The 72,089-nt window shown below is 35.7% G+C and overlaps 3 protein-coding genes and 1 long non-coding RNA gene across 8 annotated transcripts; 3 read left to right on the top strand and 1 right to left on the bottom strand.

Annotated features, from left to right (window-relative positions):
- The first annotated feature begins 28,728 nt into the window (after nt 1-28,728).
- LOC110928452 lies at nt 28,729-32,827 on the top strand. 5 transcript variants are annotated; one of them, XR_004888127.1, is made up of 5 exons: nt 28,729-29,498; nt 29,743-29,763; nt 29,837-29,939; nt 30,935-31,616; nt 31,983-32,827. It is a non-coding gene; the product is annotated as an uncharacterized LOC110928452 (long non-coding RNA). The 5 variants fall into 5 exon arrangements; XR_002586345.2 differs by having other exon boundaries at nt 28,729-29,518; XR_002586347.2 differs by having other exon boundaries at nt 28,739-29,763; nt 30,935-31,024; nt 31,329-31,616.
- A 6,661-nt stretch (nt 32,828-39,488) lies between these two features.
- LOC110928451 (lycopene epsilon cyclase, chloroplastic) lies at nt 39,489-47,059 on the top strand. The gene is made up of 11 exons (XM_022171477.2): nt 39,489-39,950; nt 40,559-40,730; nt 40,890-41,025; nt 41,176-41,286; nt 41,377-41,479; nt 44,444-44,587; nt 44,670-44,777; nt 44,875-44,971; nt 46,006-46,134; nt 46,375-46,507; nt 46,744-47,059. The coding sequence occupies exons 1-11, from the start codon at nt 39,642-39,644 to the stop codon at nt 46,907-46,909; spliced, it is 1,608 nt and encodes a 535-aa protein (XP_022027169.1). The 5' UTR covers nt 39,489-39,641; the 3' UTR covers nt 46,910-47,059.
- A 1,971-nt stretch (nt 47,060-49,030) lies between these two features.
- Nucleotides 49,031-50,574, top strand: LOC110928450 (protein ANTAGONIST OF LIKE HETEROCHROMATIN PROTEIN 1-like). The gene has a single exon (XM_022171475.2). It carries the CDS (start codon nt 49,105-49,107, stop codon nt 50,482-50,484), a length of 1,380 nt encoding a protein of 459 aa, XP_022027167.1. The 5' UTR covers nt 49,031-49,104; the 3' UTR covers nt 50,485-50,574.
- Nucleotides 50,575-63,317: 12,743 nt separating this feature from the next.
- Nucleotides 63,318-65,626, bottom strand: LOC110928449 (pentatricopeptide repeat-containing protein At2g33760). Its single transcript, XM_022171474.2, has 2 exons — nt 65,432-65,626; nt 63,318-65,311 (listed from the first exon to the last, which is right to left on the bottom strand). The coding sequence occupies exon 2, from the start codon at nt 65,218-65,220 to the stop codon at nt 63,805-63,807; it is 1,416 nt and encodes a 471-aa protein (XP_022027166.1). The 5' UTR covers nt 65,221-65,311; nt 65,432-65,626; the 3' UTR covers nt 63,318-63,804.
- Between the last annotated feature and the right edge of the window lie 6,463 nt (nt 65,627-72,089).

Below are 72,089 nucleotides of genomic sequence, written 5' to 3'. Positions count from 1 at the left end.
CCGTTATGCATATACGCGTTCGGTACGGTTTATGTAACTAGTTTGCATAGATTAGCCGAAACGGGTCAAACCCTATCATTTTACTTCAAAATCCAGTATGTAATTAGTTTACCCATAATATACAAGTCTTCATACTTGTTGGGTCTAAATTACATTCCATTCCGGTCATCGCTTAATCTAGCGTATCGTACCGTTTTCATATTTAAAAACTAGCCGGTCTAAGTCTATGACTTAACTAAGACCCATTAGCATTTTAATTGGTTATTTATACCATCATTCCAGACTAGAGCCTTCCGGTAATTGTACCTATGCTTACTTAATTGAATACGACCGAGTTATTATAAATCTTGCTACTTAAGACAAGAGCTAGCTCAGGTAAATACTTTTAACTTATTTTCCGTTATACGGGCTTGGGATACGGTAAATTATTACCGCTTGGTCGGGTGTAGAAACCTTTTAATCGGATATGGTTACATTGTATAATCCCATTTTAATCAGTATTGCTTGATAACATATAACATTGGGGGTTAACGACCATGTCCTGGATATCCTTGGCTCATTTAAAAAGTGTAAATGGCCACGACTAAAGCACGGGGTGTAGGCATACACCTGTCAGCTGCGTATGTAAAAGATATACTCATTTGCTGGGATGACCCGCCGTGAGTTTATATGTGGTGTGTCAATTAATCTTGTTCGATTTATTTAATACCGGCCCTAAATGTTGGACAAACATGTAAATCTGATAGAAGATTGTTATTAATATAATTGTCCCAAGTTATAAAACATTTGTGCCTTGTGCATTTAAATCAATTTTCCTAAAATGTTTTCGTGCCTTGTGCACCTAAACCAATTTTCATAAACATTTTCAAATGTGTCAGTTAATTGTATTTACCAGTGAAAACAGACGTATTTTCAAAGGTCTAAGTGATAGGTACAAATATATAATTAGGCTGGAAACTGCTCAGGATTGTTAGATGAGTAACTTGCAACTCCTTTGCATAAGCCATTAGTCTGATAAACTTATTTGTTATAATGATCCGCCTGTGGATTTAATATTGCAAGCTCGTATTATCCTTTCGGTTTTTTCAGACATTTGGGTTTGTAATAATATTTTATATTCCAAGACTTCCGCTGTGTTATTCTGTGTATGTTTGACTATGACTATATCAATCTTACGTCACGATACTCCCCACCAGGCCCACCAGGCTGAGCTGTAAATATCGGGGTGTGACTGGTTGGTATCAGAGCCAACGTTTGAGTGAATAAAACACTAGCCCTTAGTGTTTAATCTCAAGTGACACAGTAGCATATTCCTTAGACCTTCTGAGTCTAGACTTAACATAGGAATGCTCTCATCCCTATTAAGTAAACATTGTTTTCAATTTTATGTGTTTTGAATATGTCGCCAAGCAAAGAAGCCGTTGATGGAAATTCTCCACATCCGAAGCCTAGAAATGCCAAGCTTCATACCACGGCTAGGATAAGCGTGCAACCAGTTGGAGGAAAGACCTTTATGGACCTATTCCCAAAATCAAACCTATTTAAACTCTTAACCAGACTTCGGAGTCCATATCAGAAGGTCCCTGAGGCTCCCCTATTGCAGATGATACATGTGGATGTTATAAATCCCTATTTCCTACCTCCAAGTTTTGGAATTCCAGACTTGGACTATACCAGTCAAAACCTAATCAGTGATCCATGTCATTTCTTTAACCTTTGAATCCTTGGATTCTACTTCTGCAATAAATCATGATTTGAAATGTTACTTTATTCACTGATGTCTTCAGCATCCCTACCATGTATGGTAAACAAAGAAGAGAAACAAATCGAAATGAAGCAAGGAAGGCGTCAGAGAATCCTTCTTCCGTAATATTCTGTCTTTTAAGTCCCTATAAGGACCAATCTTTTCTATATAGTTCCTTTGTGGACAATATATTTCAATAAAGTCCCTCGGTGGGCATGCTATCTCATTATAGTCCTTTCACGGACATAATATTCCATCATAGTCCTTTTGAGGACATATTACTTCACTATAGTCCTAGTATGGACATGTGTTTATTAAAATCCTTATATGAACATATCTTTCGATTTGAGTCCCTGTGAGGACATCTGTCCATCAAAGCCCTTTAGTGCGCATGCTGTATTAATATAGGCCTTTATGGATATGTTATTTTATTAAAATCCTTTTGGGGATATACTATTTCGAAATAGTCCCTTGTGAACATGAGATTTCACTATAGTCCCTTAGCGGACATGACATTTCATTATAGACCTGCTGTATTGCAAAATACATCTCTTATTCGTGTATAGTTTGTATAGTTTTCCGTTATATTTAGTTATGTTTTTGTTAGAATGTGCATACTTTGATGAAATCTTATGTTTCCAGGTCGTTTATGCTAAAAAAGTTGAAAAACTGAAGTGTTAAAGGATGGGAAACAAGTTTAAAAGAGTTAGAGAAAATTCTGAAGTTTTGAGATTCTTGAAGCTGATCAAAAAACGGACAAGTATGTGAAAATTCCACCGTCGCTCTACGCCACCATGAACCAGCTCTGCCGTCGTGTGCCGCTACCATTTAAATAAGGAATTCTGCAATTTTATGTCGTCGCGCCACGCCACGACGAAGAAGCATACCCGTCGCGCGACGCGACGGGGTGGTTTCCGGAGAATTATGATTTTTGTTGCTGGGTTCTTATCACAAACATATATATACTTCATAAACTTCCACAAAACCCTAGTTACGAAATTAAGAAATCCCAGGCGAATTTCAGAGCAGATTTTACGTTTTTCAGAGTGTTTTGGCATACGGGAATCATCCGGTTGAAGCTCGGAGCATAGGAAAGAAGATTGTTCAGGTCTTATCTCCCGGTTTTCATTATTTTCTTGTTTTCGATACTTTAATGATGAATTCTTGTTTTGAACTTATTATTTTGATTTTAGACATCATGTTTTCAGGCTAAAACCTTTGTTACTACCTAGGTTAGATGGTAGTTTAATAAAGTTTGGATTTTTAACGGTTTTCTATTGTTTGGTTATGGATTGATCTTTGAAAGTAAATGATTCTAGAACCTTAATTTGGTGCGTAAGCGTATTTAGATTTGATTGTTGATTATTTGCTGTTTCACATAAATTTTGGTGGATGTCTTTCACATAATGAATTTGTGTTGATTGTTCGTATCTTTGCGGGTTCGGGTGATCTTTGGGTAAATCGGCCGATAGCCTTAGAAATAGTAATTAAAATACAATTAGAATTAAGTATTCTTCTTAACTTGTCACTGAGAGGCTCGAGTTAGTTAGTAGGTCTCGGTACGATACATAGCTAAGATAGGTTTTGGGAGAAGTCGATCTTAGTTCCCTAATCGCACCTGTGTCTATTAAACCAAGTTAGAATCTAGGATTGCCTTAGAATTTCACGCTGAGAGGTAGATCATCGTATTAGGGCAATTTTAGAGGCGTTAGAGGACTGAGAGGAAGTCTAACAACTGGTGTTCACAACAGCCTTGTAGGGTCTCCTATGTTTCTTCCTGAGAAGGGTCGGGAGGTCTTAGCATGAGATACCTTAGGGTTTAGTACTTTACAATCCTAGTTCCATACCACAGTAGTACCGTTAGAAATCCATTCCTAGTTAAACTGGATTCAAGCCTAGGTAATCGTTAATCTCTATTGAATTAAGCCTTAGTTCTTATTCGTGCCATAGTCTAGTTTTATTTTAATTCCACTTTTAGGATTTTAGTAAAACCCCCCCTCAAAACACAAAAGTAGTTAAGTCATGTCAGTATCAGTCTAAATAAAGTCGTTAACGTAGTTAATTAGAGTCCTTGTGGGTTCGACATCCGGACTTGCTTTTCTTTACTAGAGTCGACCGGTTCACTTGCCGGTGAGTAGTTTAGTCGAGTTAGAGAGTCTAGATTATTATTACTTGAGTCTAAATTTAGGTTAATTTTAGTTATTTTATTTGAACTACTTCAAGCACATCAAAACCCTTCATGGGTAAATTGTTTCAATATAGTCCCCATACGGACTTATAATATTTTAGTAGTCCCCATAAGGACTTATAATCTTTTAATAGTCCCCAAACGGACTTATAATTTTCTTTTAGCCCTCTGTAAACAAATAAGATACTAAAAGTACTGATTAAGGCACTGTTATAAATTTCCTAATGATTTATGGGAAGCTTTGAAAATTTTATATAGGAATTCATTTCATCCTTTATCAAAGAATAGTATCAATTTTATTCAAGCTTTATCGATCTGCTAAATAATTTCAAAAAATCTTCTTAATGGTTTACCCCTGCCAAGTGGCAAGTCCACATTAATTGTCCAAAATTTTTTGTAGTTAAGGATGATTATTCCTTCTACTATGATAGTTAAGGGAGATACCCCTTCTATCCAGAGGTGGTGAACTATGTTCAAGCCTCCAAACCTATATGATCAATGCGATCATGGTAATATTGTGTAATCATTAAGAAAAATTAATCCTTGTTAACATCTAAGAACATGTTAACACTCCTGGCAGTATGACATGAGAAACCACACCAGCCGTTAAGGTATTTGGCCTGCGTCCAAGCCTTAAAGCCTATATGATCGAATTACATCATGGCAAGTATCATCAATGTGATGATCATAATATAAACATCCATTAGTGATGAAGTGCCTACGGGCTAAACTTGTTGTCCAATAAGACAACAACAGTTGTGGTCTATGACCCCCTATCTAAAGATATTGGACTATGTCTAAGCATAATAGTCTATATGATCAATGCGATCATGACTAATATCATCTTATACGATGATCATATTATTTAACATCCTTTAATGATGTTTCGCCTACGGGCTATATACTACATTGTCCATTAGTGACATTGACAAATGTGACCGTTATGGTTCACCGTCAAAGGTGATGGGCAATGCCCAAGCCTTATAGTCTATAAAATCGATAAGATCATGACTACTATCCTAAATTACGATAATTATATATACATATATGTATAAACATCCATTAGTGATGTCCATTGTTTGGCCTATGTGGCAAAATAAATCGTCCTTCAAAATAATGATAGATGTAGTCTATGACTCTCTGCCCAAAGGTGAAGAACTATGTTCAAACCTTAAAAATCCCTGATCAAATAAGATCGTGGCTTATATATATATTAATGTCCTCTGTGACAGGCCTCTTGTGCCATATTCTATATGTCCTTCGCAACAAGGCCTTCGTGCCTTATGGCTATTAATGTCCTTCATGACGAAATTATGTTTCATAATTTAAAAGTCCTTGTGGCAAGCTTTCGAGCTATCCAAAATCGTCAATATGACAAAGACAGTTGTGACATTTTGATTTCCCTGTCAAAAAGGTAATGGACTCGGTCCAAACCTTTAAATGCCATTAATGGTCCTTTTGTGACCTAGGCTAAATATAATCGATATACATTCGAATAACATTCATTAGGAATGTTCATACCCTATTAGCCTATATGGTTTAATGATACCATGGCTAATGTATGTTAGGTCGTCATGATGATGACTCGCTATTGTAATACAATTAAACAATTGATTAATTTTGGTGCTTAGTGCCAAGCTTCAAGTATGGCAAACTTTAATAAGACAAATAACAGTTGCGCTACTAATGATGCGAAAAATGCTAATGATACAACAAATGTGAACCTCAATATTAATGGAGTTAATCTCCAAGTTGTGATTGACGCAGCTGTAAGAAAGGTTATGAGAAAGGTCATGAAAAGGTTCAAAGAGCTGAGTGCTACTTGCTCTAAATCATATTTCCCTGGTCATGAGAAGAGCTATGTTCATACTTCGAATGCGAAGAATAAACCAAATAAGATGACATATAGTGAGGAGCCACGTTCCTCTAAAGGATGTACTTAAAAGTACTTTGTCTCTTGCAAGTCAAGAGACTACAATGGCGAAAAAGAGAGCCATTGATTGTGTAAAAATGTTGGATGAAATGGAAACCATTATGAATATCAGCGTTTGTGCTGAGAAAGACATTGTGAGGTATGTATCACAGTCATTCAAGGGCAATGCCCTTAGTTGGTGGAAGACTTTAATAAAGTTACAGGAAAGATACTCTTACACAATATGGGATGGTCCAAGTTTATGGGCCTTATCAGAAAAACCTATTATCCGCAACACGAAATGGAAAAGGTGGAATCAGAATTTTCTGACTATTACCATAAAAGTTCTAGACTGTCGACAGTATGTTACAAACTTTAATTTATTGTCTGGGATAGTGCCCTATTCGGTTAACCCAGAATCTAAGCATAATGCACTATATATTGGTGGTTTACCATCGGAAATTAGAGGGTATATTAAGGCTTCAAAGCCTGCTTCTTATAAATCCACTATGGATCTATCTCAGCCACTCACATTAGATGGGTTAAGAGTTAATCGGTCAAAGCTGAGTGTTGGGATTGAACCCTACCAGAGGAACAGATAATGTAAAGCCAAAACCTGATCACAACAGTGGATTCACAATAAGCAGATGTTTACACTAAGCTCTCCCCTTGACAGTGGTTACCTATCTGCTGATACACTCTAAACACTGCTCAGAAGAACAACTGATGAACCAAACACTGATGAAACAACTAAAGACTGCTAAAAGGCAAACGCTGAGCTCTATCTACTGCTGTCTCTTAAGTACTGCTGAAGATCCAAGCACTGCTCATTCAAAGACTGATCACCTTTTGAAGAAAGCACTGATGTTCAAGTAATCAGTGCTTAGGCTACAACAGTGGAACGTGAACAGTGTTAGACTTGTTTTGTATTGTATTATCAATCAGTTGTTAGACATCAGTAGTTTTGTATAGTTCAGTGTTTATAAGTTGTTAGGCTGTTAGATGTCACTATCATGGTGACGTCAGCTGAGGTACATCAGTAGTTTAGTTTGCCTATAAATATGACAGTACTCTATACTGTTATATTTGATTCGTTTTGAGTGAGTTCTTCTCCTCAATTCAATCCTTTCATCTTGTGCAACCAACCCTGGAGTATCAGGCTGAGGGGGAGTTTAGTCTGTAAGCTTGCATTGTAACCTTTTGCTTTTAATGTAATCTTTCGACTCTATGAAAAAGCAATTGTTTATCAAACTATATTCTCCTTTGATTGTGTTTACAAAGTTTGTTATCCATTTCCGCTGCACTTAAAACTGCTCATATCTAGTTGATTTGTTCAAACATCACAAACAAGCACAATCATGAGAGCCTCAGATCCTAACAATTGGTACCAGAGCCTGGACAGTCAAATTCGATCTAGCAATCAATTTGACATAATAGTTCGGCTCAAAATTCATTGATACTAAGGATGGTTGTATTCAGTTGAAAAACAGAGTAACGAGTGAATCATGATCAAAATGGTTATTCAGAAACTCTGTAAATCAACCAAGATGTCATATGACACACAAATTTTAAGCAACAAGTGATATCATGCACAAGTCACTCATAGTTTTCAGATCTGTAAAATATCTGATAAATTATGGGATCGTTCGATATTTTCAAAATAGATTTCAATTGTTGTTTTGATATTTGTGATGTTTTCACTAAAATGCTAAAGTATGAACCTCAGATTAACAAAAACCTATGTTCTTAAAACATTAGTGTTTTTTTGATAACATAATAGAGGGAAATTAAAACTTTAGTCATTCAGATCTTATGTGTTGAAAACAGGTTGAGTTCCTCAAAAGGACAAAATCAACTATGTTAAAATACATTAAGAAAATCAGGAGTCAAAAATGTCCAGATCATAGGTAATGAGAAGGTTGGCATAAGCATGTGCAGAAACGACCAAATCTCTCAAAACATTACTGCAAAATGATTCTGGAACAAGTATTCCTTCAATAAATACTCCTCAGTAAGTATTTCAATACTTATGATTGGGAAGGGTAAAAAGGGAAGAAGAAAATTCACAAAAAACTCAGAAGTGTGTTTATCTCAAAACTTTTCAAGTCAAAAGTAAAGAGTATAAACATAAAACATTATGAGTCATAGTTTAGAGTAACAATGATCATTAAGCAACTATGCGCATCCATTTGCTCAGGAAAAGGTTTTGATTCCGGTGAATGAACTCCAAAGAGGACTAGACAAATTTTTCATCCATGTGTCCTCATGTTTGCAATCAATTGACAAAGAAAATGGTAACATACAGTGGTGAGAACGTATTCAGAATGTTCTACCAACTACTGCCAAACCACTGACCATTTTGTTAAACTTAAGAATGATATGATTACGTATCTTATTGAAAAATTTACCAGATCCTCTTTGATGCTGTTTTCAGAAAATCCTTTAATCATTTTTTTTCCAAAGGATTTTCTCAAATAACCAGGATATATTGTTCAAATTTTTTTTTTGAATAATGTATTTTGAACTTTTGCTTGTTTTTGTTGGCAATAGTTTCTGTTACCTGTCGGGATATAATACCTTATTTTTGTTGGTATTATTGTCCTCATAAATGGGTCAAGAGGAAAAGGTACATATGTCAAGGTCATGTCATTTTCAGGGTTGTTTTAAACATCAAAGGTTGATTGCTAAACAGAGCTTAAACTACTGAGGTATTTATGTTTTAATTTGAATATTAAACGATAATGAGATGCCTTAGTAAAAAGTTATCATCATATGGGGTACTTAACCACTGTTGTTCAAAGCTGTATCAGTTACTCTAATCACTGTTTTGTTCAAACATCTGATCACTAAATACTATCTACTGCTGAAAGTCAACCACTGTTTCCTCACTTTGCTAAGACAAGCACTGATGCTCAAAATCAGTGTCTTATCCACTGATATACTACCCACTGATAGTAAAAATTTTCCACTGTTTTCACATTATTACCGTTGTAACCACTGATGCTTGATTCATCAGTGGCTCTTAAAACAAATGTTCTCCACCCTTCATCCATTTCATCAGTGTTTGACACGTGGTCAGTTTTTAGCCTTCAGATCAAAATAACCGCTGCCACATCAGCGATCACTTTTTCCCTAAATAAAACCCTGCCCTAAACCCCCAAACAGGGTTTTACACTGTCGAATTGAATTCCACAGTTCTCTTCTCAAAGCAGTTTCCAACCCTTCTTCTCAAAACATTCTCCGATTTTTCTTCATCAAAATGACGAAGTCAAAATCAAAATCAAAATCTAAACCAAAATCACCATCATCTTCAAAAGAGGTCGCTCAAACGACCGAAGAAACCATTGAAATCCCATACAAATCACCTCATAACTACGCGGGTCTCCTCACAAAACCTACCGATAACCACACCTTCGACTCCATCATTGATACACTATCTGCATCAAAGTACAAAACTTTGTTGACAGTAGATGCTCCCATTTACTTGCAAACCCAGAGAGAGTTTTGGAAAAATGCAAATCTTGAAAAACAAGACGGAAAAGTAGTAGCCATTAACTCCTCGATACAGGGTAAAGCATTTCAAATCACCCCACAATCAATCTCAGAGGTCTTCAAACTCGATGATCTGAAAGGTAAAACTTCTTTTGATAAAAACGAGTTAAAATCTGATTTTCTGAAAAGAGGGTATGCAGAACAATCAAAGGTAGATACCTTACAAAAAGGTTATTTTCCATCTGCACCCAGATTTTTATTTCACACATTTTTAAGTTGTGTTTCTAATAAAACAACAGCGTTTAATGAAATACCATTGAAGATTCAAAGCCTGGGATATGCTATTCTAAACAATAAAGATTACAACTATTCCCAGGAGATCTTCAATGACATGGTAAAGAATGTTGACAGCAAATCCAGGGCCGGTTTTTGGGCCGGCGAAACCGTGCCGTCGCTCGAGGCCCAAATTTTTAAAGGGCCCGAAAGGTTTTTATAAGCTTCTATATATATATATTGAATTATATATTTAGTATATGCATTCATTTATTATTCTAAAAAGTGTTTGTGGTGGAGTGGAAAAAATCATCCCAAGATATGTAGAAGACTCAAGTTCAAGTCTTGCCTCCACCACAAAGGTTTTATTTTTTTAATTCATTTCCCCTTTAACCATAATTTCGGGCCCCATTCTTTTTATCGCCCGAGGCCTAAATTTTTTTTAAAGTTCTCGGGGACGGCTCTGAGCAAATCATATCTTCTTTTTCCAAGATTTCTGAGCTATTACTTTAAACATAAATTTGAAAAAGAGGATGAAAATTTGCCCAAACAAGGTGTCCATTTTCAAATAAAAGGTTTAACAATTGAAATATTTTCAAGAATGATGGCACCAATAAAATTAAAAGCAAAGGTGCCTGAGCAGACTTTAGAAACTGCCACTGATCCTCAGGCAACTTCTGCTGAGCCCACTGCTCCAGGTGATCAGAGCAGCACAACCACTGCTCTGAAACCCACACCTGACATTACCAAGAAGACCAAAAGAAAAACATCCAGAAAACCCACCAAACCCAAACCAAAGGCAACTTTGGAAGATGAGATCCCAGAGCAACTGCCAGTGACAAAACAAATGTCACCACAAACCACTGCTGCTACTTCCTCACAGCAGTTGGAAGAAAGATCTCAACCTATGCCTAAAACTCCTCCTGCATCCTCACAAAAGGATCAGGTTGTAATCATAGGGACACCAAATTATGAAGCTCTGGATCCACTCGGATCTATCTTCCACAGTCCTGATCCCAAGGACATGTCTCTTTCAGCACCCATACCCTCACCAATCATAATGCCACAATCAATAATACCCCTGTTGCATGCAGTTGTTATTGCACAGAAACAAACCAGTTCCTCTCTATCACCCATTACTGAGAGTATACCTCCACAAGTGACTGGGTCTGATGCTTATACCTCTGCTATCCCAGCAACAACTGAGGAGGTTACACCCCCTGAGTTACAAGTAACTCTCGGTGGTAGTTCAAGTGGAGCAGCAACTACAACTGATGGATCAACAGATCTTCAGTTGGACAGTTGTTTCATTAATAAGACTCCCTTGAAGGCAATTTCTTCCATGGCAACATCGGTAACCACCAGTGAGTTGATTTTAACCACCGGTACCATCAAAGGTTTATCGAGTGCTGAAGAAAGAAGTCCCCAGTACCAAGAACAAGGGGCATCAATGGATGATTTTTGGGACTCAGTTCCTAAGTCACACATTGATACAACCACTACTGGTGGGGATTCAGATGATCCTACTAATGTAGGTGATGACTCAAAATATCAGGATTTGACGACAAGAGTTGAAAAACTTGAAGATTCAGTTGCTGAAATTAAAGATATGGTGCAAGAGATTTTAAAAGCTCAAAAAGCACAAGCTACTGCTGTTCCTGCTCAAGCACCTGCACAACATGCATTTGCTGCAAATGAGCTTTGGAATATCTTTCAACCCATGCTTGAAAAACAACAACATATGGCTGATCAAAAGCATGCTATTCAAGTACAAATGCTGACCAACATGGTGGAATCAAGGTTTAAAGACACTCAAGCAGATATCAAGGCTATAAAGGCTAGCTTACAAAAGACTGCCCATAGTGGAAAAGTTCCATCTTCCATCCTCTTCATGGATACACCCCTTGCAGATAATGCCAAAAAGGGGGAGAAAATCAAGTTGAGAAAGAAAGGAATAGAAGATGGGCTGTATATTGAACCAGAAGAAGAAAAACAGTCATCTAAATCACCTCAAACCACAAAATCCAAAACTTCAATTCAAACAGCTGATACATCAGTAGTTACAAAAACTGCTGTCTGTAGCCAAACAGCTGCCATGACATCAACACACACACCTCCAACACACACCACTCTATCACACACCATCACAACCATTGTTCCACCACCATCGTCATCTACAATCATATCACCACCACTGCCTCCTGCCATAAAGCAGAAGACAGCAGATGTTACAACATCTGCTATAATGACAACAGTGATTGAAACACCAGTTGTTTCAACCACTGTCAGTCAATTACAATCACAAACCACTGCTATCAAATCTCAAACCACTGATCCACCCAAAACATCATCAGCCTCTCCTACATTAAAAAGGAGAAGGGTTTTCATTCCTGATGATGAGTCACCACCACCATCACCACCATCAAATACTACCTCACATTTTCCATCCCCTGCTCAAAAGCAGAAGACATCTGCTGACATATCAGCAATTGTAATGACAACAGCGGTTGAAACACCAGTTGTTTCAACCACTGTTAGTCAAACATCCACCACTGATCTCATCATTCCGACACCACAACCTCCAAAGCCTCACAAAAGAAAAAGAGAAACAGCACAGGCTACTGATGAAAAGTATGATCCTGTTGCTGCTAAATATCCATTGGAATTAGAAGCTGTGAAAAATGAGATGAAACAGTTTTACACTGAAGATGATCCTACAAAAAGGAAATTTCCTTCTCTCATAGGTTTCATAATTCCAGAAAACATGGATGAATATCTTGAAATAAAAGTAAGACAAGCAAGGATAAGAGCCAAAGTTGAATGCAAGGATCAAGGTGATGAAGCCATTTTGGAAAGAAGGGAATTCCTGCTCAACAAAGTCAAACAAATAGAAGAATATGCAAGTGATCTGAACAAAGAAGTGTCAAGTTTATTCCCTAAAGCAGAACAACGAAATGAATTGAGAAAAGAATATCTTGCATACATAATGAAAGAAAAGTTCTATCCTGCTGAAGAAACAGAATTCAAAGACTGGCCAATCGTTGCACTAAAGCTTGAGGCTAACAGAATTGAAAAGATTAAACTTGATCCACGGAAGAAAAAGACAGGTCCAAATTGGAACAAATACAACAAATTCATAGCTGATCTTATTTCCGAGAATAAAAGAAAGAAGCAGGAGTTGGTGGATGGAAAGGTGGATACTGCGGATGCCATAGCAAAATGGTCAAAGCAGCAAACTGATGAAGCTTATGAAAGGCTTGAGAAGCAGAGGTTGAAAGTCTCTGACATTCCTAAAAAGTCTAACTACAAAAAGCTACAGGAGCAAGTCAAGACCTTTGAAACACAGATCAGCACAACAGAAGCCTTTGTCACAAAATTGAAAAAAGAAAGGAAGGAAATGCTGTCAACTGGAGAAGAGAAGAATAAAGAAGCTATCAAGAAAATAGCTTCAGATAAAGAAAGATTAGCAAAACTACAAGACCTTGCCAAAAGGGTCAAAGTAGTAAGCCAAAAGTCATCAGTAGATGTCACAAACAGTGAGCTGTCTGACAAAGAAGTTGAAGCAAACATAGCTGCAGCCATTGAGATTATTGAAAAAGCATTCATACGAGTGTCTGAAGCTCATGATACTGCTCTGCACTTCTTCTCTAGGCCAAACACTTTAAGTTCATCAGTAAATAAACCTCTCCCAAGAAACCCATTTGGTTTAAAAATATTAAAGTGGCTCTCTGATCAAAAGACCCACGTATTGACTCTGGTCAGAACCAATGGAGAAGTGAGGCATATATCAAGGAATCAAGCACTAGGCCTAAGTGTTGAAGATCTACAAGATCTCCTTGAGCTTACGCTGTGCAGGGATGAGGTTGATTTAAGTTCCAAAGAATTTGAAGAAGAATTTAAAAGAAAAGCAAAGGAACTTCTGATGAAGAATAAAAATCCAGAATAATGACAGGTTTTGGCATTATCTGTTCCAGGGGGAGATTGTTGGGATTGAACCCTACCAGAGGAACAGATAATGTAAAGCCAAAACCTGATCACAACAGTGGATTCACAATAAGCAGATGTTTACACTAAGCTCTCCCCTTGACAGTGGTTACCTATCTGCTGATACACTCTAAACACTGCTCAGAAGAACAACTGATGAACCAAACACTGATGAAATAACTAAAGACTGCTAAAAGGAAAACGCTGAGCTCTATCTACTGCTGTCTCTTAAGTACTGCTGAAGATCCAAGCACTGCTCATTCAAAGACTGATCACCTTTTGAAAAAAGCACTGATGTTCAAGTAATCAGTGCTTAGGCTACAACAGTGGAACGTGAACAGTGTTAGACTTGTTTTGTATTGTATTATCAATCAGTTGTTAGACATCAGTAGTTTTGTATAGTTCAGTGTTTATAAGTTGTTAGGCTGTTAGATGTCACTATCATGGTGACGTCAGCTGAGGTACATCAGTAGTTTGGTTTACCTATAAATATGACAGTACTCTATACTGTTATATTTGATTCGTTTTGAGTGAGTTCTTCTCCTCAATTCAATCCTTTCATCTTGTGCAACCAACCCTGGAGTATCAGGCTGAGGGGGAGTTTAGTCTGTAAGCTTGCATTGTAACCTTTTGCTTTTAATGTAATCTTTCGACTCTATGAAAAAGCAATTGTTTATCAAACTATATTCTCCTTTGATTGTGTTTACAAAGTTTGTTATCCATTTCCGCTGCACTTAAAACTGCTCATATCTAGTTGATTTGTTCAAACATCACAAACAAGCACAATCATGAGAGCCTCAGATCCTAACACTGAGACTGCCGGGAAAAAGAAAAAGGGAAAAGGATAACTCCCAGAAATCTAACAGACCAAAGGTCAAAGTAGTGTGGCATCTGTAGTTTCCTGAATGTAGAAACATAAAGAATGTTGTCTATTTCGGCTGTGGCGTTAAGGGCCACATCAGGACTGACTGCCCTAAAAACCTGTCAAGGATGGTATAATTAAGTATAGAAAGACTAAGGCTGGAGGTGCTTAAACCCTCCTGATGAATGCCAAAGGCAGTTCATATCAATAATGACACCAGGTACATCCCTTATCGTGAATCAATTGCTAAGAATCCTGTTTTGATTCAGGAACTACTAAGTCTTCCATATATCTTAAGCTTAGCAAACTTTTGGAATTTTTCCCATAAGAACTCCATGTATTAAGAGTAAGGTAAAACTTACCGACGAAAAATCATAGGAGCCATTTCTTCTATTCTTGTCGGAGAATCTTCATTCATAAGATCTGGAGTACTCTATCTTCAGATAGAGTACAACAATATATGCTTTTTTTATCTCATTGATTTCTATCAACAGAGAATGCTAGACTATGCTTGATAAAAGCGCCATATGAGGATTGGCGTATCCTAGTGTGTCCCATAGATTGCTTCCATGGCTGATCAGTATGGTGGTTTAATGCATGGAACCACTAAGATATCCCAATGGTCATATTGTACTAAAGTCGGCAAATGGTATTCAAAGAAGATATCCAATATAGAAATGTCCAAATAAGTGTCACTAATTAAGGCATCCATGCATTCGTAAGGAAAATGTGCCATTTATATGGCACCAGTAACGATAGATGAACTCAAGCCTGAGATTTAGAATATCTCTGTCACCTCTGTTATCTTGATTTGTCTTCTCCCAAGAACTACCCTGTTTACCTCCTGAGAGGCAGGAGGGATTAGGATTAATATCCCACTTCGGGTTGCATCTATTGAAAATCTCCGTATCGATTAGTACCGACGGAAATGGAAGAACTAAGAGCCGATTAGATAAGCTTTTAGAGAAGGTTTCATAAAGCCTAATTCATAATTCTGAGAGCTCCAGAATTATTAATTAAGAAAGATAGTTCATTATGCTTATGCATTGATTACCGCAACCCTAATTAGGTAACGATCGAGAATCGTTATCAGCTGCCCAGAATCAACAATTTGTTCGACTAACCATGAGGGTAGCTATTCTTTAAGAATGATTTAAGTAGTAGTTAGAATGACTATCTCACCTTAAATAAGCTCTCCTATAACTAATAGAAATTATATAAGCGTCAAGGTTGTTCCTTTGGAGGCCTTGTATAGAAAGAATGTCAAACGTCCGTTTGTGGGACAAAAGTTTGGTAAGTCCAAATTATTAAGACCTGAGATTACCCTGGAGTCAACGGATAAGATCATACGAATCTGCGATCAACTGAAAGCTTCCAGTAATCGGCAGAAGAGCAATGCGAACAAGAAGCGCAAATCTCTAAAAGTTCCAAGTAAGGAACAAGATGTCACGGCCCCCGCCCCCGGTTTGACCCGGATCAGGAGCCGCGGGACAGGAAACACGCGGTAGTCAAGTTTACAGCGGAAGTCTTTAGCAGGATCGTTTTAATTATTGAAAATGCCCGAGTATTATTTATTTACATTTCGGGATAACCCCGTAATTTTCATCATTTCATTATTTTACAAACATGTTTATTTATTTATATGAGCCACTACTTCAAGCTTGATGGTGCTCCGTAGCACGTGTACTGATTTCACAGTATGTCACCTGAAACATGTTGTAAAAAGGTTTTGTCAGCGGGGAAATACTGAGTGAATCATTCAGTTTTGTTTAAAACGACACATAGTTATAAATTACAGCATAAGAGCGATTACAATGGCATTATCTTATTTTATATCTGGTATTGCCACCCGTGTGACGATGGTCATATCACTATTGGGTCCAGTCACCCAATTAGTGACGTTTTATCACTGTTAGGGCTTGTAGCCTAACCACTGTTAGGGCTTACTGCCTAACCCTGTGAGAAATTAGTAATGTGCACAATACCCCACTAACCAGCGATCAAGATAACCACGACTTAATCCCTGTAATTATAATACTTTGAAAATAATTTGGAGTATTGTAAAACAGTTTGATAAAAAGAAGAATGACTCACATTGCAGAATTAACGAGCAGTGTATAAGCCTACTGATTAGCCTTGTTTATTTCTAAATTAACAATAATGCACACAAAACAGGATTAGTGATCAATACAGCAGTTACGATAACTTCCCCGAGATCAATTTTGACAATGAATGTCCAAGTGCAATACTTCGGCTCATTTATCAAAATGACAAACGATAAAGTATAGTACTTCAACTCGTATATCGAATTATCGACAACGACAAAGTACAATGCTTCGGCTCATTTATCGGATTACCGACAAACGATAAAGCATAGCCCAATGGGGGCAGCACTTAGACATTCTTTGGATATATTGATCCCGGAAACTGAATCGTAATAGCGATCGAGTAATTACCCTGATTGCGGCAGCGTTTCGTGACGTGTGTGTGTTAATTGAAGTAATTTGGTGATATCTCGACGTACAGAACGAATTCTCTCGTCGAACTAACGCAGGAAATCAAGTGCCAAACTCCTCTATTTATACCTGAAATTTGGTCTCCCTCGCGTGTCACGACAGGGAAACATGGTCCTGGCGCGTGGCGCGACGGGTCACTTTTAATATGCGGTAGCCACGCGTCTCAGTAGCTTGGGTGAGTCGACGGTTCGTTAAAATTCAATTTCTATCGAAAACAGTTTGAGAAATACTAACTAGGAAATACCCCCCCTGAGTTTTAGGGGCCCTGATCCTGATTCCGTTTGTTCTGAAAATTTTAGGGTTTATGCCAAATCACTTGGGTGTCTCAATTAGGGTTTTCTTAATAGCTAATTACCTTCCTAATTATGGATTTTGGTGACAGTTGTTACATCCTCCCCACCTTAATAAAAATCTCGTCCTCGAGATTTACTGGAATAGATAAGGGTATCTTTGCTTCATTTCTGATTTCAGTTTGTAGATATATTCAGATTCTTTCTTTGAGTTCTATTAATATTATTGTTTATGTGTAAAAATTTTACTCGTCTATCCTTTATTCGTAGTGATTTCTTTACGAAATTTTGACTTTTCGTTTATCTCTTTTTCTTGAAGAGACACTACCAGGGATTTGTCTATCAACTATTTCTGGAAATTGGATATATGAAATATATCATGTATTCTAACTACTTTGTCGAGTAGTTTGAAAATAATAAACTACTAATCTTATTGGAAATGGTCCTACGTATCTTTAGACTTAGTTTTCTTTTCTTACTGAATCTAATAATTTCTTTTAAGGAGATATTTTTAATAATATTTTGTTTCCAACTCGAACTTTAATGGATTTGGTTTATAGTCGTCTTCAGTCTTTCCCTTGGGATACTAAATATTACAGTTGTATTTACTCCAATATGTATCTTAAATTCTTATGACCTGTATGGGTAATAACTTTATCTTCTTACAGATAGTGGTTTCTAATCTGAAGGTTAAATTTATGCTATAAGATTTTAAAGCTTCTTTTGATTTAGATTTTTATTTAACCTTAATTGTTTTAGCTTATTTTAGGAATATATATTTTATCAAATATACCATCTATAGTATCTATTTGAATTTACAGAATTCCAAATTTTCTTTTAGGGATTGCGGAATTTGTCATTTAATATTGTTCGAAACACAAATCTATTGTGGACAAATACCTAGTATTTGAAAATTGAGCAAATAGATTTTTATTCCTAGAGAATAGGTATTGATTTCTAATTTATTTTTCTATAATCGATATATCTTTTCCTTAATCCTTCCTTTCTATTAACACGGAAGCTTTTATAAAGGAGTTGAGCAAAGTTGGTTATTATTCCTATAACATTGAATCCGGCTAATTTATTAATAACAAATTTTACAGAAAAGTTTACGTCCTATTAATTCTATCTTTGCTTCTTGCAAAATATTATTTATTCTAACGAAATCTGCGTCAACTGTAAAAGTTGGCCTAAGGTTTGGTTAAAGGTAAATTAAGGACTTGGCAAAATGAAGTATTTATAAAACTTTGGTTTGCTCTAGAGTCAAATAATTCTTTTGCCTAATCGTCGGAAATTTTAAAACGTACCAACTATGATGTCAGGAATTAGTTCAGCTTCCTGAGTAGTTAATTGGAAAGCTCTTGCATTTCTCTTGGTAGTCCCTTCTGTAGGTTTTGTCTTTTCGTTTGCTGGGTTGCCTAATTTCGGGCAGTTAGTTTTGTAATGTCCAGCTTCTCCGCAATTGTAGCAGGTTATTGCATTCTTTTTCCTGCAATCCTCTTCCCGATGTCCTGGAATTTTGCAGAAATTGCAACATCCTTTGCATTTTCCAAAATGCCTTCTGTTGCAAGTATCACAAAGTGGGATGGTAGGAAATCGCTCATTTCCTCTTTTCCTGAGATGGTTATTATTACCTACATGGAATTCTTGGGAAATTTTTTGGGCTAAATCCTTCCTCCTATTTTCTTCCCGAGTGCGTACCAGTCCGTCAGTTAGGGTGTTGGCTAATTCTACCGCATCGTCAATTGTACGAGGTCTCGCAGCTTTGACAATGTCACGAATTTCGCTAATTAAACCCCAGATATAGCGAGATATAAGTACCGATTCTGGCGAAGCCAGTGTAGGTACAATTCTGGCATACTCAAAGAATTTTGAAGTACACCCTCGACAATCTACGTCCACCATTCGGTGACTTAAAAACTTATTTGCCATTTGCTCTTTCTCATATTCGGGACAAAATTTTCTTTCTATTAATCGCTTAAATTCTTCCCAACCTATGGCATAGGCTATGTCACTTCCTTTGGCTTGTAACACGGTATTCCACCATTCTAATGCTTCTTCTTTGAAAAGGTGTGACGCATACATAACCTTATCTTCCTCAACACATTTACTTATTCTAATCACTGCCTCAGTTTTCTCTAACCAACGTAGTGCCGCAGTTGCCCCTTCATTGCCTGCGAATTCTACAGGTTTACAGGCAAGAAACTCCTTATAAGTGCAACCAGGTGTTGCAACTTTCTTTTTCTTAGGGAGCGGAGCTCGTCGCGGTTCATTATCATGATTAGCATGATCATTACCTCCGTTTACGCTATTACTGAAATTATCTTCAGAAATACGTTTACTAGGAATGATTTGCTGTGGTTCTATGGGATTTTTAACAGCATTGACAATTGCTGGAATAGCGTTGGCTATCCCTTGAGCAATCATTGTTGGAATAGTGTTGGCTATCCCTTGAGCAACAATATTTTCTATATCCTGCCTAGTCATATATTGACCCCCTGACTGTTGCTCAGATTGATTACCTTCGTTAACTGGTTCATTATTAGCGTGTTCCATTGGATAACTGATTTATAGATAAATAATTAGTATACAAGAAATAATCTAATGTTACACTTAATTGCACATAACCACATGTACCCAATTCTGTAAATTTTCTATGATATTTATTATATCATGCTTCTATATACAATCGTTTTATTATTTATTTTACACATACTAGTTTTATTTATTACTATTACATAATCGTAATTTCATAAATTCCCGATCCTTTTGCTAAATAATAGTCTAGTAACGGTATTTCCTTGGATCGTATTTCCAGGAGATTTGTTTTCCAATCTCTTGAATCCTACTCCCAATATTTATTAGTTCCTGATCCAAGTGGTGAAGTCTAGCTGTATTCTCGTTACTCTTTTGGTGGATTTGGTAAAGGGTTCAGTTGGAACTGAGGAAAAAGCTTATAGGGATTATTCTGTAATTGTATTTCATGAGTCAACCATTCGTCTATATCGGAAGGTCGTGAGCGGATCAAAGGATTTTAAATAGCTGGGTCTAAGTTTGTTGGTAGTTGTGTTTCATCACAGGGTTTAATAGTATTGAAATTTTCTAATACGAAATCTAACTCTTCTTGAGATGGTAATCCCTCAATTTGCCTAGAACTTTCTTCAATTTCTGTTTTCTTAGGCTCGAGAGGTAAAGCATTAAATTCTATAGGTTCCTCCCTGGCTGGTATATACCTATTGAAATCTCTGGAAACCTCTATTCTTACTGGATAGAGATTTAAGTTCTGGAGGGCATTAGACAAATCACTCATTCTGTTTACACACAATTATTATGTCAGAATTTATAACAAATTTGGTAGAAATACTCGTTTATTTATCCGAACAACTAGAATTTAGAGCACCCTAGATTTTATTTATAAATTTATTTATTTACTGAATAAGGCTTCTAGATTTTGTAAAGACACTAAAATTTTATTTTATTTGCTACACATATAAAATTTGTTTCATGTTATATGCAATTAATCAGATAATAAAACACATAATCACATAATAGCAATTTAATAAAGATTAAGTATTTTCTAAATAATTAATAGGCTTAAATCAGTGGCTTGATTAGTGGCTCTGATACCACCTCTTTCCTGTCACGGCCCCCGCCCCCGGTTTGACCCGGATCAGGAGCCGCGGGACAGGAAACACGCGGTAGTCAAGTTTACAGCGGAAGTCTTTAGCAGGATCGTTTTAATTATTGAAAATGCCCGAGTATTATTTATTTACATTTCGGGATAACCCCGTAATTTTCATCATTTCATTATTTTACAAACATGTTTATTTATTTATATGAGCCACTACTTCAAGCTTGATGGTGCTCCGTAGCACATGTACTGATTTCACAGTATGTCACCTGAAACATGTTGTAAAAAGGTTTTGTCAGCGGGGAAATACTGAGTGAATCATTCAGTTTTGTTTAAAACGACACATAGTTATAAATTACAGCATAAGAGCGATTACAATGGCATTATCTTATTTTATATCTGGTATTGCCACCCGTGTGACGATGGTCATATCACTATTGGGTCCAGTCACCCAATTAGTGACGTTTTATCACTGTTAGGGCTTGTAGCCTAACCACTGTTAGGGCTTACTGCCTAACCCTGTGAGAAATTAGTAATGTGCACAATACCCCATTAACCAGCGATCAAGATAACCACGACTTAATCCCTGTAATTATAATACTTTGAAAATAATTTGGAGTATTGTAAAACAGTTTGATAAAAAGAAGAATGACTCACATTGCAGAATTAACGAGCAGTGTATAAGCCTACTGATTAGCCTTGTTTATTTCTAAATTAACAATAATGCACACAAAACAGGATTAGTGATCAATACAGCAGTTACGATAACTTCCCCGAGATCAATTTTGACAATGAATGTCCAAGTGCAATACTTCGGCTCATTTATCAAAATGACAAACGATAAAGTATAGTACTTCAACTCGTATATCGAATTATCGACAACGACAAAGTACAATGCTTCGGCTCATTTATCGGATTACCGACAAACGATAAAGCATAGCCCAATGGGGGCAGCACTTAGACATTCTTTGGATATATTGATCCCGGAAACTGAATCGTAATAGCGATCGAGTAATTACCCTGATTGCGGCAGCGTTTCGTGACGTGTGTGTGTTAATTGAAGTAATTTGGTGATATCTCGACGTACAGAACGAATTCTCTCGTCGAACTAACGCAGGAAATCAAGTGCCAAACTCCTCTATTTATACCTGAAATTTGGTCTCCCTCGCGTGTCACGACAGGGAAACATGGTCCTGGCGCGTGGCGCGACTGGTCACTTTTAATATGCGGTAGCCACGCGTCTCAGTAGCTTGGGTGAGTCGACGGTTCGTTAAAATTCAATTTCTATCGAAAACAGTTTGAGAAATACTAACTAGGAAATACCCCCCCTGAGTTTTAGGGGCCCTGGTCCTGATTCCGTTTGTTCTGAAAATTTTAGGGTTTATGCCAAATCACTTGGGTGTCTCAATTAGGGTTTTCTTAATAGCTAATTACCTTCCTAATTATAGATTTTGGTGACAGTTGTTACACAAGACTCTATTGAAAATACCAACACAGAAGGGTGTGATAAGTACTCAGTAAAAAAGGGTGAGTCAAGCCCTGGATATATAGGACCATTCGAGAAAATTGAATATGTCAGATTAATAGCCTATAAACTAAAACTTACTCGAAGAGCTTGGTGGAATCTACGATATATTTCACATTTGTAATTTAAGGAATATCTAACCATTAAGTTGCTAAGCATTAATACATGAAAATGTGCAGATAATAAAAGCGTTCGGTCTGTTAAGAAACCGGTATCGAACAAGAACCGATAAGGATCAAGAAGCTCCGATGAAAACATATACCTGTTATTAAGGTTAAACGGGATGCCGTAGAGGCCCTTATTATACATGGAAGATCATGTTCACTACGTGACAGAAGTACTCCTATCTTTTTGAGCAAATCTCGAGGTCGAGATTTCTTTTAAGGGGGTGAGGATGTAACACCTCGTAAAATCGTGTCCAATGATGTGTTGACACGTATAATAAACCCTAATAAAGTCAAACGCTGACTATGAGGGACTAATTTCGTCAAAAAACAAAAACTATGAATGTTGAGGGACTAGAAGTGTCTACATGCCAAACTTGTGCTCTGATTGACCACACATGATGAATATATTCTTAAACAAGTAAATATTCGAACGCAAGAAGCCGTTTGTGAAAGTAAACGAAAGTTTACAAGAAAAAGGGGTTAAACGTGTCAGCATGTTAATTCTTACCTCTGAGTGACCTTTTAACCGTGGAATCTCCTTTGAAATCTACACGTTATTCTCTACATGATTCTTCTTTGAAATCTCACTTTTCACTGTGGAATCTCTAAGATTTGAGCTCTTGAAGATGATGTCATCATGGCGGTTGTACCAAACTGTTGCGTGATGACATTCTAGTCGAGATCTAGCTCAGATCTAAGGAATTTCATATGTTTTACACTGAATCTTAACTAAATCTAGACTTTTTCAGCTAAAACTTATGTTTTCTCTCATCGTTCTTGACTTTTCATTTAAAACGGTGGAATCCGGATCTGAACGGACTGAAGACTTGATGATTAGTCTTGAGCCAGCTTGGAAATGGATTGTTGCCGAAGAAGATGACCGGAGTACGGATTCCGACATAAGCATCGCCTGGAACAGACGACTGGACGGACTGGTGTGATTCCCATCCGATCAGGATGGCTGTACATTGGTGTGTTTACCATTGTCTCAATACGTACCATGTCGTCGCCGTCAAAATAGAAACTTAAGAAACTTTACAAGGTTGAGAACGGGGCAGGGACAACTCAATCGAATGGCAATCCGATCGGATAACCATCCGATCGAACTGCCATCCGATCAGGTAACACTTGCCTCGTAACGTTAATCATTTTTAGAAACTTTGAATCTTTGATCGTCGAATGGCAATCCGATCGGATAGTCATCCAATCTAACTGCCATCCGATCGAGGTAACAATGTGTTTTGGAACCTTCCAACACTTAGAAACTTTTTCAGAAACTTGAACACTTGGTAACTATGTGGAATCTTGACACTTAGATCGAACGACCATTCGATCGAATGGCCATCCGAGCGGATGACCATCCGATCGGATGGCAATCCGTCCCTCACTCATAACAGTCACTTCAATCGAATGGCCATCCGATCGGATAGCCATCCGATCGAACCGCCATCCGATCCAGTGACTGATCCGACAGTTTGCGCAATCTCGTTGTTTTGTCTGACACTTATCTGTTGTAATCTAATCAGGCTAAATCTAAAGAGCTCCCTTTGATTCAATAACAGTTAATATGTTAAGCAATCACTGTGAGTATACTCGATCCCTTTTTGTTTTAAACGTTGGGATGCAACATGTATTCTATTAAACTATGATACTTGAGACTTTTTGGAAACTAAACTCTATCCTATGTGTATGTGAAACTTGTGATTCTTGTATTCTATATGCTATGTAGACGTTTAATCCAGAGTGTGTAGTTCCGCCTTAACAATAGTAGCGCTATAGGAGATGCACCTGCCCATTATTCTCGGGGGTATTGTTAGGAGGATTCTAGTTTTCCTTAAGACTTGGGAAAACACTAAAGCATCGGGATACTTGGGCTATCACTTGTTGGACTGCGAACACTAGCACGGCTGAAACTATTTTGTATCACTTACATGATGGATATGAGTTGTTTTTAATCTATTATTCTACTACTCAAACTTGTATACTCGCCAATACGTTTTTGTACTGACTCTATTTTAATACATGTTGCAGGCTGACAGGATTCTAGGATTCTTGAAACAAGCTAGGATGAAGCCTAGAAACTACATTTAGTTAATCAAGAAACTTTTGAAACTATGTTGATGATTTTATGATATATAATCGTGGATTGATGTTTGGTAGACAAACTTTGCATGAAATCAATTAATTTATATTGAAACAATAGTGTTATGGATTCTCATGAGCAATCTGAACGCTTAGTGCTCGCACCCCGATGTTTCCGCCATCGGTTGGGGTGTGACAAGTGCCTTAAGAGAGAGCCTTGATGAGATGACATTGGTGGAGGAGGTTCTCATAGACCGAGTGAACTACCTTCCCATGGGGCTGGAGGATTGTTTTAGAGAAATCAACCTTTTCCATCAAAGGTTGAATATCTTGGCTTTACCTCCCATGGAGCCAATCATCCCACAAGAAGATTGGAACCTAGCCAATGAGATCATACAACCTACAGGTTGGGATGTCGAGATTCCGGAACCTCCTCCTATTAACGCCACTTTTGAGGTCCCGATCAACCCCGCACCCGCTCAAGATGAGGCGTAAGAAGAGCCCTTTATCTTCCTACCAATGGAGATTGAAGGAATGCTCAACGACATCTAGCTTGGGTATTTCCGATAAAAGCTATTAGTCCTCCATCTTCCAACATTCATAATTTAGAAATGTAGCTTTTAGGTTGTTAAAAATTGATCTCGGAAAGGTATTTCCAAGATTTTATCTACTAGCTTTAGTTTAAGTAGGTTTCATTTACTTGTAATATTTTATTTTAATGAAAAAATGGATGTTTGGACGATGGTATTTCAAATAAATGTGGTAGAGAAAACGAAAACACAAAATGGATGATGAAATGGAGCCCATGCACGTAAAAAAAAGAAGCCTCCCGACTCATTTTCTGTAAAACAGTGGTTGCAGCACGGGGTCGTGCTCACTCAGCACGCCCCCGTGCCCGTCTTACTGTTGTCAAACATTCCCTGTCCAGAAGGTGGCACGGGCCGTGCTCAACCAGCACGCCCCCGTGACCACCCCACTGTAAGTATTCTGTTCTCATTTGTTACTGGCACTTTGGACACGGGGTCGTGCTGCAAGTGCCAGTAACCAAATTTTTTTGTTATTTTCATAATTTTTACACATTTTTTCAAAAAAAAAAATCCTTTTTGGGACACATTGGGGATAATGTGTAATTTAAGTTGGGGGGGGGGATAATAAACACCTTGAATCGTTTGTTCTAAATCAAGCCTTACACAAAACTCGCCTTGGAACCGCTAAACACCCCAAACTTTTTCAAAAAATTTTCTTTTCATTTCTTTAGTTATCTTAAGTTTAGTTAGGTAAACAAGTTCTAAAAATTATGTTTTTACAAATATACAACCGATAGCGTGGTGATAAAAAAAACCAATTCAGAAAAATTACGAAAATGGGCATAATAAATCTTTGTCAAATTTGAATATATATACATTTTTACATTATAACCCTTTTTCCTACAAAAGTGAGTTTTGAGCCATTACCGAGCATAAAAATATACATCTTTACTAATTTCTCAATTTTCGTTTCTTGTGTGAATATCTCGTTTGGTTCTTACGAATCTAGAACTTGACAACCCGATACGTTCCAAGTCCTTACCGACAAAAATCTAAGTAAGTAAATGATAGATGCATTAGGACAAACCCATTTTTCAAACAGAACCTCTATTTTATTTGCTTTATTCAAAAACACCCCATTAGTTAAACCATTTGAACCTTAAAAACCGTTTCATTTCAAACCCACAAAAAACTACTTTTTCATTTTTCATCTTTCATTTTTGTAAACTTATCGATTATTAAATTACGATTACGGCTCAGTTTCAACTTTGGCAACCAAAAAAAAATCAGAAAAATTGAAAAAAATATGCCAAAGTATTTTTTGCTAAGCCAAAAAGCAATAGAAAAACCGATAGTTTACGTTTTTACCCTTTTTCCGAATAAAACTTACCAAACCCGAACCACCACCTACCCTTCAAAGTTCTCTTGATACTCATTAGGATTTAACGCCAAGGAGGAGGTTTTATCGATTGTCAAGCATATGTTAGGAGTGAGTTCCAAATGGGGCATGAGGGTTTCACTTAATATTGGCCGAGTGTTGAGTGAATACTTGTAAGGTGTGTAAATTTGTATATTAAATGGAATTTTATAAAGGCATATTATGCCCAAAGTAAATATTTTTCGTAAATTAAGTTTTAAATAAATCATGACGAATAGCATTGTAAATAAAATAAAAACAAAATAAATTTAAAACTTGGATACCCGACACTCTAAAGATAGGACCAAAAAAAACCTTCTCTTCCACCTATTCCACTTGGGTTTGTAAGCCACGTAATAGAGTTTTGCTTGAGGACAATCAAAGATTCAAGTGTGGGGGCATTTGATGTGATTAAAATACAACATATAAATTATGTCAAATACGGCGTCAAAGCAACCCTTTTTAGTACTAATGTTGAGAAAAAAACTCGTGTTTTCATTCCTTTTAGATTTTCAAGGATAAAAGAGCTTAAATGTGCAAAAGGAGCAAAAAGACAGCAAAATCCAACATAAATGAAAAGAAGTGGGAATTGTCGCAGCTCGACAAGCCCCAATTCCCATCAAACCTCGAAATAACAAGAACAGAAGGCTGACACGGGGCCGTGTCCACCAGACACGAGTCGTGTCCGAAGATGGATACTGGGCAGGAGAAAAAGACAACTACAAAAGACAAAAATAACAGCCAACACGGGACCGTGCTAAGCCAACACGGGGCTGTGCTAAGCCAACACAGGGCGTGGTCAACTCAAAGATTTCCAGAATCTGCAATAGTACAGCAAGTACTTTGGCCACGGGTGGTGCCGTTGACACTTGGGGCCGTCTTAGTACATCCGACAAGCAGTTAATGAGGAAGACAGAAAAAGATGGGCACGGGGTCGTGCCAGCCGGGCACGGGCCGTGCTGAAGCTTCTAAAGACAGCTATAAATAGAAATGTTTGGTTCCACTTCAACTCATTCCTTGGCAAACCACTTTTCTCTCACTTGCCACCACTCCACCACTACTACAACACCATGATCCACCACCATCATCCATTTTTCCATCTTTAGAGTGTGTGTAGTCTCGGGATCCAATATTGATCGTAAAAATCTTTGTCAAACAAAGGCCATGCTTGGCTAAATTCTTACATCACTTGGTGAAGACATATCTTTTATGTATTTCTTTTATGATTTCCAATCTTTGGCTATTTTTTAATTGGGTATGTATTAATGATTTTAATAATTAGTTTTTTTATTGAAGGCGAATTTATTCAAACACTCTTTATATGTTCGTTTACTCAACATGTTCATGTCTTTACGGTCTATATAAAACATGTTAATTAACCCGAAAGGGAGATTAGATGGGTGGTTTGGGTAATTCTATGTCTCGTTCGGTGTATAGATTCTGCAAGAACCTGGTTCAAGCCTACTAACACCTCACGAGTCGGAGCGGACATTACCCACCACGGGAGAGGTGCAAACAGCTTGAATCCCTTATTTCTTAAACTACTATTAAAACTTTAAACCAACCCCGCGAGGACTGTATCCCTGCTGACTCAGACCAACGGGTTGAGGGTGATCGCCGCCTCGTAAAGGGGGTCCACCACATTTTGCATTAATAACTTACTTTCAATATTCATATCTAGTTGGATTGTATCCTTGCTGACTCAAACTACTAGGTTGAGGCTAACGTCGCCTCTAAAAGATGGGCCTACTACTATAACTAAGATAATCTATAATACTATAAAAAGGAGAAGTGATGTACAAGATGGTAATTTTACCATGCGTATCAATTTTAAAGCAACATGTACAAGATGCTTAAAGCCATAGAAATTAGAATTTCCACTCAAGTTTAAGACGCCTAAGGGCAATTGTGGGATTTAAGGTGCTGTTTGTTTTTGCAGACATACACTGTCTGCAAGCTGATTTCATCTGTTTTCATGTCTGTAACTGAAGATGTGGTTTGAAGCTCTGTAAGCTGAAAATATAAGACTGTTTGTTTTTATAAATTCATACCGTCTTCATAACTGAAAATATAAATTGGTTTGTTCCCCTTTTTCTCTCGTAACCCACAACATCAATCGTAGGTCACCACCGTCACCACAACGTCTATAGTCATTTCTCTCATCTGAACAACCAACATCAAGCCGTAGAAAACTCAGATCTGTAAGGATCTTTGAAGAAAATGAGAGGGAGTTGAAAAGTTACCGGAGAAGGAGACCGTCTGCCATCATCATCGTCACAGCACCGTCTCCGGCGGGTGACCAGAACCGCCGCCGCCATCGCCCTTCTCTGTCTCTTTCTTCATCTCTCTGTCCTCCGATTTCTTTCTCTTGCTGATCTTCCTCTCTCATCATGGTTTTCAAGGAGTGAGTGTGGTAAAGGAAGAAGGTGGGTTGAAGGTGATGAAGAGGGGAAGTTTAGGGAGGGAACTCATGGTCGACTGATGAAAGTGAAAGAGATTTGTGTTAGGGTTTTTGTTTTTGTTCTTGTGAAGATGTTTTAAGCAAGGATCTAAAGCTTATTTTTTAAGATGAAAAAAGTTAACTTCAGATCTGTTTAAAGAAAAAAAACAAACAGTCTTCGAGGCCTTATGTCTGCCCGCCTGCAGACATAGGCTCTTTGCAGAGGTTTTAAGCAAAAACAAACAGCACCTAAGTGTGAGATTAGCTGAAACCCACGACCAGTTTTCATACCAATCGTCCTGCCTTCAATTAGTCGCTTCAATTCTCCCCTCCGTTTCCATCCCACCCTCCTTAAGCTATGGTTCATGGTCAGAAAGAGAGAGAGAGCGACAAATCGGAAGCGATTGGAAGCAAGATCGATTTAGAAGCAGGCCCGACCAGAAGCTAGGTTTTAAGTATTCCATTCAGGTTTTCCTTGGTTGTTCATTATCATGTGATTTTAATTGACCTCTGAATACACCGATTCCTTGATTAGAATTATCTTAATCCTTATAGAACGTCTCCTCCGCAGCCACCTCTCTAATCTATGATTTATAGTTGTGGAATTTTATTTGCATTTGTTTGATTCTTGGTTTTGGTGTTTGATTTTGTGTTTTCTCTGGTTTCAATGCATCAAACGATGGCAAGAACAGAACATCAACAACAATCATCAAGTAAGTGAATAGCAGATTGATCATTCACTTTGTAAAGTTCGCTTGATCAACATGTTTTTCTATCTTATTTTAGCCATCTTAGCTAGAGAAGTAGAGCCTAAAGATGCCAAGATAGGGCAGGGCGGGGCGACGCATGCAGACATTTTGGATTGGCCACAACATAGTTTGGTTTTCAGGTATGCTAATTGGTGTTCACATAGTAATACAGAGGTGGCATAAGGACATGTCGAAATGGGTAATATTTGGTTTGGTAAAATGAGTTGACCCGAAACACTTTTTGTCCAAAGTTTTATAAATTACTGATGTTTCAATTTCATTACAAAAATAGTTTTAAGTAATAGCATAGTTTGGTTCTATGTGTTTTTTTTGTTTGACATCCTCAAAGCCTGTTTTGGTTATCGTATTTGTTAGGTAGCAAACTTTGTAGATGGCCAGGCGGGCCATTGGTGCACCACCAAAAGCGGTGCCACGGGAAAATCCACCAAGGGTTGACGCGTTGGGTACACCTCGGCCTCCCACCGTTGATGCCGTGTGGGTCCCATGCCCGTCCATGTCACGAGGGGACGGGCTATCAGTGGTGGTGTTTAGAGGCCCGTATCGTGCTTCATAACCTTTGACATAGTACCGGGCCCCTATCAGTTTTCTGTCATAACACATAGTTATCATAAGATTCACGTTTACTATATTTCATATGTTATTCAAATTTTTTATTCAAAGTCAAACATGAATTATTTGATAATATTTCAATTATTTGTTTGATAATTGCTTATTGTAATTTTATATTTGTGATTGAACATTGTAAATTGGGATATGAGATGATAAAATCCGACTTTTGGGAGGGACCAAACATTATGGCCTAAGGTACAAATGAAAGAAACATAGGTCACAAGATGCACAAAAAAATTGCATCTTTGTTTTGTATTACTTCGTAGCAAGCTGTATGTATCTGAATACCCTTTAGCAGGTAGTAAGAGAGCTTTAGCTTGGTGCAACTTGTTTTGACCTTTATTATAATGCTCAAGGTTAATTGCACAAATAGTCCATGTGGGTTGACTAATTTCACGCATTTTATAGTTCATATGGGTTAAAAAATTTAGGGTTATTTACATGAATAGTCCCTGAGGCTTATCTCAATTGTTAATGGCACCTCTATGATTGTTTTAATGTGCAGGTAGTTGATAAGCTTCAATGGTAATGGAGATGGTGACACGGTAGGGAGTTATTTTTTTGTGGTCCCTTTGTTCAATGGATTTTGACAAAGGTATTTTTTATAATTTTTATGAGTGTTCTTGGCCATTTGTTTGCCATCCTACGTATAGATAGCATGATTTTTATATATGGAGTACATTGGGCATTTAATCATGAAATATATGTGGAATTAACTTAAGGTTTTAATCTCAGTTTGCCCAGATGCTTTTTTTTTCATTTTCTTTATTCATTTCACTTGGCTATGAGCTGAACAAAAAATCTGGAAAATGCATTTTTTTCTTTTTGTTTATGGATTTGAGTCATTTTGTTTGAACTTTCTTAATCAGGTTGTCTCTGTTTTTGTTCACTCATGATAGTTGTTGATCATGACCGTGGGTTGCATCAAGTACAGAAGGAGCCCTCTGTGTTTGGGATTAGTTATTTAAACTCTTGATTGATAGCTTGTTGAATTCTTAATAAGAGACCTGTTATATGTGTGAAGATTAAAGCTAAATAATCATTGACAGCTCAAGTTTTTAAATAATATATATCATTTCAAGCGTCAAGAATAATAAAGAACAACTAGGCCTGTCGCTGTGGCTGTGTTTCTTAAAGCTTTCGAAGCGACTTGGCGCGTGTTCGAGACTCCACTCTCACGTCCTTTGGTTAGTTTCCATATCATTATATCTTTCTTTCTCTTTTATCCATTACTCATTGTCCATATAATTCAATATAGTTTACTTTTTTAATGGGGGATTTTGGTTCCATTGTAAAAAGTAATACATCTACTTAGAAGAACTAATAAGAAATATATAAATAATAGGCTCGTTTGTCTAAGATCGCAAGCCTTATGGAACCCGATAAGTGAAATTTGGGATCTATTATCAAAAAAGCTTATTTTTAGGCTCAAGCCTTGTTTGAGCTTGGCTCAACTCAAGCGTTTAGTGAGCCGCTCTTGAGTAGTCCACGAGTAGTTTGGATCATTTACACCTGTACTATTCATTCTAACATAGTTGGGTCTGGATTTGAAGGGAACAAGGTGGAGAAGCTTTGGGATCTTTCAAACATTACTGTGAATAAGCAAGCTGTGTTTGGTGACAACAGTTCTTTGGCTCCAGCAGGTGTTTGTATTGGTATGTTTTTCATCACCCATATATACATGTACTTAAGTAATGCTCACAGCGTATTATAGGAGAAGCTGAATGAGGTTGGATGACAATGTAAAATTCAAGAAAGAAAGCATGTAAAATAGGTCAAATAAACAGATAGATGGGGTTCGATGGATTCGGCGGTCAAGCAAGTTAGAAATGAGATCAAGGGATGGTCAGTTCCAAACACGGGTCCGAATGGTGTTTTGGAGTAAGTTAGCAGTGCCTAAGATACACTGCATCCGGCTGCCATGGCTTTAGCAACTAGAGGCCTGGCGTATGGCGATAGTACATGCCCTATGTGCGGTGTGGCAGACGAGACGGCTGACCATCTATTAGCCAACTGTATGACTACCAACGCAGTTTGTTGGATGGTGTGCGTTTGGGATAAATCCCGATGCCCAGCAGCTTTGAAATTGTGAAGACGTTACTCGATCATGCCCATAATGTTGGCAGATCAACTAAGGAGAAATAATAACGGGATGACCCACTTAGATACTAATATGTTGGAAGAGTTAAGGAGCACTCATACGGTTGGATGGTGTATAGGGCCAAATGCCCCTTGCTTTGGAAAATTGGACCCAGCTTTGAGTCTGTAGTGTCTAATTAGCTTTGTGTATTGGTTTTGCTTTGTTTGGGGTCTATTGAAATGGCTTAGCTGCTTGCTAAGTTTTGTCTTTGTTTGGTTAATAAAGTTTCTCCTTTTGTTGGGCAAAAAAAAAAAAAAAGATAATTGAATGTATAACTTATAGTTTTAAGATATTATATTATATATAATAAAAAATTGTGGTGCTAAGCTACACCGCACCTTAATTTTTCATATATAATAATTTTTTTTTTTTTGCATCTCTTAATCTTTAATATATAATTTACAGTGGCTCATTTTCAGTTATACGCATATAATTGAATATGAAATCATTGGACACCCGCTGCAACGTGCGGGCATTCCCACTAGTCTCTTAAAATACCCAAAGTGTGGAAATCATCAAAAGGGTACATAAAAGATAAGTTGGATCCAAGTGATTCTTTCTTGTCTATCATTTTTATTTTGTTTTTATTTTCTGTTTTTATCTTTTTATTAGCTTAAAAATCTTTTCTCAAAAGTTGGTTCGATTAGACGTTGACGATAAGTCGGTACTAAAAGCTCTTGTGTCCTTGGATGACTTCGGTATCTTGTCATCACTAAACTACGTCCGCGATGGGTATACTTGCCCTAGCATGTGTGTAGAGTGATAATAGAATATCGTGTTTTATAAATTTAAAACTTGAAATCGACGAGTAAAAAGAGCTAAAAATATAATTAAAAATATAACTCACCCACGCACGTCAAAGCCAAATTCTTGTATGTTAAAAAGTAGCAGGGGGGCTAAATTTTTACAACTTGAGATCGTTTAAGAAAATTTATAAATGAAGATTATTATCGGTCAAAAAGTGAAACATAAGATTATTAAAATCCAATAACTTTTTTTAACAACATTCATTGTTCTATTGCAAGTCCGAATTTATGACACCTTTCAAATGGATTATTATGTAACACTTAATACGGGTTTCTTTTCATATGCCCACCTCTTCCCTCATTTGTTGAATTATTGTCAACGTCGAAGAAAGTGTGTTTAGTTTTGAATTCCTATCTATCTCAATCTTCTACCATAAAAAATCTTATTAAGTTAAAAAGAAATCACAAGAGGCTTTTTTTTTTTTTTTTTTTTTGGGAAATTGGCCTGTAATAATTCCACCTAAACCTTATTGGTCATTGATAATCCCACCTCAGAATATTCCCCTCACCAGACTCACCTTTCACCTATTTTTCCTACAATGGTCCCCGATTAAAAAAACTTAACGGGGTTAAGTTTTTTTTCTAAATTACAAACAAATTTTTTAGGGCTTTTGATTAGAATGACGATACGAGTCCATTGATGTAAAAATTGCCTCGAAACGATGCTCCAAACGATGAAAACGACGCTTCAATTCGGGTGTTTAAATTTCCAATTAACCAAAACCAAATCACTTGGAGCACCATTTCGAAGTAAGTTTTACATCAATGGACTCGTATCATCGTTCTAATCAAAAGCCCTAAAAAAATTTGTTTGTAATTTGAAAAAAAACTTAACTCCGTTAAGTTTTTTTAACGGGGGACCATTGTAGGAAAAATAGGTGAAAGTGAGACTGGTGGGAGCAATATTCTGAGGTGGGATTATTAATGGCCAATAAGGTGAGATTATTACAAACCAATTTCCTTTTTTTATTTTTTTTTTTAATTTGTAAATGGCTTTGTGATGTTATCTAACATTGTATTTGACAGCCTCAATTTTGATAAGTGTCAAAAAGAGACCCGTTACACTAATAATAATTAATGAGAGGTTGATGACAATAATTTGTATTTGACCATGGGGAAGACATTTGATTTGATTAAAAGAAATTTATGAATTAAAAGCAATTATGAGAAGGGGTAGTTTAAATGTATCCTGTCTTAGGGTGTAAGGGGTGCTCACCTAATAGGTGAGTTCCCCCTCTTACACATAACCAACCAGAAAGTGCCATGTCAACTCCCCTCTAACACTCCCCTAATACCTCTTTTTGATGGCGGCACTCCCCTATTAGGGGAGTTGGTTTTTTTTTTTTTTTTCTAAAATGATGCATGTTTACAAATTAAAAAAAGATTAATAAAAATAAAAATTAAATAAAAGACATTTCATTAAATTAAAAAAAAACATTCGAACTAGAAAAAAATACATTCAAACTAGAAAAATATAAAAACAAACTACTCGTCGTCCGAATCAACTTCAAGGTGAGGCAAATCTAAACTTCCGAGATGCTCAACGAGATCGTGTTTTAGCCTCCAATGCGTGTCTTCGTCAATGAGCTCCGTATAGGCTGTATCATCGAAGACGGGTTCGACTGGAGGATCTTGAATATGTACCGGTGCTATCGCCCTTCCGCCGTCTTTTATAATCAAAGATTTGAGTTTGAGATTTTTGGTGTGGGTTTGAGAGTGGTGAGTGTGGTAAAAAAAATGATTTAGGTTGGTTGATATATATTGTTTAAAAAAAATTGAATTTTTTTTTTTTAATCAAAATCGACCGTTATTCAACGGTCTAATCTCGAACAAAGCGCCAAACCAAGCGGTGAACCCACACCCAAATCACCCCCCGAATCGGGACCCCGCATGGATGGCGGCGGTGTTCCCGATCGGGGACTACCCTCACCGAACGCCCTCCCCGAAAACGCCCCGTACACCCTTATTAGTTTTTATACATTGTATTTGACAGCCTCAATTTTGATAAGTGTCAAAAAGAGACCCGTTACACTAATAATAATTAATGAGAGGTTGATGACAATAATTTGTATTTGACCATGGGGAAGACATTTGATTTGATTAAAAGAAATTTATGAATTAAAAGCAATTATGAGAACGGGTAGTTTAAATGTATCTTGTCTTATTACTTTTTATACCCTTTTTCTATAAAATTACATTAAAACTTGTAATATTTACCTCTTATACAAATGATCATTTAAAAAAAAATATTCTTTTTGGTACAAAACAAATTCAAAAGTGTAAAAAAAGATTACAAACGTTTTTTAAATATTTATTTTTTAATTTTTATTTAAATCATATTTTTTTTAAAGTTTTCATATATTGTTTCTAAAGACACCTTCTCAAATAGTATTTTGATTATGTTTTTTTATTGAACATCTTTACAAATAAATAATAATATTTTTCTTATAAAAATAATAAAAAAAGTTTTGAACTTTCTTTTTGAAAAAGTCTATATTATGTTTTTTTTCTCGTGTAGTTTGTATTTTAAAGGTCTTACTTTTATAATTTTTAATACTTTAGATTTTTTTTATCGTCTATGAATTTTCGTTTATTAATATAACCAGAAAACTTGTTAAGTTACATCAAAACAGAAGGTAGACGGGCAATAAGTTGCGCCGCCAACCCTTTCTGAATTGCAAACCCCAACCTTCCGAACACAAACCCCTGCCCCCTTGGGGTCGAACAATTGCTATGGATAACCCGTTGAACCCTCGTCAAGAAGTTGATGGCTTCTGGCGCTAGGGAGCCAAAAGTATCAAAGGCAAAAGGGATAAAGACATTTGGTTCTCTGCGCAAGCTTTAGCGTGCTTATCCACTTTCTTTGATTATACCTTTCTTGCTGCTAGTCCAGCTACAAACCCATTTTCCCTTAAACCAACCAAAGGGGAAACCCCGTGAGGTCTACACAAGCATGTCTCCCCCCAGCCCAGCCAAAGACGAGCAGATCCGCTGGTCGCAGAGTAGATCTCCCTTCCATAGGGTCCGTGAGGAAATTCACAGGGGCCTCTTTCTTAGCAGAAATCCCAGCTCTTCTTAAGATGTCCCCCAAAACATCTCGCACCCAGTCATGCCGATATTTAAACCCAGGGAGCTTTTTACAGTGAACTGCGTGCTCCCCATATTTATCCATACAAGCTTTACGACATATCGGGCAGGTTTCATCTTCTGGGTACATAGATGTATTTATAAAATAATTAACAATTTTTATTTATCAAAAAAGTAAAAAGTTTTTCTTTTAAAATAGCGTTTACAGCCTTAGCACATATTAATCATTCAAACCATCTATGTAAGTGAACGAATAAACAATAGGTACTAAAATTATTTTATCAAACAATAAATTAACAACCTATATAAATTGATATTTAATTAGTGTAAAGAGTATGTTATAAACAAGTTAAAACCAGTTAAAGACTTCAATTCACATAGTTTCGGTACAATACTCGACAAATACAACGCATTAAACAACTGTCTACGAGCATTTTCTTCTGAAGACGCTTTCTGGAAGGCGTCGCTGACGGCCAACTAGGGCGTCGACGACTAGCTCTCTAAAACCTGTTTTTTCTGATTTCATCGTTTCGTGTTCCCGTTTGATCATGTTCGCTCCCCGATGCTTCGTAAAGTTCCTGAATAGCTCCTTAAACTCCGTTAGATTTGTAAAACACAATTCTAATCAAAAGTAGGTCATCGAAACCAAAAGTCATGTAAAAGCATAAACTTAATTACGAATAATTATCGGTTTTCGACCACACATCAGATACCCACTTCAAGTCGTTCCAAAATTAAAAAAAAACATTTTAAAATATTAAAAATAATAAATACAAGGCATTTAAAATACAATCTAGACGAGGAAAAAAATATAGTGTAGACTTTTTTAAAAAATAAAATTCAAAACTTTTTTATTATTGTTGTTATATGAAAAACGTTAATTTGTAAAGATGTTCAATAAAAGAAAACATAATCAAAATACTATTTGAGAAAGTGTAAATAACAAAACTTTTAAAAAAAATATGTTTTTTTAATAAACATAAAAAAACAAACAATTTAAAAAAAAAACAACTATAATATATTTTTACTCTTTTGAATTTGTTTTGTAACAAAAAAAGAATACTTTAAAACAAATATGACTTGTTTGTGGAGGTAAATATGATAAGTTTAAATGTGATTTTATAGAAACAGGGTATAAAAAGTAACAAGAGGGGGTACATTTAGTAGCCCCCTTATGAGAATCATTTTTTTTTTGCTTTGTATATACTTCGGGGGTGTCTGGGAATGCTTATTTTAGCTAACTTATAACTTATTGACTTTTTAAAAAGTTAAATAATGTCTAGGATTGAAAGTTTATGTGAGGGGAAAAATCAATAAGTTACTCAATTGTGACTTATTAACTTTTTTAAAAAGTGTTTGGAAAAGCTAAGCCAAACACCCCTTTCATGTCCCGGCAAAATTTTATCTTTACTTACAGAATTTTATTTAACACAATGAAATACATAAAATTATATCAAGCATTTATTTTATGTTTGCGTACCGTCTTACATTAAAATTTGAAGACTTCGTTTTTGATACATGACAAAATGAGACAAGTTACACTAAGACCATATGTAGTGGTTAACACCCCATCTTTAGGTGTTTTGCGTTATGTGGCAGCCCAGTCAGCAATGAGACATTATGGGGCGTTTTCTAAAATGGGTGTAGTGGGGATGTGAGCATTATGTTAAAAGGAGTGTAAAATAGAATTTAAATAAAAAAAACATTAAAATTTGTTATTGGCCAAACAAAGAACAGGAGCACAGTCATTAGTCAAAATATCAAACCCTCGTGCCATTTCAGCGTGATTAAAAACACGCTGCCAGAGATTTTGTGAAAGAAAACGCCCAAACACGTCGGCAGAGGCGGTGACGGTGGCGTTTATGGGCATGTTTGGGGGGAGATACCGCCCACTACGAACGGTCTAATAATTAATGAGAGGTTAGGTTCATAGCAGTAATTTGTACTTGACTGTTCGGAATATTTTTTATTTGACTAACAGAAAATTATGAAAAGCATTTCCACCTTTGATATATTAAAATTACATTTATTTAACCTGTACAATATATATGGTTCTTATAAATATAATCTTTTATTATTTAATATATAAAATTATATTTATGTAACTCGTGCAATAATCAAGGTGTTTAAAGAGATATTATTTTATTATTTAGTATATAAAATTCAATTATTCGTAACACTTATAACCTGGTTTTTAATATTTAGGGGTTGTTTGACAACTTTTTAATGGTTAAGTGCTGAACAGTAAGAGGTCTGAACCATTAAGCGCTGAACCAGTAAGATGTCTGAACCATTAAGAGCCAGTATAATGCTTAACCTTTCAGAGGCAAATGTCTGACAAATTCAGATTAGATGTCTTAACCATTCAGGCTTTGTATAATACTTAACCATTTAGAGGCAAAATGTCTGAACCATTTAGATATATGTTCACTGAACCATTTAGATATATGTTCACAAAATAAAGAACCATTAGGGTGTAAGGAGTGATTAGACACTTGAGAGTGACAAACTAAAAAATCAACCAATGAGAGTGTGTCATGTCAAAGTGGTAAACTATGCTCAAAAGTGTTGGCAATGGTTAGACACTTGGTAAAGTGGTAAACTATTTAAAAAAAAGAAAAAATGTATGAATGGTTAAGATTGGAATGGACCCCACCTCACACTACCCCCTCTCTCTCTCACACACTACCCCCTCTCTCTCATGATTCCCGAGCGGCATCCCTTCACCGTGTGATTAACGAAACCGATCGGCAAAGGGGTCGGCGACGGTGTTGTCGCACGGCAAAACCCTTTGCCACTCCCCTTTGCCGCACCACTCCAGACACCCTTGAGTGCTAAACCAATAAGAGGTAAAGAGGTCTGACGTGTTCGTTAAGACCGACGTAAACAAAAGTCCGAAACGTGTATTAGGTGATTACTCATGAGTATCGGTACAACCAATAAAGTGATGGCACGTAAGAAAAGTAAGTAAAAACATACAACGTGGCCTTTGAAATGGCTGCTAATCAACTCATCTCCTCCTATCCATTCAAAACAAACCTGTTGTTGAAGAAAGAGATAGAAACCGTATTTCTTTCTAGATATTTCTCTTCCAATTTTCCTAACTCAGAGCCTTATAAGTTATAACATCTCAATGACGTGAACAACCTTCATATTGCGATTCTCTAACTGAAGAATCAATGGAGTGTTTTGGAGCTCCACACATGACTGCAACAATGGCGGCCTTTACGAGCCCTAGATTCATGAATTATAGCATCAGACGCCAGTTTTCGTTACTCAAACACTGTAGGTTTACGACTTTATCTTCTCCGTCATCGTTGTTGAAGAGGATTAGGTGTAGCGCTAAGAGCGATAACTGTGTAGCGGTGAAGGAAGGGGTTTCGGAAGCAGAAAAGGAAGATTATGTGAAAGCAGGTGGATCGGAACTGGTTTTTGTTCAAATGCAACAGAATAAGTGTATGGAGACGCAGTCTAGGCTTTCTCAGAAGGTGAATTGTTAATTAGTTTACTGTTTTGGATTTGATGCTATGGATACTTGTACTTTGTGCTTTGTGACATGCACTATTGTATCTCTTTGATTTTGTGTTAGTTATTTCACTTACTAAATCTAGATAGCATTTCGTTTGTTAGTGGATAATAGTTGTTTAATTGTCATATTCTGCAGTTTTATAATTTAATGGTTAGTGGATACTTGTTTTATAATTTAATGAAATCATATAGTAAGGGGAATTTTGAAGGTTTATGGTGAAATTGTTGAATAACAGCTATCTATTGTTTGCTTTTATGCATTTTGATTAGGGGGTATTTGCCGCCAGGGATCCTTGTCGGGTGGTGAACTGGGAAGGGAGATCCCTTCCGCGGTCATGGGTACCGTGCAACTACCCTTATGCATTTTGATTAGGACAGAATATAATCAGGTTTTTTGAACTTTGTTAACTTAACAACTCGTGAGACACGGCAATTAGTTGCAGTTTTCTTTTCATACACATTAAGAAAGTTGAATATGTTTAAAGGATTGGATCTTATTGTAACGTAGCTAACTTAAAATTGGTTAGCTGTTTGTTATTACCTGAAAGAAATTGTATCAATTCTGCAGCTGCCAAGGATACCGATAGGAGAGTGTGTACTGGATTTGGTTGTAATTGGTTGTGGTCCTGCTGGGCTTGCTCTTGCTGCAGAATCAGCCAAGCGAGGCTTGAATGTCGGACTTATTGGGCCTGATCTTCCTTTTACAAATAACTATGGTGTTTGGGAGGATGAATTTATAGGTATGGGTATAAAGTACCTTGTAGGTCAAAACTTTCGTTCCAAAATCATACTAGTTTGATGCCAACAGCTTTGAAATGTGGTATCTGTTAGACAGATCGATTCGTTCATCAAAAAGTTGCATAATGGTTTGCTCTTAAATTTGTATTATATTTTGGCAGGTCTTGGACTTGAAGGGTGTATTGAGCATGTTTGGCGGGATACTGTTGTATATCTTGATGACAACGAGCCCATCCTCATAGGTCGGGCCTATGGACGAGTTAGTCGTGATTTACTTCATGAGGAGTTGCTGAGAAGGTAATGTTTCTTTTATTTATTTCGGAAAACGCCGCAGAACAGCAACCTACTTTCACTTAAACATTTTGTTTTGTTTTGTTCATATACGGTCATTAACATAGGTCTATTCCTTTAAAGCGATGTCAAACGATAATTTACATTCACTTTTAGGTGTGTGGAGTCAGGCGTTTCATATCTGAGCTCCAAAGTGGAACGGATTACTGAAGCTCCAAATGGCCAGAGTCTCATTGAGTGCGAAGGCAATATCACAATTCCATGCAGGTAAACTGTTTTGTTACTTATTAACATTCCAACTTATAACCGTACTCCTGAAACTGAAAGTTTGATAGTTATACTTTTGGTCTGAAATAGGCTTGCTACCGTTGCATCTGGAGCAGCTTCAGGAAAACTTTTGCAATATGAGCTTGGTGGTCCCCGTGTTTGTGTTCAAACGGCTTATGGTGTAGAGGTCGAGGTAAGAATGTGATGTGATGTTTATTATTTCTTAAAATACAAGTCTAGTAAACATGACACTCCAAACACTTCTCTGTGTCTTGACTCTTGAATTTCACATATGGTGTTCAATTATTACTAAAATTTGTTGCTTCTGTTTCTTTCTGCATACTGTGGACAATAAGTAGAGTTCAGTACAATGATTGAACTTGAACAATGTGCAACTTTTGTTATAAAAGGGCAAACTGCTAAAAATATTAACGAGCTTTTAACTTTTTCCTGATTTTAGCAACCAACTTTACATTATGCACAAAATATAAATAAAAAACTTACATTTTATTACCAAATAAACCATCAAGTTACATTTTATCACCTGTTTAATCCCTAGTAGATCATTTTTTTTTCTGTTTTGGTAATCATGAGTCAATCAATCAATCATACCCAGTGTAATCCCACGCATAGCAAAAGCTATATGTAGGGTCTGGAGAGGGTGGGATGCAGGCACGCCTTACCCCTATCTTTGGGGATAGAGAGACTGCTTCCAATGAGACCCCCAACTCCAAAGCAATATCCAGATATAAAAGTAAAATAAAAACAAATAAATTCATGTAGCTATTACTCCCAACAAACAAAAATGTATCCAGTACTAAAATGCATAATATGGACATATAGCACACCACGTATATCCACACAAACAACTTATACCATGTAAAGGCCATCAAATAATAGAAAAGCTAAGCTCCCAAGACAAGAATCTAAAAAACAGAAATGTGGCATCCCCCTAGAAGTCCTTAGCCTTAATTCTATGTCTCCAGGAGTTCCTATCATCGACCATGTCTTCAGAGAGATGTAAGTCTAACAGATCCGCCCTAATGCGTTCCTCCCAAGTCAATTTTGGCCTACCACTACTCCTTCTCCCCCCCACGGTGAGAGCTTCCACGGTTCTAACTGTGGCCGTCAACTGTCTCCTCCTAACATGCCCAAACCATCTTAACCTTCCCTCCCTCATCTTATCTACTATACTTGCGACACCTAATCTACTCTTAAAGACATCACTTCTTATCCTATCCCAACTAGTATGTCCACACATCCACCTAAGCATTCTCATCTCTGCTACCTCCATCTTACGTGCTTGTGCCTTTTTGGTAGCCCAACATTTTGTTCTGTATAACATAGAAGGTCTAACTGTAACTCTATAAAATTTCCCTTTTAATTTAGCTGGGAACCTCTTGTCACACAATACCCCAGTGGCAGCTCTCCACCTACACCATCCAGCTTGGACGCGATGTGCTACATCACTATCTAACTCCCCATCCCTTTGTATAAACGATCCTAAATACTTGAACTTAGTTGTTTGTTGAACCCCTTGCCCCTCAAGAGTGATCTGAGTGTCCTCAACGTCGCCTGCACCACTGAAATCACAGTGAAGGTACCCGGTCTTAGAGCGACTAATCCTTAGACCTTTTCCCTCTAAAGCTACCCGCCAATCCTCTAACCTCGCATTGCGGCTTTGTTTATTCTCTACAACTAACACAATGTCATCCGCAAAAAGCAAGCACCAAGGGACTCTTTCTTGAATCGATTTGGACAACTCATCTAGAACAACCGCAAAAAGAAACGGGCTCAATGCAGACCCTTGGTGGAGTCCTACCTCTACACGAAAGAAATCAGTATCCCCTACTGGTGCTCGAACACTAGTAACCGACCTAGCATACATATCCCTATTAAATCTATATATTTCCCTAAAACTCCTCTACCCTCTAAACTATCCCAGATCAGTTTACGTGGGACACTATCGTATGCCTTTTCAAGATTAATGAACACCATATGTAAATCTCGCTTCTTCTCCCTATACTTTTCCATCAATCTCCTTAGAATATGAATCGCTTCTGTAGTTGACCGGCCTGGCATGAAACCAAATTGGTTTATCGTAACTTGCGTTTCTCTTCTAAGTCTAGTGTCAACAACCCTCTCCCATAATTTCATAGTATGGCATAACAACTTAATCCCTCTATAATTCCCACAACATTGAGCGTTTCCTTTGTTCTTATATAACGGGACTACGATACTACTCCTCCACTGATCCGGCATACTCCCAGATTCAATAATACGATTAAACAAAATAGTTAGCCACTGAACTCCTTCCTCTCCAGACATAACCATGCCTCGATTGGTATGTTATCTGGACCTGTTGTCTTAGCCCTTCCCATCTTTCCAAGTGTTGTCTTCACTTCCTCTTGCGTGATACGCGGGCAATCGTCGTTGTTCCGTTGTCGCCTTTGAGCTGCGCGGTTGTCACTTTCTATTTGGTAGGCTATCCGACCATTGAAAAGATTGTTGAAGTATGTTTGCCATCTCAACTTAATGTCCCGCTCTTTGACTAAAACACGTCCATCCTCTCCTTTTATGAACTTTATTACTCCTAGATCTTGCCTCCTACGTTCCCTTGCTTTCGCAATCTTGAACATGACATGCTCACCCTCCTTTGTTTCTAGGCGTTCATACATCTGTTTGTAGGCTCTGTTCTTTGCCTCCGTCACCGCTTTCTTCGCCTCCTTCTTGGCCTTTCCGTAACTCTCCTTCAATCTCGCTCACTCCTCCTCGTTTGGTAATCATGAATGTATATGTATATACCAAGTGGCATCAAACCTATCTAATATTTTTTTTTAAATAGAAATGAAAAAAGAACATTTTTGAACTTGTAAATAACAAATTTATTCATTTTTTTCCATAAGCACTTTTTGCGTATGTGACGTCAAACGCGGCCACCGTCATGGTATCAATGGTTGCCACATCAACATTTTACAGGTAAAAGCTGTTAAACCTTGGTCTGTAGCTAAATCGGAAGAAGTTGTTTTCTATTTTTCGTCTAACTTAACGTTATGCTAGAATTGGGGAAAAAGTGTAAAGTTCATTTCTATTTCATGTGGTTGCCCTTATTATAAACTTTATAACACGACATATTTTCATATATTTTCTATTGCAGGTTGAAAGCATACCCTATGATCCAAGTCTAATGGTTTTCATGGATTATCGAGACTACACGAAACATAAATCTCAATCATTAGAAGCACAATATCCAACATTCCTTTATGTCATGCCCATGTCTCCAACTAAAGTATTCTTCGAGGTTTGTTCAATGCACATTTTCCCATATTACCCTCATGATCACCAACCTAGCCTGTATGATTATGTCAAACGGATAAATGCAGGAAACCTGTTTGGCTTCAAAAGAAGCCATGCCTTTCGAGTTATTGAAGACAAAGCTCATGTCAAGATTAAAGACAATGGGGATCCGAATAACCAAAACTTATGAAGAGGTACTCACTTTTGGCCTCTTTGATCCAGTTTAGAAATATATGTGTTGACTTTTGACCTTACTAATTTGGTAGTATTTTGTTGCTTGTCATTGGGAAGGAATGGTCGTATATTCCAGTAGGCGGATCGTTACCGAACACAGAGCAAAAGAACCTTGCATTTGGTGCTGCTGCTAGTATGGTGCATCCAGCCACAGGTAAAAAAAATGTTCTGTATAATTTCGTTATCTTCTTTAACCAGTTGCTTCATATGATTGCATTTAAGGTTTTAGATTGCCAGATGAAATTCAGATTACCACATCAATCACACAAACGTTAGTATATATCATGAATATATTTTAAGTAAGCCTGTATTTTTTTTTATTCATAATAGTATAAACATTCATATTCATTCATTCATATTCATATAACATTAAAATGCTAAGTTGTTGCATCAAGACAACTTTAGCCCCTCAACTTTTATCCAGACAACTTTAGCCCCTCAACTTTGGTAATAACATATTTAGCCCCTTAACTTCAACAAGGTTTCTCTTTCCTTTACATTTTGACCTCTCAACTTTGACAATGACATGTTTAGCCCTTCAACTGTAATAAGGTTTTTCTTTGCCTTACACTTTATTATGGTTACTATTTAGACCCTCAACTTTAGTTTTTTCTTTTCTTTCCCATGCACCTTATGACAAGTACTATTTAGACCTTCAACTTTAGTTTTTTTCCCTTTACACTTTATAGCAATTACTATTTAGACCATAAACTTTTAGGTTTTTCCCCTTTTTACTTGTTTTTGGTCATTTCTCTTTAGTTTTTTTTTTTTTTTTTCTGAACGCAATGTTTTCCTAAATTCCGTATGTACCGTCGTAACTAAGTTATTTTAACTACGTTGCGAATCCGCTCGGGTATTTGTTTTTGCTGACACCGTATCGAACTGAACCGTGGCATCGTTTTTTCATCGTCACGTAGAATGTCCTGTCACGATTTGCCTATTTGTATCTACGTTTCGAACCCGCCGTGGAGCGCGGACGGTAACCCACCAATTAGTTATAATAATAATAACAATCAATATAAACCATAACTGTAAACACAAAGAAAAGATAATTACATAAGTTGTAATATATTGTGAGAATTTGGTAACACGATGGTCATGAAAAATTGGTTAAAGCAAAGTCAACGTCAAATATCGTGAGAAATTGACCGTTTAATTTGTAATTTACTTGCTATGCGCAACAAACAGGATATTCGGTTGTAAGATCACTGTCAGAAGCTCCTAATTATGCAGCGGTAATTGCAAAGATTTTAGGACAAGGAAATTCAAAACAAATGGTTGATCTTGGAAGATACACAACCAACATCTCAAAGCAAGGTATTCACGGAACATCATTATTTATCTTAATTATTTAGAAATCCATTTTCAAATATATATACATATACATATATATTGAGAGAGAGGAAGTTTCATTTCAAAACCAATAATATGTTGAGAACTGCCAGGAGCGCTTTAATATGGTTTGATTAAGTCTTAAGAGTCTTATGTGTGAATTAAGCAGAAGTTCATGAGTTTTTTTCTTTGCATTTTCCTTGATTTAAATTGTTCTTATATTAGCTTGGGAAACACTCTGGCCACTAGAAAGGAAAAGACAGAGAGCATTCTTTCTCTTTGGATTAGCGCTGATTGTCCAGATGGATATTGAGGGAACCCGTACATTCTTCCGGACTTTCTTCCGATTGCCCACTTGGTACGGTTTGAACTTTATTACTTTTTGTTTGGTTTTGTTCAGATAGACCTTCGTTTGATATAAAGATTACATGCCAACAATGCTCATACGTTTATCCACACAATGAAAATATTGCCTTTATATATGTTTATATGAACAAACAAATTATAGGGGATTCCACATTTTTAAAACTTATAATTCGCACATCATTACTAATAATCATAGAGCACTAATAGTATAGTGATGTTTCTTTGCAGGATGTGGTGGGGGTTTCTTGGATCTTCGCTATCCTCAACCGACCTAATAGTATTTGCGTTTTACATGTTTATCATAGCACCACATAGCCTGAGAATGGGTCTAGTTAGGCATTTGCTTTCTGACCCGACAGGAGCAACTATGGTAAAAGCATATCTCACGATATAAATCACTCTAGTCGCAATCGGTTTAGATTATTTGTAGGCACATCTTGCATATATATATATGTATAAGCCTTATGTGTGTTGTATCCTTACATCAACACAATCATTACTTATGTTTCTTGGAGCAATGTTAATGAAGTATGTTCTTGTATCACGACCAAGCACACTCACTTGTCACACCCCGGCTCGGAGGGCCATAATATGACCAACCGTATTAAGCAGTTACATAGCGGGAGTTAAACTTTCATTCGTTAACATAACTAGTCTCAAATCGTAATTGACAAACTCAAGACTTAATATTTTGGTACAAATTCAACATCATTAAAATGTTGTCCAAGATTTAGGAGCTTCATCATCACGTCCTAATTGAGAGTCGAAATGTCTTAACACAAGAGGGGGATTCATCATTTCCTGCCATCTAGTAATCCTTTCGGTCTTCGCTTATCGCTCCACTTAGTGAAATGTCTGAACACAAAAGGGGGATTCATCATTTCATCACGTCCTAATTGAGAGCACTTGTAAGAGTTTAGTCTTTTAGTTTTAAAAATTTTGTTTGAAGTGCAACTTTTTAGAGCAACTCCTAAAAGTTAAAAAAATAAAATAAATAAATAAATAAACAAATAGGAAAGCTAACTTTCAGAATGAACAGAGAAACTTTTCTGTTAAATACCCAAGTTAAAAAAGAATATATGTTGACGTTTGTTGTGATTCTATATGGAATATGATGTAAACCTACAATTGAAGTTAAGGACAAAGGTATAATTATAAAAAAGATGGACGGAAAAAAAAAAGAATAAATGTTGACGAGTGAGAGTGTTTGCCTGCTTACTTATACAATATAGTATACATCGGTTGACGAAGGTTCCTTGATCTTTACTTCTTTAATTAAACAAGCATAAATTATAACTTCAATTTATCACTTTCACACCCTTATCTACTGTGTAAGTACACTCAAAGCCCCTACTATTCTTTTCAATATAATTACTCTACTTCATTTTGGGAGTCTTTATCTGTCTATATAATATAGGTTAAAACGAACCGGTTTATTTATGAGTTACTCGTGACTGGATCGTTGAAAACTCAACTCGAGTCGAGCTTGAGTTTTTATTAAAGCTCATATGATAAACAAACCAATATACGTGATTCTTAATACCCAAGGCATACATACATATAGTGATGTTTAGACACTCTAATTTTTCTTGGTTTTATTAATGTTACATATTTGACCTAAAAACTGAAAGATATAGCATAAAAAGATTTGTTTACGTTATCTTTTTTTATAACTTCATCGTAATAAAGAAACCGGATGATAAAAATCTCATACACATTTTTGTAACATCTATTCTTTAATCTCAATTCATTAGCAAGTATACATGTAATGAAATATTTGGTTGCCTAACGAGAGCTTTTAGTGTCACGGTATTAAGGTGTGTAAAGTGGTGTGGTATCTATCTCATCCCATGAGATTGAAGATTTGAGTCCTGTATTAAACATTGATGTCGAATTAAAAGTAGAATTAGAGAGTGTGTCAATTAACCCTCTTCGGGATGCCTGACATACTAATTAATTAAATACTAATAAACCAAAGAATTATGGTTAAAATAAAAGGTCCTCTTTGATTACACAATTAAGAGTTAAATGTCATTTTCGTCCCTGTGGTTTGTTCAATTATGTCAGTCCAGACCAAATTTTAAATTTGTACCATTTCCGTCCCTAACATTCTTGAAACATGCCAAAAAAATAAGGTTAAATCGAATAATTGGACAAAGCACAGGGACGAAAATGGTAGTTAACTCATGTTTTTTGGACAGAACTGACATGTATCGAGAATGTCAGGGACGAAAATGATATAAATTTAAAATTTGACCTGGACTGGCAAAATTGAACAAACTACAGGGACGAAAATGACACTTAACTCCATAATGAATAATGTGGGATGTTATCATTTTACAAGTAAGTACCTAAATGTAAAACTGATATTATTCAAGGGTGAGAGTGATAACTATTAGCATACCAACGAAGAAGCTAGGTGAGTCCACCATAAATGAATCTTCTTCTTCCGCGTTTACATACACGCTTCTTTACTCCCTAATTCCTTATGTATATATATACAAACCATCACACTCTTCTTTCCAAACTCATATTTTCATCCAAACTTCAACACTTTCACAATCAAATCAAATCTTCCATCTTTTCAATATGGAAATCACTTCAATCCCATTTCTTAACCAAGAAGAGTACTCTTATTTCTACAGTTTCTTTCAAGACCTTCACACTGATGATACTCAAGACAATAAAAGACGAAAGCTTGATGATGACTTCGACCAAGACTTGAACGAAATTCTCAACATCATCAACGATCAAGACATACCCAATTCCATTTTTCAAATGCCCACTTCCAAAATCGAAATACCCAATTCGGATTTTGAAAACAGAGCTTCTCAAATGGCGGATTGGGAACAAGGGAGGGTCAGAAAAACAAGAATTTCATCTCCGGTGGGTAGTTACGGCGGCGGAGTGGCGGCAGCGGCGGAGGACGGTGGGGGACGGCGGCGGTTGTGGGTGAAGGAGAGGTCGAAAGGGTGGTGGAAGTACCACGACAGCGACGAATGCCCTGACGACGAGTTTCGAAAAGCGTTTCGAATGAGTAAATCGACGTTTAATATGATTTGTAACGAGTTAGACTCGGTGGTTACTAAAAAGGACACCATGCTTCGTACGGCGATTCCTGTGCGTCAGCGGGTCGCAGTCTGTATCTACCGTCTGGCGACAGGGGACCCGCTGAGAAAAGTGTCAACTTTATTTGGGCTTGGAATATCCACGTGTCACAAACTAGTCCTTGAAGTTTGTGCCGCGATCCACACCGTCCTAATGCCCAAATTCCTCAAATGGCCGGATCAAAACCGGTTAAATGAAATCAAAACCGAATTTGGATCCATCTCGGCCATCCCGGATGTCACCGGGTCAATCTACACGACCCATGTGTCGATAATCGCTCCCAAAACTAATTCGGAAGCTTACTATAACAAAAAACACACCAACAGAAACCAAAAGCCGTCGTACTCGACAACAATTCAAGGCCTAGTCGACCCGAGAGGTGTGTTTACGGATATTTGCATTGGGTATCCGGGGTCGATGAGCGACGAACAAATCTTGGAAAAATCAGCATTGTCGCGGAGATCCAAGATGGGTTGTTTGCGGGTCGTTGGTAATTCGGGTTACCAATTAAAAGATTGGATCTTGGTACCCTATACGCATAAAAATCTAACATGGAGTCAACATTCATTGAACCAAAAAATTGATGAAGTACAAAAGATAGGTAAGTATGCTTTTATGAGGTTAAAAGGGAGATGGGGTTGTTTGCAAAAGAGGTCAGAGGTGAAACTACAAGAATTGCCGACAGTGTTAGGGGCATGTTGTGTGTTACATAACATATGTGAGATATATGGTGAGGAAATGGATGCGGATTTGAGGTTTGATTTGTACGATGATGACATGGAGATGGAGAGTAAGGATATATCAGTAAATGCACTTATGGTTAGAGATAGTATTGCACATAATTTGTTGCATCATAGCTAAGGATTGAATCTGTAAAAACATTGTTGTTAATTTGATGAAATTTTATGTTATTATATGTTTATAAAAACTTAGTATGTTAAATCTTGAAAAGGATTAGAATTCTATATACATATCAACATTTGCAAATTGTGAACACTGTTAATTCAATATAATACAAATTAGTGGTTTGGTTTTAGTTTGTGTAGATACAATATTGTTGTTTTTTATTTAAATAACTCATATTTCTAAACCCTAAACTTTAATAAAGTCATCATACGACCCCTGAACTTTAATAATTCATTTTTTAAACGATTTATGTTTATATCCCTAAATTTTAAAAGATCTATCATTAAGAAGTTTAGTAATAATTCTCTTCCTATGAACGGTTTTCGTTTCAATCCCCAAACTTTAATAGAGTCATCATACGGTACTTAAAGTTTAATAAAGTTCATTTTTTAACAAATATTGGTTCTTTTATATCATGTAACAAGTGTATCCTTGCCAGAGCCCTCCTGCGGCTCTGCCGCGAAACGCGGGCTCCGAAACTAGTTGCTCTAACAACCACAAATAAAATTTAAATAAAACAGCATTGGCACGATATGATTGAGAAGCACATGAAATGGGGCAAGTTGATGCATGTTGAGTTTGAAATTCCTTTAAAGTAAACGGATTTGGTCATAACTGAGACTTATTAATGCTTATAAAAGGCTTAATGTATGTGTGTGACATCTAGTTCTCGATTATTTGCTTTTATTTTATCCTATTTGGATTATCATGTCATACTTTAAAAAGCCAATTACTTAAAGTAACAAGTTGTTTAACTAAGACTGAGTCAAGCATAACCCAAATATAATCATTAAAACTAACTGCAATTAACTACTCAATAGTTTTAGAGTTTAGGGAACCATATTAGGTTAATCCCAAACTAATAAGTGACTGATGATCTGAACGGTTGACTCATATTTGAACAACTATTGAAAAAAGAGTGTAGAAGCAAATTCATGTTGTAACATTTTGATGATTTAATTTTTGTTTTAAAAATTAAATTTTCGGTTATTTTTTATGAGGTATAGAATATGAGAAATTTTGACCGAATAAAACATTACGGTTATCTTTATTTCACTTAAGACTATGTGTGTTTCATTAAGCGAAGATTATATCTTGATTATTAGAATCACATGTGAAAATCTCTTTTACATGTTTAAAGACAACTTTGAGACGTGTTTAAAGACAATTTTGACCGAATAACATATTTTTGTTACATTTTTATCTATCTTTTTTCTCTTTCTTCTAGTGTGATAGAAGACGGAGTGCAATATGATCACGTGTCACAAACCATGTTGCATACGTTTTGAAGTTGTTCTAACAATGTGCTTCAAGTTGGTAATATTAACTTGTCAAGCCCTGCAAGTGTGTCAAAAATCTCCATTGTTCTTATGAAAATTAGTATTTTAAAACTTGAAAAAGATAAGAATTGCTCAACAACCACAAATAAAAATCAACTAAATTTAGCAATAGCATCTTCTCGGCTAATGGTACGAAATGGTTGACACGGGGCAAGTTGAGTTTGAAAATCTCTAAAAAGTCAGAGGATTTTGTCAAAATAATGCTTATAAAAACATTCATGTATATTTATATTTTTGATTTTTTAATGACTAAAACACTTTTTCTTATCATACTTCTAAATCTATATCTATACTTTTGTCCATCATAACCTTAACCTTGATGTATATGCTATTCAAGATTTGATCATTTACAAAATACAACTTTTTATCTATTTAATATATAAATCCAGTCACTTGTAGAAAATAAATAAATAAATATATATATATATATAGGCTAATTATAATGAGAAAATCCACTCCAAATGAGAAAACCCAAGAAACCTAATTATGTGGACAATAAGCCTCCACGTGTTTTTTGAAAAAGATAACTTAGAGGGTAAATTTGGAAATTTACCATCAACCACCAATTAATGTAACAAATTCAAATTTTTTTCATCTGACACCTTATGTATAGTACGTTGACTAATGAATTCAATCTACTCCATAAAGCAATATGTTACCTCTATCATCATCATTTTTGAGAAACTTTATCTCTCTCATCTCAATCAAATTTACATCAAGATTCATAAGAAGGCTTTTCTTCCAGATTAAAAAAAAACACCCAGCACCAACAAAAGCTCGTTCAAGGTTAAAAAGAATACCCACCACTACCACCACCAATGCAGCGGTGGTTACCAGATCCAGTGCGTGAGAGTCATGATCCAACAATGTTTAATAGATCTAGTGGTGTTTTCAAGATCCGATGGTGGTAAACAAATCTGGTAGCTTATTCATTTGTATTATTCATATTTTTAAACATGGTTATAAGAATATCTTTATCTTTTTGTGTTTTGGAGATCAACAATTTTTTAGTAACCAAGTCCAAAATATGTTCCGAATCCAAAAGATGATCCAGATCCAAAAGATGCTTCGGAAAGATGCTACCACTCCCAAAAGATGCTCCAGATCCGGTTGAAGATGTTCAATGTGTGAAGATGATGTTTCAGATGACGGTTCGATGTTGAAGATGATCCAAAAAATGTTCGATGTTGAACATGATGTTCCAGATCTAAAAGATCCTCTAGATCCATAAATATGTTTGTTTTCACTTTTTTTTCTTCAGATTTGTAATTTTTTGTGTTTTGTAGATCTTTATTTTTTTGTGTTTTGTAGATCTGCAACTTTTTTTATTTGGTGTTTATCCTTTTAGATTAGCTGGGTGTTAATAGCTAGAAACATACTTGATTTTGATTATTTGAAGTTATGAATCTTCAAGATCTGGTTTTTTTTATTGTAACACTATGTAACAGGGTATTGAAATGTAACAATCAAAGCAACAATTGCAGTTACATTTTTTTGTGTTTACAGAAAATAGAGTGCATTGTTACACTTTTTTAGATTATTCTAAAAATGTATATTAACATTTTTATGTAACATTTTATGTCAAATGTATGTTTAAAATTTTAATTTTATATCATTTTCTTGGTTGACTTATTTTGATGTTTATTGTAGATTCAAATGGCACGAAAAGAAAAGAAAAGCAAAGTAGATCTGGTTATTGTTTATTTTGGTGTTTATGCTTTTTAGATTGGCTGGGTGTTAATAGCTAGAAACATACCTGATTTTGATTATTTAAAGTTATGAATCTCCAAGATCTGGTCTTTATTATTGTAACATTATGTAACATGGTGGTGAAATGTAACACTCAAAGCAAGAATGTCGGTTACATTTTTTTTTTTTTGTGTTTTACAGAAAATAAAGTGCATTGTTACACTTTTTCAGATTATTGTAAAAATGTATGTTAACATTTTTATGTAACATTTTATGTCAAATGTATGTTTAAAATTTTAATTTTATATCTTTTTGGGTCTGGAGCATCTTTCCCACTGACCAAAAATCAGAGCACTTTTGGATCTGGTAGTTTCAATGGATGATCGAATACATTTTTTGTCATTCTTAAAAAAAATGTATATAAATCTATTTCATAATACCTTTTTAGTTTGACAAGACATTTAAGTGGAAGAACAAGAAGACACCAAATCGTTTTATATGATTTGTTGAAGTGTGTTTGAATTTTGAAAAGAAAGAGAGAGATCTGGTACTTGTTTTGAAGAGTTGCATAGGGATAATGAAAGAGAAAGAGAGATCTGATAAATGTTTTCATTCCAATATTACCCTTCTATGTACTTTTGGCTATTATTAAAATAAAAGTAATATCAGACATAAAGCTAAAATGATCACAACCCTTGATCACTTAAATCAATGGTAGATGTTGAGTTTCTTGGGTTTTCTCAACTCAAGTGGGTTTTTGATTTATCCTTGCCCTATATATATATATATATATATATATATATATATATATATATATATATATATATATATATATATATATATATATATATATATATATAGGGAGAGGATCATGAGAAAACTAAATATAAATGAGAAAACTAGAAAACTAACTAAAATCCACTAAAAAGGAGGGGGAGGGAGACTTTTAATGAAGGAGGGAGACTTTTAATGAAGGAGGGGTAAAATTGGAAAAAAGTATATATAACTTTTCAAACATTTCCCATTTCTCCATACGTTATCATTTTAAAACAAAAATGACACCATAAGATCACAAATTTTCTTATCTTTCATTCAAGTATATTCGAGCATATTTTTTATGACATAAAAAAAGATTTATGGTGTCGTCTTGTTTTCAACACTATTATTATAGTAGTGCACATGTGCAATATAACATGTAGTACAATTGCATTACATGCTTAAAATTAGCTTTTTGAGTCTAGTTTAGCTTTTAGGGTTAGTTTTTTTGGATGTTTAGGATTAGGATTAGGTTTTTGGGTGTGCGGGGAGGGGGGTTTAGGTTTTTTTTTTTTTTTTTTTTTTTGGGGGGGGGGGGGGGGGGTGGGGGGTTTAGGTTTTTTTCGGGTTTATGTTTAGGGTTTAGTTTTAGGTTTTGGGGGGTGGGGGGGTTTAGGTTTTTGGGGGGTGGGGGAGGGGGGGTTTAGGTTTTTTTCGGGTTTATGTTTAGGGTTTAGTTTTAGGTTTTTTGGGGGTGGGGGGTTTAGGTTTTTGGGGGGTGGGGGGGGGGGGCTAGGCTTTTGGTGGGAGGATGAATTTAGGTTTTTGGGGGGTGGGGGTGGGGGGGTTTAGGTTTTTGGGGGGTGGGGGTGGGGGGTGGGTTAAGTGGTTTAGGCTTTCCGTATTAGTGCACATGTGCAGTACAACAAATTTTTTTTCCATACATAAAAAGTAGCGATTTTTCTTTAAAAAATTGTAAAAAAAAAAAATTGGTATTTTTTTAGGTTTTTTTAGTTAGTTTTTTGGTTTTCTCATTTAAACTAGTTTTCTCATGATCCATCCCCTATATATATATATATATATATATATATATATATATATGGTAAAGTGTCTAAAATGTGAGAAGGGTAAGAAGTGTTTTAAACCATTGGATATTTGATATAATGGTTGAGATCAATAGGGTATAAAATGTAAATTGTGTTTTAATTATAAAGACCTTATGTAAAATTAAAGGGCAATATGACTTTTCCAACGTTTCAAATATGGTAACCGTTTCAAAACCCCCATCAATCTCCTATAAATCAGTGAATTTATGGTAACTGTTTCAAAACCCTCATCAATCTCCTAAAAAATCAGCGAATTTCTCGTACTGAAATAAATTCTTCGATTTCCTTCACAACTTTTTATAACACTATAAAGAACAGTATATTACATGATAAAACACTATAGGAAGATATTACACTATCTGTTTACTGTAAGACACTATACATAAACTAGTGGGAAACCCGCGCGTTGCGGCGGAGGCGACAATACGAAGTGGGAACATAATTCCAACATTAAAACGGCAAAGAATCATATGTTCGCTACTGAAGTTTTCTTATTGTATGTATTATTTTGACCCGTTTATGTGCTGGCCCAGTTCACTCGATTCGATGAACATATCCTGCAGCACTTACAGGCATAACAAAATTTATGACCAGTTGCAAAAAATAAAAATAATCATAATAATAATAATAATAATAATAATAATAATAATAATAATAATAATAATAATCAAAGCTAAGAATGTAATAGCAGATACAAGAACTAACAAAACCATTTCCAAAATCCATCTAAAAACACATAACTTAATTATAAAAAAAAAACTGTATACACGTTTTTGAAGCCTATGCCTCTAATAACCCCAAACTCAAAAGTCCAATTTTCACTTCTTACGTTTCTGACTTTTTCCTCTCAACCTGCTTGTGTCCATCAGTTTGTTCCTTCTCTTCTATTTCACTATCATAGGTTGCAATCAAATAATCAAAGAACCCAGCATTGAATCCCTGATTTCAAAATAACACGGATATTGTCTTCTTAAGCATATATTATTAGAAATATAATATAGTTTAGAAAAGATGAGCCAAACAGGATATGCCTAAGATATGTAGCCTTAAACCTATCGCATAAATAACTTTCTTTTCAATTTCAATAAAGTCAAATGTAGTCAAATGAGGGACTTACATGGTCATCCCAAGCATGGTCCTTGTTGTAGATGATGGCTGCACCGAGACTTCTCGCAGGGTTGATGCCGGTTCCGGTGATGGGGATGGTGGCCAAATGGACCAAGAAAACAGCGAACCCGATTGGGAGTGGAGCCGAAATCTGCATAGTTTGGTTCAAATTGAAGTCAACTAAAGAAGGTCAAAGGTCAAACAAAAGGTAAATAGAATGTACTACCTGTAAGTTTTACCGCATGATACCATCCCTAGTTTCAAAGCTCTGATTTTGGCCCTTTAGAAAGTGTGCATTGAGTTTTATTAGTTTATTTAAAGGAAAGTGCTACTTTCATTGCATTGCATGAGACACAAGTGTTCACTTTGGAACTGATACATAACAAACTACTTTTGTGACGAAGAAAGGTTCCTATAACCTAATTTTAGGATAAGAAAGTCTCAAAACTTGTAGAACATACATGAAAAAGTCACCAAGTAATTGTTTGAGTAAACTTCATAAATGGTCCCTGTGGTTTACTCTAATTTTTATATTAAATTACTTAACTTTAAATAGCCCACTGGTAAAAGTCAAAAAGCTTCTTTAGAGAGTACTCAGGCTCAAATCTGGACAAGGTGTAACTTAGGAGCTTGTTTTTAGGCTCGGGCTCGAGCTCGGGCTCGTTTAAGCTCAGGTCGTTCGAGTTTTTTTTCGAGCCGAGCTCGAGTTGCTCGGCTCGTTTGCACCCCTTATTTTACCCTAATGCCGTAAAAAGTCAAAATAATTATTGTGAACAAATCACCTCCAGCAGTTTATTTACAGGAAGATAAAGAATAACAATTGAATGATAAATGATCAAAATGAAGAAAATAACAGTTCAAAATATGGAAACAATAAACAATTAATTCTTTATGCTCCCACAACACATAAGTTAAAAGTGCAGCAGTTCCACCACCCAAAAGAGTGTCCAACTATCGGCATTAGATATTAATTCTTCTCAACTAAATATGTGTGCATCAGAAAATTAATGGAAAAGTAGGAAAATCAGGTTATGCTCGATACATGTAGCTTATAATCAGGATGATTTTGCAATGCTTTTAGAAGAACCGGAGTCGCTAGCTTGGCAATCCATCGGATTGGAGTTGCCAGCTTGGCAATCCATCGGGCAGCTGCAACCATTCCACAGTGAGCATAACCTAGAATTACATCACTAACTCCACCCCTCTCATCTTGACATTAACCCAATAATATTTCAAATTAGATATATATACAATTTTACCGGTGTGATTAAATCCATTAACTTTGTTTTAAACTTTTCAAAATGGCCATTATGAACTGTTGGAAACCTCAAAATAGCATTTTCAACAAGTCAAAATAATGTAAAGAAGTATAACCGGTTTAAGGTGGCTAGCCGGAGGCAGGTCTCCCATCTCCATTGTCTCTCGCTTTGTCGTTCTCTCTCCCAATATAAATCATGGGCTATAAATCAATAAATCACACGATTATAATATCATAATACGAAGATACATCAAGATATGACTATATGAGGATAAATTTCTCTTACTTAAATGTCGGCGACAAATGGCTCCGGCTTGGGTTTCTGATTCCGACTGGCCACCTATGTAGAAACACTCAATAGAGGTAGATGACTAATTATAGTGATGTCCAAAGCTTAACTTTTCAATTAACAAAATATTCTTTTCAGCTGATAATAATTTTTTTTTCACACTCTTTTCAGGAACAGCTATGAAAAACTTTTTAATATATCAAGTTCATCATATCATAATATTGGTTCTGTTGTAACTGAAGCGTCGTTTAAATCAGGTTAGTTCAATTTAAGCTTTTAAGACAATTAAAACAGGCAGGGCAGTTACGCACCGATTCTCGATCAAAGAAGGGTGCAAATCACTGAAAAATATAAGTGTATGTTTTAGTTCGCTAAGAAAATCGTTGTTAGCACATGAAGTAAAGGTGTAACCTCTCATCTTGTAGCTTCAACCATAGTATGTTCGCATTACTCTTGTTCAGTACATCTAATAATAGCTGTAAGAAAAAGGATATAATCTGCACGCTTAAACAATTGAATTAATATTATTATGACCTGAAATGTTCGTTTTCTTTTTTCAAACGCCCCACTAAAAATATAGCTAAAGGGAAAACATGTTTAATGCGCCGAATGCATTCAAAATCGTCGAATTTTTTATTCATATCACCTCCTGTATCGTTGAATTATACTTTTTGCAATCAAAATTAACAAAAATAACTTCAACCTATCCCTCAAAACATATTAGCAAATGTCATTTCCTTCTCTAAGAATACATACCATCAAACTTCAATATGTTTTAATAAAATTTTAGCATAACTAATTCTAGTCCTCACCTGCATACACAAAAGTTATATCCTCAAAGATCCCCATGGCTTTATCCCTTGACTTTGACAATCGAAACTGGTACCAGACAACTCTAAAAAATTCTTTGTTGGCTCTGAATATTTCCACAAAAGGATTAATACCCAGAACAAAATTATCAAAATATAAATCGGTTTTAACTAATTGGGGGAAATGGTACCAAAATCCCTATCTATTTGGCACATATATTACACTCCATATCATATTATCAACGAATAAAAGCTAAAGAACCTAATTTCATGTAATTATCATGATTAAGATCGAAATAAAAAGTTTTAAAAGAAAATACTCACTGGTTTTGGGGCCAGCAGGGTGATTCCAGAGAGCCTGTAGCTTCGACGTCGTCATTGAAAACTTTAGTTTCTATCTATAGAATCTTTAAGAAAGTTTGATTAACACTAATGGTAATCGAAAAAGAATCCCAGAACAACAAGGCTGATGAGTTGGGGCAGGGGTGAAAACCCTACCCAATTCCATGATGGGTTCGGTGTTAAATAATTGCAGGAATGAAACGTATGGGGTAATTGATTTCAGTTGGCGTAATCCATCGAATTCCTTATGCGGCTGTAGAGATTCAGTCATAAACCCTTATTGAAAAGAACGATTGAATTGGAAGAAACTGATGATAACATTGGTGTTAAATATCTGATAGGGGAAGGGGATATAGGGAGCGAAGGGTAAGATGGGAAGAAAAATGTAAAAATATAGGTTTTGTTTGAGACTTTTAGTCTGCCATCTTAAAAAGTTGGGGTTAAATTACTATTTTAGACATGGGAAATGCTTATATATAGTATATAGATAGATAAAACACTGTTGATGGGGGATAAAACACTATGAAAAGGAACAGTATATTACATGATAAAACACTATAGGAAGATATAACACTATCTGTTTACTGTAAGACACTATACAGAATAAAACACTATTGATGAGGATAAAACACTATGCAAGGAACAGTATATTACATGATAAAACACTATAGAAAGATATAACACTATCTGTTTACTGTAAGACACTATACAGAATAAAACACTATTGATGGGGATAAAACACTATGAAAAGGAGATTAAAGATACCTGTACATAATATAACACTACATTCTGGGGAATATAACACTACAACAAGAACTTACCGTAAACAATTAAATGTATAGAACAAATCGAATTCGAATCACATCCCTAATATATCGCCTGATATTTTTGGCAGTTATCTTTGGAAATCAATTAATTGATAAGAATGTACAATTACTAATATACCCTTATGAATTAATTAAGATAAGGGACACTTGTCATTCCCAAATTATTTCTCACACTTCTCACAAAAGTTGGACTTTTTACAGGATCCTCTACCTATATATATATAGGGTAGGGTTCCAGCGTGAACAACCTCCCAAGCGTGAACTGCGTGAACTGATCTGGACCATTGATTTCCTTTTTAGTTGTTAAGGGTATGATTGTAATTATATAAAAAATTATATTTAAATCATTATTTTAATAATTGAATTAAGTTACATCTTTCCTATTTTAATTTCATTATCCACAATATCTTTTATTTCATTTTTATTTTTCACATTTCACCACCAGAGTTCGAGAGTTCGAATTATGATTTTTAAGATCCACGTAACCTTCATATTTCAACGGTGTACACATGTGTACTTGGGATTTTGAACAGTACACATGTGTACTCAGCATGGTACATATGTGTAATTAGCTACATAATACATACATATAAACAAACAAAACCTGTAAAACTAGTTTATATTAAGCAAATAACAAGTTACATAATGTTTGCCAAACCAAAAAAAAAACATACAATTACAAGTTCCAGTTTCGTGAAAACAATAAACGCAACATAATCGGAAAAATAAAAAAGACATAGTCTTTTACAACTATTCGCCGCGTTGTATGCTGAACCATCCTTATCGACCAAGCAAACAAACATACGTGAATCATCCTTATCGACCTTCCATCTCCACTTTTCTCGTTTACGACGTCTCCTATAATAACACAAAAAACTCAGCAATTAATACTTTGCATAATTCACAAAAAATATGAGATATCACAAACACAGACGCTATACACATGTGTACATCGTATTAAAAACATAGCAAAATTAGAATACACATGTGTACATCGCCTTAAAAACATAGCAAAATCAGAATACACATGTGTACAGCGCCTTAAAACCAGGGCAAAATCATAATACACATGTGTACAGCGCCTTAAAAACAAGCAAAATCAGAATACACGTGTGTACAGCGCCTTAAGAACAGAGCAAAATAAAAGAAATACACGTGTGTACATTGCATTAACAACAACCTTCAGAACCTCATAACAATCTTCAAATAACCTCATAACAATCTTCAAATTCTCAACCAAACAATAATAATTTTCAACATCAAAACAATGAAAAATTGCAAACTTTTTTTCTCAATAATCAAACTCATAAAAGATCTTCAGAACCTCAATCAAACAATAACAATAATAACTTTCAAACATCAAAAACAATAAAAATTTACAAACTTCATACCTTGTCGATAGCGATAAACATTAGATTGGCGATAAACATCAGATCGGCTGGCGATAAACATCAGATCAACCTCACCATCAGATCAAAACTTAACCGAAACAACATTCGAAACAAAACTGAACTTGATTGATGCTGACCCGACAAGAACCCGAAACAAAACTGGCCATTAGCTGTCGTGTTGAACCAATTGATAAATTAAAACAATAACCACCTCGCTGCAGTGATATCACCTCCACTTCGACTGTCGAAAACAAGCCCAACCCGGAGCTAACCTGAAGCGAGTTGGAACAGAATGAAACCCGAACCAAGATAGGATCTGAAACCAAACAGGTAGACGGCACTTACCGGGACTGTCGGAGGTTTGTCGGAAGGAAGTCAGGACCGCCGCCGCTCACGGCGTCGCTGTCATCGTCGCCTTCGCTGTCCTGCCGCCGCCGCCATGAATCGTCGGCCTCCTTTCTCCGCGTCTCTCTCTCTCCGCGCCTACATACAGCCGCCATACGCCATGAATCAAGCAGATGTGGAGGTTGTTGTGGTTTCGGATTTTCTAAAGGTGAAGAGGAAACGTTGTCGGAGTTTGTGGCGGAGCCGACGACGGCGTTTTCGAAGTCGTGTGTAGGTACATTGCGTAATATAGCAGCAAAGACGGTTAGGTTTGATGAGGTGGTGGGTGAGGGAATCTTGTTTTGAAACTGATACAGAGATTTTAGGGGATTACAAATTAATTAGTTTCCATATTTTTAATATGAAAGTTCCCTATTTTACCCTTTAGATTAAAATTTAAATTAAATTTATTATACCTTTAATTACAATTGTGCCATTGATCTAAGATCTATCATATACAAAATCAAGGGCCCAGATAAGTTCACGCTGGAGAAAATGTTCACGTTTGAACCTAATCCTATATATATATATATATATATAGGGAGCCGCTAGAATGAAAACCACCTCGAGTTGTAAGAACCGCGAGAACTACACCCCACGGAGCGCCGTTCGCCATGATTTTTTTTACAAGTAGATGTGTATATTATAAACACAGCCGTAAAAATCATGGCGAACGGCGCTCCGTGGGGTGTAGTTTTTTACACCACAAGTTTGGTGAAAAAAAAAAGAAAAAAGAAAAAAAATTAAAAAACACCAAACTTGTGGTGTAAAAAACTACACCCCACGGAGCGCCGTTCGCCATGATTTTTTACGGCTGTGTTTATAATACACACATCTACTTGTAAAAAAAAATCATGGCGAACGGCGCTCCGTGGGGTGTAGTTCTCGCGGTTCTTACAACTCGGGGTGGTTTTCATTCTAGCAGCCCCCTATATAGGGAGCCGCTATATTTAAACCTCAAATATATGGATCATCAGAACCTAACAGTAAACATATTAGGTTGCATGAAGCTAGTACATATATCATTTTGACCATAACATATCATATGATACTTATGAAAAGTTCTGTTTACCCAAATACTAACGTGCATGACTATGAGCTTGTTCGTGTTTGTTCATTTAAAACAAACAAACAAAACCAAACACTTGAACAAACAGGCTTTCTTTTCCTTGTTCGTTCACTAAAAAATTATTTTCCTTGTTTGTTCACTAAAAAATCAATGTGTTCGTTTGTGAATATTTGAAATGAACAGTTCATGAACGTAAGTAAACAAAACCAAACATTAACAAACGAACATAAACTAAATCTCCAAATGTAAAGTTAACTATTCCTAAATTTGGGCTTATTGTAAATGGGCTAAACAATGGGTTCTAACATATGAAAGTAAAATAGATTTTTTAAAATATGAAAATCAAATTGATTTAAAAAAAAAAGTATTAGCACTAAATAAATTTGAATGAATATTGAAATGAACGGAGATACAAAGAATGTTCACAAATAGACATGTATTAGTGCTAAAAGAAAATAAATTGTGTTCATGTATACACATAAACAAACTTTCCGTCGAATGGTTCACTATTCAGGCAGTTTAGTACACATTTTCAGTGGGTTCCAACCCATTATTATTATTTTAAAATGACCCATGTCAATCAAACAACTAAGCCACCCATTTTGCAGCAGCTTAACCCATCTAACTTTTATGTTCCTGGTTCTTCCTTAAATAATGCTCGATGCTTATGTCAGCACCTCTCTTACGTGGCCTCGAAGAGCTCACATAGTGACACGATGCAACAATCCAATTTCTAAAGCCCGACAACCTCAAACGACACCAATCCTTAGCCAATAGCCCCTACATGTGTGTTAGTTTTGGAATATAAATATTTGCATGTGAAAGCGAGAACACATGCCGCGCCATTTGCAAACAAAGAATGGTCTTTAACCCTAGATAAGCCTACTACTTTCCAAGCAGCAATTGTTCTAGCAATGTGCTTCAAGTTGGTGATCATATGCCATTACCTCATCAAGCCCTGCAAGTGTGTCATAAATCTCCATTGTTCTTAGATGAGTTTCATCTTCAACCCCAAATGTATGAACCACGCTATCCACCTTGATTGAGCTAAACCCAAATGGTTTCTTGATGTTTTTCTTCACCATCGTCTTCCAAACCGCTGCCGCATCCTTCAACCGCCCACCGTCCCCATATATCTTAGCCAAAGTTACATACCGGCCACCACTATTCGGATCTAAAACAAACAACTTCTGTGCAACAACTTCAGCAAGTTCAATATTATTATGCATTCTACACGCACCAAGAAGAGCACCATACACATCCTTGCTAGGTAACACAGGCATCGATTTCACAAACTCAACCGCTTCCATCAGCAAACCAGCTCTCCCGTACAGATCAACCATACAAGCGTAATGTTCATGACCTCTCCCCACACCATAAACTTCCATTTGTTTGAAAATCTCACGGCCTTTCGAAACTAACCCTGCATGACTACACGTTGATAGCAAGCATAAAAACACAACCCCGTCGGGCTGGAACCCGCCCTCCAAAAAGTTTGAGAAAAGAGTAAGCGCTTTGTGTGGGTTCCCATGCATGCCATACGCCCTCATCATAGCGGTCCATACCATAATATTTCTTTCAGATATTTGATCGAACACCTGGCGTGCATAGTCCAAGTGTCCAGAGTTGCCATACATAGCGATAAGACCGCTTCCCACCATAGCATCGTTTGTCAAACCTGTTTTTATAGCGTAACAATGAATCCAAAACCCTAGTCGAACTTCTGCTACTTGAGCACAAGCGGGAAGAATGCTAACAAGAGTTGCATGGTCTGGTGTGCTACAAGATGATTCATCATGTAGAAAAGTATGAAAAAGATCAAGCGCTTCAATAGCGCGGTCATTGCTAGCGCATCCGGATATAACCGTATTCCAACTAACAACATCCTTTTCAGGAATCTCATCAAACACCCTCCTACATGCCTCTATCATTTGACACTTAGCATATAAAGCTACAAGAGCATTCCCAACAAACACATTGTAAACAAAACCAGTTTTAACCACATGCCCATGGATCACACTACCAGTTGTTTCGTTTTTAATAACGCTACATGCCTTTAGCGCAAACGTAAACGTGTACTTGTCAAAGGCCACATCATTTTCACACATCTCCTTATACACATTCAATGCTTCAGTAGACAAACCGGAATTCGCATAGGTTTGAATCATCATGTTCCATAAGAAAACATCTCTTTGAGGCATTTTATCGAACACCTTCCGTGCGTAGTTCATGTGCAGCTGATCCAGGCCAGCGTACATGTTAATAAGCTTAGACCCAATAAAGACATTTTGGCCGTAACCTCCCGTGATGATCTTAGCATGCATTTTGTGAACGCATCTTATACTACCCTCACATTCAGTTAATATTCGGTTCAGGTCGTGTGAATCTTTCTTTGAGTTGAATGAAACGAAGCATCTGACAAAAGAAAAAGTAGACCTTGGTAAGAGTTTGTGGGTGTGTTGGAACGTGGAAAGAGCCCATTTTGGTATCTTTTTGAAGTTGAGTAGCATTCTTCCTACAAATTAAATGTCTTACCACCATGTATATGTATATCTAGCCCAATTTGGGAGAGGATCTGGAGGGCGGTGGAGATAGGGGGCAGGAATCAGCAAGATTTTCTCATTTTGCTATAAGCTATAGTCACTGAGCACATGTTAGAAGGCCTGCTATCATATATCGGTGAAGGGGCGGAGAAGAGAACAGAGGGAACAAAATGATAAAAGTAAATATTATTATTATACGGTGAGGTTTAGAGAATCTAAATAAAAAAACAAAGGAAAGTAACCGGTCCTTTGAAACTGGTCCAAAATTGTCTGTTGTAGCTAGCAATCTCGTGTAAATAGTTGGAATGTAGAATAAAAATTAGACAATCAAACTTCTCTTTCAATATTGAAATATTTTCATAAATTGGAAATCAAAACTGTGATATAGAGTTGCTTTGAAGAAAAAAAGTTTAAAAGTTATATTATATATAAAAGCGTCGAAACGTCACGTAGGTAGTAGTTAATATATAATATCTTTATTACTTAGTCGACGTCGTCCGTAACTAGCGTAGGTAAGTATTGAGTAGGGGTGCAAACGAGCCAAGCTACTCGAGCTCGGCTCGAAAAAAGCTCGAACGAGCCAAGCTTAAACGAGCTCGAGCTCAAGCCCGACCTAAAAACAAGCTCGTTTAGTAAACGAGTCCGAGCCCGAGTTTCGCTTATCGACCTCGAGCCAGCTCGCGAACCTAATCAAGCTTTCTGTTTATATATTTTTTTATTAATATATTAAACATATATTTATTTAATAATAATTACCATTTATATAAATATAAAAAAATAACTAAATTATATGTATAATAATAATTATAATTAATATAAATTAATTAAAAAATACTAAACGAGTCGAGCCCGAGCCGAGCTCGAGCTTCAGAAATAAAGCTTGAATCGAGCCGAGCTCGAGCTCGAGCCTAGTCAAGCTCGGGCTCGGCTCAACTCGTTTGCACCCCTAGTATCGAGCGTCGAAACGTAGGTAGTTGTTAATATATAATATTTTTATTACTTAGTCGACGTCGTCCGTAACAAGCGCAGGTCCGTATCGAGCGTCGAAATGTAGGTCGTCGTTAATATATAATATTTTTATTACTTAGTCGACGTCGTCCGTAACAAACGTAGGTCCGTATTGAGCGAACTACCTAAGTTTGCTATTTTTTGAGGCCACCTAATTGCACTCTTTTGAGGATGAAACCACCTATTGTTGCAACTGTACCTTGTGAAATTTTTGATGCCAACATACTTTCCCCAATGACTGCTACTGATGTACAGATAGTGTTCAAATTTATATAATGGGAACGAGCTGGCATTTGCCCAAAGTCTTTTTTTTATCATATTCTACCTCTAAGTCATTTAATAGGCTTGAGCACATATAGGTCAGGATCATCTTCAAATTCTGAGCAATTAAGCAACAAATCTATAAGTTAAATTTTAAGAATACAGTAATATTACTATTGGTGGAAAAATAACGAGCATGTCAGAATGGTAATTTTGGTACAGATTGTGTAGGCCCAAAATACCATTGCCCAATTTTTTTAAGTATTCTATCAACAGTTAAGTGTATAAAATATGATTGCCCAATTGTTCAGTATGTTTATCCATTTAACTCTTTACAGGTTGTAAAAGGTGGGAGTTCAGTCAGGTTGCATGTCACAATCTATATAGCAACACTTCGTCTCTTTTGTGTTTGCTTTAGTTTGTAATTTGGCCAGATAAAACGTAAACCAAACCGGATTCAAACCGTAACACCCCTATAGGCATCGCATTCTAGAGTTCGAAATATCTATCCATAAATTTTTTTGCATACATATAAATTTTTCATTTTATCAATAACTGGCACTTCTTTGATTACGCGGAGTCTGTTCAGTAGCGACTTTGCTGGTTCTTTCTCATGAATAATTTGATTGTGCGCCTTTTCCAATTTTCCTTGCATTTCTCGGATATCATTCCACAACTCTATGATTTCTTGTCCCTTTCCTTCTTCAAGATCGACATGTAAGTAACATAAAAAGTTTAGAAAATTACTTTTTTATTACTACTAACATGTTAATATCTGTTGAACATATAAAAGATGTACCATCAAATGTTTTTTAAAAGTCTAATCTCTATGTTAGCTCTTCACCACACTTCTCCAGCTTGTCTTTAGTTTCTCTAAGGGCCCATGTTTCAAAAAATGTAAAACTTTTGCAGATAAATTATGAGTAGGTTACGCTTCAGTAATAAAAAGAAAATACAACGCTTTACGAAAATAAAAACCTCCTCTGAAGAATGAAGTGGCTTATGGAAGCCATGTTTTGCAAAAAGCAGAAGGAGTTGGGCATGTGGTGGATTTTTTATGATAAAATGACATTCTGGAACTAATAAGAAAGATAATAGAAAAATGTGGTTGATCTAGAAAAAGAAGAAGACACGTGACATGAAAAACATGTTAACAACAAAAAAGAGAGTAGAATTTAACTATGTTGGGTAAAAAATAAAAATCATGTTAACAGCAAAGATAAAGTAAAAAACAGATTAAGTTTTTTTTACCATGACACTATTCATCTAACTTATAATAAAACGGTTCAAATAATGCCACATGACATTCTCTCCTCCAACCTCATAAATTTTATTTATATTTGTTTAATAAATTTCGTTTAATATTAATATTAATTAATGGAGATGGTTCAAATGAAAACCACTTTTATTGTGAAAACTCGAAAACTAATTAAAAAAAAAGCCTAAAAAACACACAAATTTTTTTTTCAATTTTTTTTATAAAAATCGCTGGTTTTTAAGGATAGTGTAAAAAGGGCCTAAAGTGTGAGAAGTGTAAGAAGTGTATTATAACACTATATATAATACTATATAACACCATATAAACACCGTATAACAATATGTAACACCATATAATACCATATAACACTATGTAACACTATATATCATTATATAACAAATATAACACTATAGGTTGTCTGATAACATGTCTATGATAGATGTATAGTGTTATATTTGTTATATAATGATATATAGTGTTACATAGTGTTATATAGTATTATATGTTGTTACATATTGTTATACGGTGTTTATATGGTGTTATCTATCTACTATACTAAAGCAAAATAAAGGTTGACCATTTGACCATGATGTGGCAGCTCTCTTTGGCCAGATAATTGTGACTTTGGGCGCCATTCTTCTTTTCTTCCATATTCCTTCATTTTCTTCAATGCTAATAAATATCAGTTACCTTCACCGCTCTCTCTCTTCAATTATCTTTGTTACCACCGCCTTCTCTTCAATCGATTCTTTTCAAGTTCATCTTCTTCAATCGATTCCTGATAGTTGTCTTTGATCCATATCGAAAGTTTGTAAGTGTAGATTGTTTATTTCTTAGTTTAATCCTTTTTTTTTTTGTCTGAATTTTATATTGGTTCTGAAAAAGTGTTATTCTGTACAACAAACCCTAGATCCGGTTGTCATTATAGATTTGTTCTTTATGATTATTTGCTTTTTGTTTTTGTTATGCATTTTTGTGTTTAATCATATCACTAAATCGGTTTATCTCTTCTGTTTTTTGTTACTTTTTTTGAATTTTGAATAAATTTCGTATTGTTATGTGTATGAAACCCTAAGTCGGATTCTAAGTCCAGATCTGTTTATAATGTTTAGTAACATTATTATGTTGTTATTAAATTTTATGTTTACTCATATTCCAGATCTGTATGTTATTGTTATTGAACTTGATGTTAGATTTGTTAAAATCCCTAAAATGTTTAGCTGATATCAAAATTTCATTGTAAAAAAATGTTTAATTTTTTATTGAAATTTGTTGTTTATTCATATTCCAGATATTTATTTTATTGTTATTGAAATTGAATCTATGTTTACTCAAATCCCTAAAATGATAAGCTAATATCACAGTTTCATGGTCAAAAATTTGTTGTTTATTCATATTCCAGATCTTTATGTTATTGTTATTGAATTTTATGCTAGATTTATTCAAATCCCTAAAATGATAAGCTGATATCACTGTTTCTTGGTCAAAAAACGTTTAATTTTGATTGATTCTGTATTGTATGCACCATAAAGTCTTTGAATATATTGTTTTTAATATAAGATCTGTTTGATTTGTTGTTTTTTTTGTTATTTTTTCTTTTAATTTTAGCCTGTATCTGATTTTCTATGAAGATCTGATGCTTTATGATGATTAACATTACTGTTGAAATTCAATATAAAATCTGATTTTTTATTCGCATTCAAACCTGTTTTTGCAGGTTTATAGTATGCATGTCCCTTCTTCATTAAGGTATATGCTTTTTTACATTGTATTATAATATCCATGTGACTTATCCAGTAAGTTATATTTCGCGTTTAAACCTGTTTTGTTAAGAAGAAACTTTCTGTTGAATAAAAAATCAGTGAAAGTTTTTTGCTTGGAACATTGAGGCGTCGTTGATGTTGCCAAGGAGTCTCAGGAAATGTTAAGCTATATAATTTTCTTACACTCCTCGGCAATGTCAACGACTCCTCAAAATAGTTTCTTCGAATCTCTCTGACTGATTGCTTCGTCGACAGATTGTTTCTTTTTCTCATCACAGATTTCCTGTATATTCCTTAACCGCCCTAACTTCATTATATATGGAAACTTGCCTTTTTGAATGAATAATATTTAATTTTTTTAGGTAATTTTGGAACCGTTTCCATTTGTACTCCATATATATACAAAATTGTTTTTAGTATAATGTTGCAATCCTTCACTTGAGAAGCGTATTCTTTTTTTTGTTCATCATCATACCTCCAAATACAAGCATCTGTAAGTATATTGCACCTCTGTTATAACATTTGTATAGTTTATTATATATAACCACGAATATAGTTTTTTGTATTATTTATGTTCTATTTAACTGTGTAACTGATATTTCAAGTGGTATCGACATCCAAATACAAGCATCGGTAAGTATATTGCACCTCTGTTTGACATTTGTATTTTTTATTATATATAACTACAACTATAGTTATTTGGTTTTTATGTTCTATTTAACTGTGTTATTGATATTTCAAGTGGTATCGATATCATAAACAATAATCACTATTTAGAATTTTCATTATATATAACCACAATTATAGTTATTTGGTTTTTATGTTCTATTTAACCGTGTAATTAATATTTCAAGTGGTATCGATATCATAAAACCTAATCTCTTTTTAGAATTTGGCTAAATACATTTGTTATACAAATACTGATTCAACTGATTGAAGCAAAAATTATATTATCTATTGTTATGAGATTTATATTTTTATTAATTAACTATTTATACAATTTTTTAATTTTCTTATTATGGTTATTTTGATGTTATACAACTCATTCTTCAACTTATTCATTAATCCTTTTTTTGTTAATTATTTTTATTGAAATATATTAGATCTGATTTTTTTTTGTATCCTGTTTTTTTGCAGGTATTTAGTATGGGTGAACGTTCATCAAGGTATTATGTGTATATATTTTATAGTTTCTAACAATCCCCTTTTCCTGTTATATTTTCTTAACATTCTATTATGTAATTCAGTTACAGAGGACCCTGTTTCTGTAGGGTAATGAATCGAGCAGACCAACTTATTCTGGTATACGAAAAAATATTACTTTAGTTATTTGTTTTATCTGTTTTTTCATATTTTTAAAAACATAACATTATTATTATGTTGTTTGAATCAATTGAAAATATTTATAATTCATTTTCCATTTCATTATATTATTAGTCCATTCCGGATGATGCGGCCTCCAAACTATGGGGTGTTGACAAAGGCCCTACTAATGTTATGATACACATTGAAGATGGTCGTGACTTTAATGTTTTTTAAGCGCGTCTAAAGGGAAGTTATTTTTTTTTCATGGATGGTCCAATGTTGTTGAACACTTGGGTCTAACTCAGGGATGTTTGGTAGTATTTAATCCTTTAGATCATGCTACCTTTAAGTTAACAACTTATCAGAATGGTGTTAGTCGTGGGTCTTTCTGGACATATATGCTACCTCCATCATGCAATTTTTATGTAAGACAAATGTGATTTTATTTTTCCTTAAGTATTTAATTATAATTTATAAATCTATAGATACTAACCTTTTTTTTTCATCCTACAGGTCATCCCTGAATGTATTTTCCCCAAGATTTACGATTTTTCGTCAAATGATGTAACCTCTACTGTGATGATCGACAACCAAACGTTTAACGTTTCCATTGTAACTAATGACGGCAAAGTCGGTTTTTCCGCTGGTATGGATGTAATTATTAGTATGTTTCAGTTGGAGGTTGGTTGTTATTTCTTATTCACCAAAGGTTTTGGACACTTTTTCTATTTGAAAGTCTTTGGAAAAAACGGTGTTGAAATCACATATCCTAACCTAGATTTTCATGAGGTAAATTAAATATATGTACTTACTTCTATGTATTATAGATATCAGGATGTAATTCATTTTTTATATATTAATTTGCAGATTGAGGTTGCACCTATAGATGTTGATAATGAAGTTGAAGAACAAATACATGGTGGTGTTACTCGGTTTGTTCGTACGGCTGGTGAAGATTATTTTGTAAGTTTTGATATCATTTTCAAAACTGATATAACACATAAGTTTTATGTTATTTTATTTTATTTAATCGAGTTTTAATATTTTTTATTAAT

The sequence above is a fragment of the Helianthus annuus genome, chromosome 3 (assembly GCF_002127325.2).
Source record: "Helianthus annuus cultivar XRQ/B chromosome 3, HanXRQr2.0-SUNRISE, whole genome shotgun sequence".
In the NCBI taxonomy this organism is placed as follows: domain Eukaryota; kingdom Viridiplantae; phylum Streptophyta; class Magnoliopsida; order Asterales; family Asteraceae; genus Helianthus; species Helianthus annuus.
This window is presented reverse-complemented; position numbering and strand designations above follow the sequence as displayed.

Bases quoted from the DNA above. Each gene is read 5' to 3' on its own strand.
- LOC110928451 (XM_022171477.2), top strand. From the start codon at position 39,642: ATGGAGTGTTTTGGAGCTCCACACATGACTGCAACAATGGCGGCCTTT. The intron at 40,731-40,889 runs GTATGGGTATAA...ATATTTTGGCAG, and splicing joins TTGGGAGGATGAATTTATAG to GTCTTGGACTTGAAGGGTGT. The intron at 41,026-41,175 runs GTAATGTTTCTT...ATTCACTTTTAG, and splicing joins CATGAGGAGTTGCTGAGAAG to GTGTGTGGAGTCAGGCGTTT.
- LOC110928450 (XM_022171475.2), top strand. From the start codon at position 49,105: ATGGAAATCACTTCAATCCCATTTCTTAACCAAGAAGAGTACTCTTAT.
- LOC110928449 (XM_022171474.2), bottom strand. From the start codon at position 65,220: ATGCATGCTAAGATCATCACGGGAGGTTACGGCCAAAATGTCTTTATT.